General features: G+C 40.2%; 4 protein-coding genes across 4 annotated transcripts; all 4 read right to left on the reverse strand.

Annotated features, from left to right (window-relative positions):
• Positions 1 to 24,093: 24,093 nt before the first annotated feature.
• LOC114465293 (uncharacterized) lies at positions 24,094 to 29,760 on the reverse strand. Its single transcript, XM_028450215.1, has 3 exons — positions 28,099 to 29,760; positions 26,518 to 26,653; positions 24,094 to 25,790 (listed from the first exon to the last, which is right to left on the reverse strand). Exons 1-3 carry the CDS (start codon positions 29,722 to 29,724, stop codon positions 24,094 to 24,096), a joined length of 3,459 nt encoding a protein of 1,152 aa, XP_028306016.1. The 5' UTR covers positions 29,725 to 29,760.
• A 4,713-nt stretch (positions 29,761 to 34,473) lies between these two features.
• Positions 34,474 to 36,107, reverse strand: LOC114465301 (E3 ubiquitin/ISG15 ligase TRIM25-like). Its single transcript, XM_028450226.1, has 2 exons — positions 35,842 to 36,107; positions 34,474 to 35,697 (listed from the first exon to the last, which is right to left on the reverse strand). The coding sequence occupies exons 1-2, from the start codon at positions 36,103 to 36,105 to the stop codon at positions 34,474 to 34,476; spliced, it is 1,488 nt and encodes a 495-aa protein (XP_028306027.1). The 5' UTR covers positions 36,106 to 36,107.
• Positions 36,108 to 42,760: 6,653 nt separating this feature from the next.
• LOC114464774 (E3 ubiquitin-protein ligase TRIM16-like) lies at positions 42,761 to 44,833 on the reverse strand. The gene has a single exon (XM_028449315.1). The coding sequence runs from the start codon at positions 44,795 to 44,797 to the stop codon at positions 43,169 to 43,171; it is 1,629 nt and encodes a 542-aa protein (XP_028305116.1). The 5' UTR covers positions 44,798 to 44,833; the 3' UTR covers positions 42,761 to 43,168.
• A 3,880-nt stretch (positions 44,834 to 48,713) lies between these two features.
• On the reverse strand, positions 48,714 to 52,229 carry LOC114464773 (E3 ubiquitin/ISG15 ligase TRIM25-like). The gene is made up of 2 exons (XM_028449314.1): positions 50,749 to 52,229; positions 48,714 to 48,895 (listed from the first exon to the last, which is right to left on the reverse strand). Exons 1-2 carry the CDS (start codon positions 52,196 to 52,198, stop codon positions 48,714 to 48,716), a joined length of 1,632 nt encoding a protein of 543 aa, XP_028305115.1. The 5' UTR covers positions 52,199 to 52,229.
• Between the last annotated feature and the right edge of the window lie 10,506 nt (positions 52,230 to 62,735).

Genomic DNA, 62,735 nt, shown 5'->3' on the forward strand with positions numbered 1-62,735 from the left:
TGGTAACAAAATTAAGAATTTTTGAAGTGAATTGAACTGATATTAAAAATGAAGTTACAATGATATTAAAATTGTTCTTTTTTTCCACCAAATAATCTGCAGTCCAGTTTAAACTGGTCTGTGTTTGGCCCCTGAACTAAGAGCAGATTGACATCCCTGATCTAAAGTGAAGACGAGTGTCAAACAGTCACTGAGTTAGAAAACAGACAAAAACATTTCAAATCTGAGACTTTGTTTAATAAAAACTAATGAAATATACAGAATCTGCACTTTTCCAATGATTCTTCTCTTAAGTCTCACAGCTTTTTCAGGCTTTTCAGATACAGTTTAACAGTTGATCTGTTCTTGCTTTCATTTGGAGATATTACATTATCTCTATAATGTGAGCGAGGAACTATCAAAGGTTTTATTCCGCGGTTGATCTGCACAGCTCCTTATGTCTTTGATTAAAAAAAAGCTTCACGTCCTTTTCGTTCTGCCCTAAAATCTCATGTCGAACTACAGAAATGTAGCTTTCATGCTTGGATACGCTTACAAGACACAACAAAGTCCTACGATGTCGAACAGCCTGTTCCAGCTTCAAGCCAATGAGGACGACCTAGATGAATATTTCAAAAATCTTCCAGAAAGTGAAGAAAGTTGGGCACAAAAATGGGACAAGTTGCTGGTTTCTTTCTTCAGAGCAGGAAATTAGATGATTTTGATGTTCAGAACAAAAGGAGGACTCTGAAAGGTTGTATGTTCATATAAAGAAGGTTCTTCAGTTTATTTATTTGGTAACACTTTACTTCAAGTTTATACATTAAGGCTGACATTGCGCTGTCATTATTATGACATGACACATGTCATTAGCATGAATAAGGTGTAATGAAGGTGTTGTTTGTTACCCTAACCAGGGTTGGGGTCAATTATAATTGTAATCACGTGAATAATAATCAATTGCAATTATGGCGTAATTATAATTTTAAAAATCTGTTGCTGTCGTAATTGTAATTAAATTGTAATTTAGTTCAGATAATTGACTATTTAATTGTAATTGCTATTATAATTTAATCAATTATAATTTAACACAAAACTGGGAAACCATTTTACCATTTAAAAAAAATTTAAATCGAGGTTTATATTGACAGAAAAAAGGCTCATACGTCCACACCGAAAATATTAAAAAGCTATATTTTCATTGAATAGGAAGCCTAACAAGTAAATAAAACAGATGATTTGTTTGTAGTGTATTTTACAGCTGATTTATGACCTGTTATCATTAGAGATGCTAACAGAAAGCTAACACAAGAGGAACATTCACTTTTATTACGTTGTTTATTTCAGACCAGGAATTGTGATTAATTGTAAGTGAACTTCAGTCACTGAGGACGTAATTGTGATGGATTTTCTGAGGATAGAAAATAATTGTAATTTAATTATAATTGAAAAAAATGCTGGTCACTGTAATCGTAATTGTCATTGAACAGGGGTAATTGGAAACACGTATTTGTAACTGAAAAATGTAATTGACCCCACACCCTGACCATAACCCTACCTAACCCCACTAGATACCTCCACCTAACCCAAAAAATGCCAACATAGCTCCAAAGGTGTCATAATTTAAAGAATGGCACTTAATGACACCTTATTCATGCTAATGACAGATAATGACAGCATAATGTCTAGAGATGAAAGTAATGGATTACAAATACTCACATTACTGTAACTGAGTGGCTTTCATGGGTACTTGTACATTCATGACCATGCAGTATGTGTAAATCAGTAGTTTTACTAGTACTTAAGTACGTTTTAAAAGAAGTACGTTTCTACTGTTACTGAGTAAATTATTACTTTTTGTTTTAATCAACGGACATTATGAAACTACAAAAAATGAAATGTATTAGAGTTCATAAATGTAGTTATATGTAGAGCCTGTTATTTAAAAAAAAAAAAAAAATAGAATTGTACATTTTTACAAACATTTTATTTTATACAGATGGATTTGTGGAAAATAAATGAAGTTCCAATTGTGCAAGATTTGGTCTCTTCCTTTTTAAGTTTATACATGAGATGTTTACTATATGTAAAGGAACCGCACCAAGATTTACAGTATTACCAATAATAAACATGCGAGGTGAAAGTAATGAGTAACTTTTACTTTGAGTACTATTTAAATGAGCTACTTTTTGCTTGTACTTGAGTATTTTATGTATGACTTACTTGTACTTGTACAATTTCAATAAAGTAACAGTACTTCTACTTGAGTATATATATATATATGTACATGTACATGTATGTATATGTACTTCTACTTGAGTATATATATATATATATATATATATATATATAAGTATTTTTTACACCTCTGGTAATGTCAACTTTTAATTATACAACTTCAAATAAAGTGTTCCCATTTATTCTTTTCATCGTGTTTGGTAAAGTTTCACGTGTGTTTTTCTGCTCCTTGGTTTGTAGGACGTACTAGAATATAAACCCCATCTCCACGGTAACCTCAGTGTGTACATTCAATCAAGGCTTTCTTTCCTCCTCCTCCTCCTTCTCCTCCCCCCACGCCTGCATCCACCTCCTCCCCTCCTCACTCTGTCAAACGTTGATGCCAGTGGAGGACGGACGCTGCTTCACGCTCTCCAGACCCCCCCTGGTGTCCGGACGCTGGCACAGCATTGGCGACGTATTCCGCTCGCCGAGCCACGACCACGGCGCCGCCGCCACCACGTGCGCTTCCACCTCTTCCGCCAACGCCTCCCCACTTCGGCACGTTCTGACTCGGCGGATGAACGGCGGCCCCCACCTTCAGCTGCCGCTACACACCACTGTGATGGTGGAGCAGCCTGTTTGTAGCGCCTTCCCCCTGTGGCACATTATCAGTAAGTGGGACAGGATCAGAGCGAGGGACGGCTCCACTAAGGCTTCACTAGAATAGAGAACTTTGTTCTTTACCATCGTCACCGAGAACAAAATGACGTCTCATTTATTGGTTTTGGACGTCGCTCTTTGTGTTTGTGTTGGATTTGTACTGTGGGCCTGATTTACTAAGATCCCAAAGAAATAAAAAGAAAAATGTTGATTGAGCAGAAAAAAACCGTTATCCTCTTCCTCCAACAATAGCTGCAGCCATATGTGGGTAAAGCTGTGACAGTAAAACATGATAAAAAATATCTACACAAACAGCCTAAAAAGCGTCAAATTAAAGTGTCTCTTTGTCTTTTTCATGTATCCTCTCAACTGAGAAAGGCTGAACATGATTGCACTGAGCTGAGTTTATGAGTCATGATGTTTTGTTTCTTGTGATCGCATCATTGATTTTACAACCGGTAAGATTTAAAAATCTGTTTTATTGCGATTGACCGAACAAGCTGATCAGATGAATTTAAACACTCATTCAGCCAACGCTTCACCAGATATAACGATCACCAGTAGAACTGATACACCCGACACGTACAGTAAACTGCTTTTTGAATGCGTTTCTTTTCCTTCTCGTCACATTAAGGGACAACAGTTATTTCTTCATCAGCTGAAAAACGCCCTCCGTTGAAATTGAAGGTTCAGGTTGTGTCAGCTGATCTAAGCTCCTCCCACCTGAGTGTGCACTTTCAAAACCATAAAGAAATATCTTCTTTTTTTAACCTTGGAAAGAAGAACAAAGCTTTGCTGTTCTCGTGAAGTACGTACGAAGCCTTACTGTAATTATTTTAACTGGGGACCAAGCTTTAAGGCGCAGTGCAGCCAATAAGCACCCATGTGATCAGGCAGGGGGCGGAGCTACATCTCAGTCTATATTTTAATAGCAGAAATCAAACCTCTGACGTTGCTTCTGCCCTGGAAACTTCCTCTGTGTCCTTCTTCCTTTCTAACCCTTCCACCATTATCGTCTCCTGGAGCTGAGCCCTGATTGGCCGCATGACTCTCATTGATATCCGATACTTCTTCTGCAGACGTGGGACTGAGGACCCGCTCCGATGTGCTTTCCACCCCTTCTTTGCCCACCCTTTTTCAGCATGGAAGGCCAGGAATGGCGTTAATGGTATTTGTTGATGCTGGCAGAAGGAATTGGCATTTCTTACCCTTTTCAACCTTACCTTGCATCTTTGAGCACCACCGTTCCCAACTGTGTCCACGTAATCGCGATCCTCGTATCCCCTTTGTTCCGCTCAAGCACCGCCCACCACCAGCTTTACGACCCACTCATTGTTTCCTTTGAAGCGTTGCATCAAGTGTGTTTTGCTGATTTGTTTTGTGTTTTTTTTTTTTTTTTTAGAAAAGTCGCTGTTCACGCGGGATCCCACTCAGCTGAAAGGAAGCTTCCTCTCCACGGCGCTCCAGAAAAGCAACATGGGCTTCGGCTTCACCATCATCGGAGGCGATGAACCCGACGAGTTCCTCCAGGTCAAGAGCGTTATTCCAGATGGACCGGCAGCAGCTGATGGAAAAATGGCCACAGGTGAGCTTTATATCTAATTCTAAACCAGGGGTTCTCAACCTTTTCAGCCCGCGACCCCCAAAATAAACCTACTATACCTGAAGGTGGTTGAACACAGACGTGAACTGTGAAGAACAGCCACGTGGAGACAGGGTCATCTATAGGGGGAATAAAGGGGAGAGATTTTTGGGGTCCATCCATAAAGTCAGTAAAATGATGGTCCATTGTTCTTTGAATCTGTGATAACCACATTTATTTATTCATCTGAATAATATCCACTGTTATCCAGGAAGTTTAGTATTATTTGCATCATAGTACAGATGTAAATCCTTATTTTAATCAGAAATAAGAGGAGTTAAATGTGACCAAAGATGGCAGAAAAAGGTGGTGAAATTTTGAAAAAAAAAACAGAAATTGGTTAAAAGTTGCAAATTAGAGTGGCCAAAAACAGATGGAAAAGTGTGGTAAAAAGGGTTCAAAAGGTCAATATTGGCTTAAAAGTGGATGTAATTTAAAAAGTAGGAACAATTAGTTTAAACTGGCAAATAATGCGCATGACAAATCGTAAATGTGGTTAAATTGGCAAAAACAACCATTAAATATGGTGAAAAGAGGTTAAAATTTGCAATGCACAGTGGCACTTTAAATAAATTATTATGATAATGTAAATTTATTGTTGCACTCCTGTGATTGACCAACCCTGACTATGTGGAAGTGAACTGCTTTTCTTTCCCCTGTACATTTCTTGGCCCCACAGCATCCTGTCTTTTCTCTTGAGTGTAGTTGTTCTGCTCCCAGTGTTCCATTTACATGAGATGTTACTGTATTCTGTGATCCCTATGTTTTTTGTCCTGTATGTAATCTTTTTATATATTGTTTTGTGTCTCGCCATGTCTTATTGTTAAGTGTAACATTTTATTACATCAGCCTGTCTGAGGACAACAGCTGGAAATTAGCCGTTGGCTACAATCTGGCATATTTACATTTTTTTTTATGAATGTTCATTAATATGTATTGTCCCTACTTAAATAAAGAAATAAATAAATTAAAGATAAAAGTGACAATAATGGGTCAATGTATGTGACATTAGGTAGAAAAGTGGTGGAAAGGGTTTATAAGTGCTAAAAATGTCTTTAAAGTAGAAAAAATGTGCAGAAAAGACATTGAAATTTGATGGAGGAGTGTCAGAAATGGGAGTAATGTAGCAAAAATGCATTAAAAGGAGCAAAAATATGGCAAGAATAAAGTAATGAAAATAGGGTGAACTATGGCAAGTTTGGTGTAGTTGCAGAAAAATGGTAAAATGTTCAGAAAATATTCTTAGTTTTTTGAAGGCATATGACGACCCCCTCCCATTGTCTTGCAAACTCAATTGGGGTCCTGACCCCAAGGTTAAGAAGCCCTCCTCTAAATGACGCTAACATTTGCACGAAATGATTGGACACTCGAAACAACCCCTCAGGGCAACAACACGGTCCTCCTGTGTCTCTTTATTTAATCAACATCCATCAGCAGAAACGGTACCGGAGGCGAGTTTCTTTTCCATTGCTGTATTTCTTAATTGGGTCTGTGAAATGTGCTTTGTCATTGCTGATATGAGAATAATTAAGCTCTCCAATAAGCTCCAGTGTCTGCAACACTTAACTAGATAAGCAGGTTCAAAGAAACATGGTAGCAAAGACGGAACGTTACGTCAAGGGTTGGGATCAAGTTAGGTTTAGAAGTTAAGGGTCAATATGAGAGCTTTTAGATTAAACTCCCTAAAACAGTTCTTGAACTGCTTTGTTTGGTGTGGAGAACCAAAGACAATGCTTTGTTTTATAAGTTTTTATTCCTTGTAAACACCTCGAGGCCTTTTTGGAGGACCTTATAACCTAAAGTTGGCATTATTTTAAATGCTCTCATTGAGAAAGTTTAACGTAAGAGGGTTTAACAATGTTATACACAGCAGATTGCTGCTCAAGATGGCAACAAAACAATGAAATATAACAAGAGACAGAGTCAAAGTACAATAACAGGGTTTAATATTATGTCAGTAGCTGCATTACCATTACCCTTGGAAATGTGTTCAAATCTAAATAGGAGGTTTTTCACACATTTCGATATTAAAATGCATAGCAAAAGCACAATGGACACACTTTTTCTGCAATTACACTTCAGAGGACGAGACGTACCTGGTCACATGACTACTTTGCAATTGTGCTTTGGCGACACTTGAAATATCACATTTATTTTGCGAAAAACTGTCATTCAAACACAGCTATTGACTATTTTTAAATCCGGGGGAAACTGTGAGGTTGTGCCAAGCCGGGAACCTAACAGCAGAACACAGACCTGTTTATAGCTGGTCAAAAAAGTTAAGAACTCAGGACCTTCCCGGCTTTTAAAAAGTCCAGGAACTTTTGAGGAGCTGGATACATGTGATTGGCCAGCTGAGCGGCAATTATATTTAGACAATTATAGTTTATAAATCTACATAATGGAAGGTTTAACCAAACAAATCTGGACTAAAACCTTTGAAATGTACTTATTAGAAGATATATGTCTAATAAAACGCATTATTATGCACCATATTCACTTCATTGCCTTTTAAAAACGGGACTACTCTACAGTCTTAGAGCCTGTGTTCCACCATGTTGGAATCACACAGCCCCACTGCCTTTAAACATCCCATTGTTTTCTATTAGAGTGAAGCATTTAGCCTGATTTTTAGATCATATAATCAGCTTTTTTAGTCAAAATGACAACTTGTGTTGCCTTTGGTTGCTGTAAGTAATCAGGAAAAGTTAAAGATGCTGATGTAAACATCTTTTGTTACTGAAAGAGGATAAAAACATGGATGAATAAAAATCTGTAACTGCAGGGGGCTACAGTTCCAACTCAACCCAACAAGCAGAGAAGAAGAGCTCTCCTAAGCTTCCTTTAGAGATGTCGTTGTGCATCTCGCACCTCCTGTGCGGCGCGTTTTGAAGGTTTTCGCGCGGCGGACGCTTTTGACGTGCGTCCGGCGCCTCCAACGCAGCCGATGCTGGAGTTGGGATTGTTGAACTTTTGGGGTATATCGTGGCCCGTCGACCAATCAGGAGCGTTCCCCAACCATGACGTATTTAGAATAATGAGAAGAAAAAAGCCACTAACCGTGTTCAGGAAGGAACTCCAAACTTTATTCTCCATTCAGCCACACTTCTCTATAGCCCTCTAACATCACCGTGCACACACTGAGTCACACCAAAATACATCCGACCTGAAACACAGCCTTCTCAACACAATGTTCCTCATCACTTCACAGTCACTGAGTGAATTATGAACGTACCTGATCGCCACAATATCATCCATTGTATGAACACCACCTGCAACAGAGAAGCCCCTCTCCTCGACATGTCCAACTACGTGCCGTATCCGCTTTTAATCATAAAAAGACTCCATTAGTTCTGACCGTGGTCACATGGGGGCCAGACCACAGCACACATGCTGACTCTGAGACAAAGCATCTGCACTAAAGGTCAAGGAAAACGAGTCCTTCTGCTGCTGCTGCGTGTGCGCTGCAGTGACGCCACTCTGTGTATCCACCAGTGGAATCCCAGAGCATACCGAGCTCATTCATCACACCTAGAGCTGAGTCTCAATCCCTCTCTTTAACAGGTTTCCATTTTTAATGTTAGGTCATAAATGACCCAATTCCTTACAAATGCACAGCGGCCTAAAATAGATCCCTTGGTGACTAATAAAAGCTGACAAATGTGCACATAAAGCATTCTTTGTGTCTGTGCTCTCATCCCGTTGTTAAAGTTTGTTCCTCCTTTTTATATTTTTATTCCCTCTCACAGAAATGACTAAGACTTGCTTTCCGTTTCTCCGTTATCCCACCGATATCTCATCCTCACACTCTGTCCTACTTCTGAGTTTGCGGCACTCGCTCCATCTCTGAGAATGTATTCAGTTATGCAGAATTGACCAAGTCACCCTCTTTCGTCACTTTTGCATCATGATGATTTTTCTAATAAAATCAGGGTTTTTTTTGACCAACTTTTGAGTTCAAACTCACAAGTTTTACACCTACTACCAGTTGCAGTGATGGTGAGATCGGGAGAGGAGAGGAGACGACAAAATATAATGGACACCACAAACAAACTCAAGATTTAAACTGTTTCTATTGATTAAAAACATTAAATAGCAGAAACCAAATCAAAGAAAGAAAAAGGGAATACTGGGAAGAGTTGCAAGGAAGCTGACCATCCAACCTCTGAAATAACAAAATAAAACACATTAACAGGACAACCAGTAATCAAATGGTGATAAACTTATGGTTGTCGAGGCGTAGCCTACGTCTTGTGTTGTAATATTTAGCCTCAGTGTGCTTCAGGTTTTTGTCGTCGTAGGTTTCAAATGCATCTTGGGAAACTTGGAAATGTACTTCAGTGGGAACGGTCACCATCCTAATCATACTTATAGTAGATAGTAGACAGTATATACTCATGAGTTTGTAGTCTGTAGTATGGAGTGTGCCATTTTAAACACAGCCTAAGACTAAAACTAAGATGGCTACCAAAAACAACACTGAACGAAGGTAGGGAGGTTGTTTAGCTAACATGCAGTAAAGCTAAACTACAATGACAAAACAGTAAACCATGATCATAAAAACAAAAACACATAAACACAACCACCAGTAACCGAGTGGTCAAAAACTTATGGCTGCCTAGTTATGTTATTACTCTGTTATCTTGTATATAGATCAAGGTACACAAGCATGTTCGCTAAGATAGGACATAAGAATCATTAGCTGGTTCATAAATTAGCCTAGCTAAGTGTAGCTTGAACAACCCTCTTTGTTTCTTCTGCCTTTTTTTTGTCATAACCTCGTGGCTGCCTAGGCGTGTTTTTAAATCACTCTGTTATCTTGTATATTGATCAAGATACACAAGCACGCTAGCTAAGATAGCACATAGTAATCATTACCTGTTTCAGCTTGAACGCTCCTCTCTATTTCTTCATCCAGTTTTGTGTCATAATCTTATGGCTGTCTAGGCGTGCTATCGTTCTGTTATCTTGTATATAGATAGAGATACACGAGCTAAGGTAGCACATAGGAATCATTAGCTGTTCATAACTTAGCTTAGCCAAGTGTAGCTTAAACAACCCTCTCTGTTTTCTGTCATAATCTTATTTCTGTCTCGTCTCTGTATTTGTTTTCTTGAGATCCTTGATCACAGCGACGGTGTTTTACGGTCACCGCACCTTCATCTGTTTTCTGCCCAACTATTGATTCTGACGTCTGTGCTCGAGGCAAACGTCGGCTGCGTTTAAGCAGATTAATTAAAAACATCCTCATGCGGCGCAGCCTGGAGCATTCGGCTCACGCTGACAACACCGGCGGAGTCATTAAAACAGAAAGCTCTCCGTTTTCACTGACTAATATCTTTACTTCCATCTGCTTTGGGTCACTGCCACTCTCAGAGGTCGGGTGTTCGTGCAGTCGTTTGGGAAAAATCGATATAAATTACCTTGTTTTTTCCAGACAAAGTGTCATTGACCCGCCCGTTAACGCAATAATAGGCCTCCACGCACGTTTTAGAGAAAATTTGACAGGATGGAAATTGTGGTTAGTGAGGTGAGAGCCAACCGCATCCACACATGCTTTGCTTATTAATCAGCAGAGGTCACGTCGTCTCACAGCCTCAGCAAACACAGAGCATGACAATTACATTAGCAATTAGAAAGTAAGAGCCTTCCTTTGCAACCCAGGTGATGCTGATTGTCTCGTGGACCTGCTTGTGAACGGTTTTTAAAGTTTTTAAGATCTCCCCCAGCTGAAGCACCAAACACTGTTTAACAATCAGTTTGAGAAGGAGATAAGCAGCAGCTTTTTTGTTGGAATGATTAATTGTCAGCAGGGTTTTATCTTCAGTGCTTGACAGTGCAGCAAGAAAGAGCCACTCTGTCCCTTAAAGGCAACATTTTAGCCGCTTATCATTAGCATTATTTCATGCTTGAAAGTCAGATAAGGCTCTCGTTTGTGAAACCATTTTTTTACGATAGTGCAGAGTTATACATTATTTATTGTGATTTGAATAAATGAATGAAAGTTTATTTAGAAAATTTTGTTACAGCATCTATTACAGGCCAACAAATCAAAAGGTTGAAAACTAAAAATACTTGAAAAGGAGTTGAAAGCTCACCTATAAATAAATAACTATGGTTGCATGTACATGGAAAAAACAAACAAACCTTAAAGGATGTTATGCCCTACTTTGATTTTATACTATACTGGTATCCTACACTATTTTCACTTCTTGTTTGGACGTATAAGATGGAAATTAGCAACTTTTATCACAGTGGAAGCCACAAATATGTGATTGTATCTGATTTGAGGACCATGTTATCAACATTCATGTCTGTATTTTGACAATCTGGGCATTAATACAGGAGAAAAACAAAGGTTTTTAGAGTCATTTTAGGGGGAAGGCTGCACATAAATTACACTGATGGCCTCATTTGTCCCCCACGCCACAGGTTTCCAATGTCTGATGCAGGCTGTGACAGTCGGGGAGATGTCTATACAGCGGTTATGATTTCAGAAATGGAAAATCTGTAAAACTACTCCCTCACCAGGTTGTTTGGGTGAACTACAGAGCTAATTATTCATTTAATAAGCAAAAATACATGTTAACAAAAACTATATCAAAATGTATTTATATTTTCATTGACTAATAAAAACTAAACTATAATTTTGTCACATGGGACAAAATCTAATCAGAACTCATGTGGATTTACAAACAATATCGTCCAATATCAGGTTGATCAATGGTAATTAAAACTTTAAGAAAAAGCATGAAATCTTGTGCTTTATATTTCAACTATATCTCTAACAGATTTAGTTGACTAAAACTAGACACTTCCTAAAAACTACATTTTGACTTAAATTAAGTGGCATTTTAGTCAAAAACTTGTTCAAACTTTGCTGTCTAAATGAACACTGAAGTAGACAGATTGATTGAATTAAGGTTGAGCGTCGTCTTCCTGTCCATTGTTGTATGTTTATTAACTCCAGTTCAGTTGAACTCCACAAACAGTCTTATCTTTGAGAACAACAACAACCTTTTTCTCAATTTCTTTGCAGGTGATGTCATTGTCTACATTAACGACGTGTGTGTCCTCGGAACGACCCACGCTGACGTGGTCAAACTGTTCCAGTCCGTTCCGATCGGACAAAGTGTCACACTTGTGTTGTGTCGAGGCTACCCATTGCCCTATGATCCAGAGGACTCCAACAACACCAACAATACGACTACGACCATCATCTCTCCGCTCGGTATCATGGAGCAGCGGCCAATCGTGGTCAACGGCCGGACCGGCTACGACAACTACCTTGATTATCTGACCCGTACGGCACGCTTTGTTGCGGACCCGAGTCAAGACCATGTCACCGCCCAGCAGCAGCTGCTCACCGCCCACCCAGGCGACACCCACCTAGACGGGTCACTCGCCCCCGCCACCGGCACCACGCCCCCAGATAGCGTGTCCATGGCGTCGTCGGGCCCCACCCAAGGGGAGCTGCTCACTCTGACCATGGTGAAGGGCACGGACGGCTTTGGGTTCACAATCGCAGACAGTGCCTCCGGACAGCGTGTGAAACAGATCCTGGAGGCGCAGGGCTGCCCCGGCCTGTGCGAGGGAGATTTAATCATGGAGATAAACAAACAGCCTGTGCAGGGATTCACGCACACGCAGGTTGTGGAACTACTCAAAGAGTGTCCGGTGGGAGCCGAGACGAGCCTCGGGATCCAGCGCGGCGGAACAGGTGAGAGCAAGAATCTTGGTTATTCTTTCTTTTGGCGTTTGTTTGCTCGGGAAAACAAGTGTGTCTAATCACTTCTGAAGAAGGTACAAGGAACTCCACATCTCACAATGCAATGCACCACATTTTTCTGTCAATAAAGTGTTTAGGCAAGCACTTAAAACAAATTAAGAAGTGGAAATAGCAATTACTTTTCTTTTTTTGGTTTTATTTGGTCAAAAATCCATAATAACCTTTGGTTATATTGTAATCCAAAGTGTTCTAAGGGGATACTGATCTGCACCTTCTCTTGGCTCTGTTTTCAAGGAGCGTGACGCTCTTTGTCAGCAAATCAGAAATCTAGTTTCAAACTAAGTGTTCCATAAGCTGTTCTGGGCGTAACTATTGGCAGTTCGAAAAAGGTGGTTTGTGCGTTCACGTCCTATCTGTAGTAAAGGTGTAATGGCAGGCATTTCGGCAGGAAAAGTTCCCATCGCAGCGTTTAAAAGCACAACAGTTACAAGGCAAAGAAAGACAAAAAAACGAAAGAAGCATGTGGAGAATAGAGAGTCTGAAGGCCCAAACATACTTGGGCTGAATGGACTTCACAGAGGTCCGTGTGGACTCAAAGCAGGCATCTGTGACTGTGCGAGGTCCACGCCACACACTGGTCTCAGAGGGAGAGTGATAACAGATGGGATAAAACACCTGTAAACCTTCAACAAGCATATCCAAGGTGGAAAGAGTCTGGATGCAGAATGGTGTGTTTGACCATGACTGCCTGTGAGCGCTTTGGGGTGGGGGAGGGGCTCCCGGCAGCAGCCGATGCACATTGAGGACAGTAACTACAGAGTGATAGATGCTTTCACTCTCTAAAACATCAGAACTTCTCAATAACTCAAGAAACAGTCACTAGATTTGTTGATGGTTGCTACTGAGAAGAAAATCAGTAAGAGGAGTTAGAAAGTTATGAGATTTAGCAAAAAAGTTGTGTGCATTGACAAGAATGTCTGTGGATTCGAAACGAGGGGAGGACCGAGCATGGTTGATTTCGTTCCAGTCTTACAATTCTACATGCTGCAGCTTTAAGGCTAGAAGCAGTTACAAAGGGCCGATTGCTTCTTAAAGGTGAAACTATTTCAAAGAATCACTACTGCCAACGAGTGGGTCGGAGTTCTAGAGATAATATAGAAAATATAAATTATACGACTGCAGAAACACACGAATGTCATGTTGTTTGTATTTGCCATTTCCTTGAGACTTGGATATGTGTAATCTGAGAACTTACATGTGATGTTTGGTGATGCGTTAAGGAGCCGTCAATCCTACTTTCGAGGTGTTTGTGAGATGTTTGTGTTCTCACAGCCTCCGTTTGACCTTTTCACTCTACGATATTTCCGAGTCCTTTAAACAAGAACACTTGATAGGAGAACATGTCACTCTAAGCCGTGCTAACACTGTCCTCTTTGCTGCTGCTGAGGTACTTTGTTGCCTTGTCATTTTGGTATGTTTTTAGTTTCACCTAAAAGCCCTTAAAAATAAAAGCATGTCAGGAGCAGCCGAGTTTTCCATGAAACGCAGGTAAGTGGCACTGAAGTGCTTTCAAGGCCGTCTTACAATCATAATTACGTGCTGCACTCTGTCTGAAGTCTCATTCAGGGATGAATCAATAGGTGGCTGCATGTTGAGTATGTCTGAAGCATGTTGTGTGAGTCCTTCTGATGAATGATTTCTCATCGTAATTACTTAAAAAACGGGGAATGTAGTCTATGAGGTATTATATACAGTGCAACTGAAATGACAGAAGCTAAATTACGGGGGAGCTTGTATGTTTTCTCCTGGACAAGCCAAGATTGCCTTCCTATTGACGTGTGGAGACGGAGTCTTCATCAGAGAGGACTCAGCCAAAACTTCCACAGTGAGGAATTGTTGTTGGAGTTTCTAATTAAATCCAGCAAAGTCTGCACTTACTTTTCATCAACCAAGCAGAAAATATTGCGGAAACTTTGTCACCTTTGCCATCATTCTTTGTGTTTACCTCTTCTAAGTGGCCAAATAAACACTTTAGCACTCACGCCTTTGTAATGGGCGATGGTATCCAAGCTAGGAGGCTTGGAAATATCTGGCTTTGGTTTTGGTTTTCTACACTCAAAGCTTGGCAGATATGTCAAAAAGAAAATTGTAATTTCCCTCTTTCCTTGTGTAAAGCGTTGTGGTGGCCATCTTATATCTTGCTCTGGATGCAATTTACATTATTTGAAGCTATTGCATGACAATCCTTGTCCCCAAATGATTCTACGTTCAACAGAACCAAAGTTATGGTATGACTGAAATTTGCAATACGGATGGCAGCCATCTTGGATCTTGCTCTAAGCACAATTTACAGTATTTTAATATATATTATTGAATTCCTTGACCCTGACAACCTATAATTTGCCACTGAGATCATGATTCAAGGTTAAATAGAACCAAAGTTAAGACAAAATATCCAAATTGGCATTACAGATGGTGGCCATCTTGGATTTCTTGATTTTGATTTGGAAACGCTGGTTTGCCAGCGTGGATCCCATTAAAATGGATTCAGCATACTCAACAAATTTTCATGCTTTCTTCCAGAATTGAACATCTTAGCCTAATTTTGCTACATATCTGCAGGGCTACAAGGTTTATCAGTGATTCTCAAAAGAGCATTCGGATATGATCTCCAATATCTCAAAACTGGCAAAATACTCAGATTGTAGAGACTTCATTTTTTAATTTCTGCTTAATTTCCATGTGAGTTTGTCAATTGTGTTCTGTTTTATTTCTAACCAAAGGTGGCTGGTGCATTTTTCTCCAGGGGGGTGGGGCTACAACTCCAAAATAGAAAACAGGGTTTGTGTAGCCTTGAACAACTAAGTAAGGAAAATTTCAGTCACAGAACTGCTTTCAAACTAACCACATTTATTGCCACAGAACCCATAAACAAACAAGTACAAATGGAGTATATACAATAAAGTGAGTGAGTATGTGTCAGGGTTATTATACTCTTGAAATGTAATTTGTTTTGTTTTTTATTTTGTTTTTTTTAGATTTTATTAATTTTTTGTTTTAGTTAGTTTAACAAGTAATTAAATAAAAATGGGGGTGAAAAAGGAAGTGGTTAATGAATATACATAATTTAAGACCTGACAATATATAATTTAGGACCTAGATTACAAAATATGGACTTATTCAAGATTGGAAATCATCAAATTTAGTTTGTTCCTAGTTTGTTCATGTTTCTTTGCCTGTTCTGAAAAGTGCTTTAAATGGGTCCTACCTGTCTTTATGAATGCTGAGTCAGCAGGTAGGCAGGGAAAGCAAAAGTATTCAAATTCTCTTTCTTCATTTTGCTTCTTTCCTTCTATCGTCCCACGGCTTCACCTGTCAATCAGCCACTTTATGACGGACGACTGTGACGTCAGCCCCTCCCATGGTGGGAGGTGGTGTGTGTAAATGATTCAACTGCATTCAACTTTGCACAGCCACAGAGTGTCTCTGAGATGTGCTGCGTCCCAATAGTCCCTCCTATCTCCTTTCCTATCCACTGTTCCTTTACCCCCGGAAGTGTTTAAGTGGCGACCGTGATAAAGAGCGTTCAAGTTCTGTTTAAGCTCAGGAAAAGAGGCTCAATGCTTCCTTTTTTACCTCCTTTAGCCTAAGAAACCCTGATGCATCCTTTACCAAAGGAGATGAGATAATGCTGACCCACAATTCCTTGTGGTGACAATATTTAAAGGGACACGCACACCCGAGCACTGACAAGTAACGGAGATCATGTAAATTACCAATGCAATAATAATATACCTTGAACAACTTAAAATAAATAATCTAAAACCCATATCTTATACGTAAGACATATTATCAGATTATAACTGACATAAAACAGACACTCTGTGGTTTAATAATAAGAAATCAGAGACATTTTTAGCCACATTATGTTTTATTTAACATAATTCATATTTCTGAGTGTGATCAACCATTCTCAATGTGACGTCCTTTTAGTTTCACTGTTGTTTCTCGTAGGTGGCCTCTTTTCCTTTGATTTACATTCAGATCTTGTGATTTTTGAGATTATATCAGTGGAAAGTGTAATAAATGAGCTTTTGGTCCAAATGTGTATTTTTTTCACAATGGCAGACGTCAATAACCTTTGCGGCCGTCAGATTATTACGTTTCCTAGTTGAAGTGCGTCTATTGTCAGTGCAAACGTAATGGCCGTTACTTAACTCCTCTCCTAAAAGCTTTCCTTAACCCCGTGATGTCATCCACTTGGTTATGGAAAAGTGGATAGGAAAGGAGATAGGAGGGACTATTTGGACACATCCTTAGTCCTTTCACAATCCTGCTGGGACGTGATATTTGAATGTAAGCCAACCATACAACATTTGCTAAATATTTTAATAGTACACATTTAAATATGTGACTGTTTTGTGGTGTGTTTAGTCGTTAATTTACAATTTTTTTTTAAATCAATCAAAAAACAAACAGAAAATAAGATAAAAACTAAATCAAATTGAAATTCACTCATAACAAAAATTTACAATTCTTTATAAATTGCAGGATTTCAATATTTTAAATAGTACACGAAAAGTCGTGAAAATGGCCGACCGGATGGAGACGCATTTCGTGCATGCGTTAAAAGAATCTGAAACTGTCAGGTCCGTGAAAAGATTGGGCACTGACAACTCCATTGACTCGTATTGAAGAGGAGTTACTGCGCATGTACAACTTTTAACGGGAGTAAACGGTAAAGATTAGTGCGCCCCGAGGGCGGAAACTGGTCACCAATCAGACACAGATTGAATGAAACAACTTTATACATAATCATGATCTATATAATATTTATTCTGATTATCTAAATACAGTTATACATTTGTTTCATAGTATTTTTAATTCATTATCAATCTTCATAGTTTTTTTCACATCCTACTCAAACGAGTGGTGGGGCGGCGCCCTAGCGCCCTCTATTGGCCAGCCTCCACTGATGAAATCCAGATCAACAAAACATAAAATCCCCACAGAAAATAAACTCAACTGTAACAATCCCAACCCAAAAAATTCCACCCAATTCCCAAAAAACGAAATACCATTGAACAAAAATACCGACCGAAAAACATCACAGTTGATGAACACCAAAAAAAATACAAATTAACAAAATACAGCAACAGCTACAATGGAAGGATATCACAAATATTAAACAGGTGGTTAAATGTGTATCACTGCATGTACTTCTTTCTTTCTTCTTCTTTTTATTCTCTTCTTTTCCATGTGCGAACAATCACCAAATTTTAAATAACGTGCGTGCATGCGTGTGTGACACAGCAAAAATCTAATTTCCTTAATCTGCATAAATCTCATTCACATTAAACACAAGATAAACATTTTAAAAGGCTTGTGAACATTTCTTACAACAATATAATGTGTGTGTGGTTACTGGGAGGAGGAGTTCGTGTATCAGTCGCATATAAAAGTATCAGCAGAGCAGGGAGAGGAATGAATGTGGATTTGGATTCAATGACATATCATGGATGTTAAAATGTTCATCAAACATTTACACAATTTAATAACAACATCCTGTCTCCAGTCTCAGGTCCTCAGTCCTCCAGAATAGGAGTGTACGTGGATCACACAGCAGGTATTCTGTCCTTCTACAGCGTCTCTGAAACAATGACTCTCCTCCACAGAGTCAACACCACCTTCACTGAACCTCTCCACACATCACCACATTTTGCATAAATCCCCAGTCTCCTCCCAGAATGCATCACCTGCAAAAACAGGCCAATCGTCCTAAAGGTGGCGCTACAGCACACCTCTAAGTGTGTGTGTGTGAGTGTGTGTGTGTGTGTCAGAGCACGACAAAAACAAGACAAAGTGATTTTATTCATGTTATTAATTACTATATAGTTTATTTATTGAGATAAAAACAGAGCTGATTATTGATGTATAAACCAATCAAAATAAGATTTGATATCAAACAGAATTAAACCACAAACAGACTCACATGTTTCCCTCAAACCCTGCAGTTACAAAATAAAAATCTACTTTTTGTGTCAAAAATAAAACATTTAAATGTAAACATATGCACACACACACAAAATAACTGAAACTAAAGTCAATTAACAATTATTACTATTATTAATTGCATAGTTCACATACTATATTTCATTACTTTAATCACAATAAATCCTTATATAGAACATAAACAACAGTATATTAATATTAACCTCTTCACATTATTTCACTGCTGTCAACACAACAATTTATTACATACAGCATAATGGATTATTATCTCTTTCAGATATTTATAATGTTAATATATTTATCTAGATACATTTTCATATGGACCCTAAATGTTTGAGTGTGTGTGCCACAGCAAAAATCTAATTTCCTTAATCCGCATAAATCTAACCATTCACATTAATTATGTATTTTTGACATACAGTATATGTACAGCTACATAAATGAAATTATTTCTCTACATTTAAACCCTCACTGAGGAGTGGTGGGCAGCCACAGTTTGGTGCCCAGGGAGCAGTTGGGGTTAAAGGACTGGATTAACATCTCACAGTGATGACCCTGGTGAGAATCTAACCAGTGACCCTCTGATTACAAACCTGATGTCTTTATCCACTAGACCACCACTGCCCACATTAAACACAAGATTAACATTTCTTACAACAATATATTGTGTGTGTGTGTGTATGAATACATTTTACACAGGAATAACATTTCTATTTAAGTTTACAGAATTCAGCACTATTTCCTATATCATTAACATAAACTCCAGTGTGTAGAGGTTCAGTGAAGGTGGTGTTGACTCTGTGGAGGAGAGTCATTGTTTCAGAGACGCTGTAGAAGGACAGAATACCTGCTGTGTGATCCACGTACACTCCTATTCTGGAGGACTGAGGACCTGAGACTGGAGACAGGATGTTTTTGTGATAAAATGTGTAACTGTTTGGCTGGGTGCGGGGAGCCGGGACTGGCGGCTGGGCAGGCGGCGGCCGGGTGCGGGGAGCCGGGACTGGCGGCTGGGCAGGCGGCGGCCGGGTGCGGGGAGCCTCTGGAGAGCTAGCCTGGGAGCTAAGAGACTCTGGAGAGCTAGCCTGGGAGCTAAGAGACTCTGGAGAGCTAGCCTGGGAGCTAAGAGACTCTGGAGAGCTAGCCTGGGAGCTAAGAGACACAGGGACGCTAGCCTGGGAGCTAAGAGACACAGGGACGCCAGCCTGGGAGCTAGGAGACACAGGGACGCCAGCCTGGGAGCTAGGAGACACAGGGACGCCAGCCTGGGAGCTAGGAGACACAGGGACGCCAGCCTGGGAGCTAGGAGACACAGGGACGCCAGCCTGGGAGCTAGGAGACACAGGGACGCCAGCCTGGGAGCTAGGAGACACAGGGACGCCAGCCTGGGAGCTAGGAGACACAGGGACGCCAGCCTGGGAGCTAGGAGACACAGGGACGCCAGCCTGGGAGCTAGGAGACACAGGGACGCCAGCCTGGGAGCTAGGAGACACAGGGACGCCAGCCTGGGAGCTAGGAGACACAGGGACGCCAGCCTGGGAGCTAGGAGACACAGGGACGCCAGCCTGGGAGCTAGGAGACACAGGGACGCCAGCCTGGGAGCTAGGAGACACAGGGACGCTAGCCTGGGAGCTAGGAGACACAGGGACGCTAGCCTGGGAGCTAGGAGACACAGGGACGCTAGCCTGGGAGCTAGGAGACACAGGGACGCTAGCCTGGACGCTAGGAGACACAGGGACGCTAGCCTGGACGCTAGGAGACACAGGGACGCTAGCCTGGACGCTAGGAGATACAGGGACGCTAGCCTGGACGCAAGGAGATACAGGGACGCTAGCCTGGACGCAAGGAGATACAGGGATGCTAGCCTGGAAGCTACGGGACTGGCCCTTTCTTTTGGACCGACCTCTACCTTGTCGTAGGCTTCGGGGTCCTCCAAAAGCCAGTCGAGTTCCCGAGTACACCTCTCTGACAGGATCCTCCTCCCATCCGTACAAAAGCGCGTCCCTGGCCTCCAGAAGGTAGCTCTGCCAGTAGGCAGTTCTTTCTGCCAGGTCCATCTCAGCACAATCCTTTTCCGCTGGGTCCACTAGTGGCTGGGACATTCTGTCACGGGCATGTGTGGGTGCAGACCCAAATGCAGGGACGGAGGCAAAGCTCAGGTGCATTTTACCAGAATTTATTGTACTCACAGGCATGGTCAGTCCAGGGAGGCAAACGAGAAAAACAACAAAAAGTAAAACCAAGAACCATAGTCACAGCAAGAAGCAACAGCAAGTAGGAATGTCCCAGCACTGAAGTGAACCCAAGCCTCCACATTTATACCCAGCTAATCAATTGCAGCTGGAGGCCAATCAGCAGGAGAAAGCTGCTGGAAGGGAGTCCACGATCTCCTGCCTGCCCTCCAAAATAAAACCCCATCGTGACATCTATCTCAGTTTACAGAATTCAGCACTATTTCCATAATCATAAACATGAACTCCAGTGTGTAGAGGTTCAGTGAAGGTGGTGTTGACTCTCATTGTTACAGAGACGCTGTAGAAGGACAGAATACCTGCTGTGTGATCCACGTACACTCCTATTCTGGAGGACTGAGGACCTGAGACTGGAGACCTGATGTTGTTGTGATAAAATGTGTAACTGTTTGGAGAACATTCTAACATCCATGATTTGTCATTAAATCCAAATCTACATTCCCTCCCTCTCCCTGCTCTGCTGATACTCTTGTATGCGACCGCTACTTCAACTCCGTCCCCTCTCACCTCCACCTCCCGGTAACAACGACCAGTCCGACTCTCTCTGCTCAGGACCTGAGACCATCCAGTGAACCTGTCTGGAAGTCATAAGTAAAAACATTTAAAATCATCAACAAACAACAACATGACCAAAAATCTCCCTCTCAATCATACACAGTAGAGAAAAAGAAAAGCCTTTAACTTTGATTTAAAAATGTTCACATGTGATGCTGACTTCAGCTCTGCTGGAAGTTTGTTCCACTATTTGCAGCATAACAACTAAAAGCAGCATCACCATGTTTACTGTGAACTCTGACTTTCTTTTACTTTTGAATCCAAGTACCCCCTTATGTCTGACTACAACATTTACCCAGAATTCTGAGAAAAAACAACTACAGATCATAATGATGGAATTAATAAGTGATAACACACACTTTAAAAACTCTGGTTTTGTAAAGAAGTGAATGAAACAGTATTTAGTGCCTCCTGAATAGATTTATTTCTATAGTTTTTATCATTTCCTGTCACTCCCTCTTGATGTGGGACCAAGACTGACCTTTATATTTTTAGTTTATGTTCTAATCAAGATCTTTTTTTATCATCATTTTGTGTGTTTTGTTGTAGTTTGTCTGTTTTTTTTATTATTCAGTATATATTTCTCTTATTTTGTTGTTTTTGTGTGTTGTATTAAATTATTCTCTCAGTGTTTGTGTTTTTGATGTCGTTTGGTTGTTTTTTATGTCGTTTTTCTGTTTTCTGTTATTTTTGTGTGTATTTAGTTGTGATCTTGTGTATTTTTCTGTCATTCAGTGTCTTTGTTGTTGTTTTGTGAGTTGTTGGTAATATTTAATATTATTATTATGTTTAACTCAAAATAAACATAAAAACCCATATTTCTCTCACGCTCTCAAGTAACCCCTTTAGTACCATTGTGTACCCCCATTTGAGAAACACTGCAATTAAGTATTAAAAAATAAGATATAATAAAAAAAATATATATAAAGTCCTTTAATATATTTTTTTATTTTTTTTTATTTTTTATTTTTTTAGATGCACATATTTAGTTTATTGGTAATACATTTAACACATTTATAGTTATGTACATTGTCACTACAGGTACCCTTTAAACTACAGTAATATAATTGAGGATCCAGAGATGTAATAATGAGAAAGCTGTGAATATACAGAGAGGGAGGGGCTTTTCAGGGACAGTCACATGACCTGACGCCAAAATCTATGAATGGTATCACTTCCCTGGGAGGTGAGCAGTGCACGGGAGGCGTGTGCACGGAGGGAGTGGCTGTCGTGTTAAATGTGACATCCAACAGCATCCAACAGCACAGCTGCTCCCTCCAGTCATTTGAATTGAATGTTTAGTGCTGAGTTCAACAAACTATTAATTAAACACAAGTGTCATAAATGACATATTAATTAATTGTGGGTTAGTGCATCGTCTTTTTTTAAATCCTGACAGATTTCAAAGGAAAAACAACACCAAATAAAAGCTCAGTAAAGTCAACAGTCAACTCACATGGATCAGTGTGTGATCATACATGCTTCAACTGTTCCCTTTGATAATATATCAACTAAATAACACTAACTTTAACCCTTTTCACTACTTTTAAAATGTTGAAACTTGTGAAACGTGTCCGTCCTTTTTTTCCTCTTCTCGTTCGTTGCTCAATAACAGATGACGTCAACTTCCTGTTTGTCTCAGCATTAGTTTCTATTGGCTGTTTAGTAAAATGTATGAACATGTTTTCTAGGAAAACCCCCTCCCTGGGTGAAATGGTTTTTATTTTGGTTTAAAAAAAAAAAAAGATTTTTAAAGATATTCTCTACGCTCCCACACGGCCCCTCAAATCTGACCATTGTTCATGAAATATGATAATATATGCATGTGGACAACATTCATTTATTTCAGTTGAAATAACATTTCAATCATGCAAAATGTAAGAAATATGTAGAATTCAAACATGTGGGACATGTTTTTACAACTTTTAATCAGTTTTATCTCTATCACTTTGTTCTGTAATAGTTGTAGTTTTTACATGAAAATGATGAAATATGACATAGTGTTAACTAGAGGTGGACGATGTGGAAAAAAATATCACATTTTTTTTTTTTGTAAAATCACAATTTTATCACAATTCTTTTTCATTCAGATCATTTAAACTATTATTTACCAGTAAAACAAACCAATTCAACTACTTAAAATCACCGTCCTAAATGGAAAAAAGGGATAAAAGATTATTTAAGTCAGAGTAATTTTTAAACATTTAAAAAAATATATATGTAAGCAATTTATCAAACTGGTTACAATTAACATCAAACAAAAAGGCTGACATGCAAAAGTTCAAATTATTTTAATCACACAGTATTTTTATTTTGTTTAACTAAAGTGGTGTAACAACACATGCTACATAACAAGGCAGCATATCAGTTAGTGATTTCTATTAGTTTTTTAGGTTACACACTCTGTTCTAAGTCTTATTTTAAGCAGTGTTTTTAACCCTCATAAAAGATAAAATGTTACTGCTTTAGTTACATTAGACCTTCTTATATAAAAGTTATATTTCTATGTGTTAACAATCACCAAACGACAAAACCACGACAAAAACAAGACAAAGTGATTTTATTCATGTTATTAATTACTATATAGTTTATTTATTGGGACAAAAACAGAGCTGATTATTGATGTATAAACCAATCAAAAGAAGATTTGATATCAAACAGAATTAAACCACAAACAGACTCACATGTTTCCCTCAAACCCTGCAGTTACAAAATAAAAATCTCCTTTTTGTGTCAAAAAATAAAACCTTTTAAATGTAAACATATGTACACAGACACAAAATAAAATTAACAATTATTACTATAATTAATTGCATAGTTCACATACTATATTTCATTACTTTAATCACAATAAATCCTTATATAGAACATAAACACAACAGTATATTAATATTAACCTCTTCACATTATTTCACTGCTGTCAACACAATAATTTATTATATATTATCTCTTTCAGCTATTTATAATATTTATCTATATACATTTTCATATAAGCCATGTGTGTGTGTGTGTGTGAATACATTTTACACACAGGAATAACTTTTCTATCTAAGTTTACAGAACTCAGCACTATCTCCTATATCATTAACATAAACTCCAGCGTGTAGAGGTTCAGTGAAGGTGGTGATGACTCTGTGGAGGAGAGTCATTGTTTCAGAGACGCTGTAGAAGGACAGAATACCTGCTGTGTGATCCACGTACACTCCTATTCTGGAGGACTGAGGACCTGAGACTAGAGACTCTATGTTGTTGTGATAAAATGTGTAACTGTTTGGAAAACAGATTAACATCCATGATTTGTGATTTAATCCAAATACACATTCCTTCCCTCTCCCTGTTCTGCTGATACTCTTGTATGCGACTGATACATCAACTCCTCCCCCTCTCCACTCCACCTCCCAGTAACAACGACCAGTCAGACTCTCTCTGCTTAGGACCTGAGACCATCCAGTGAACCTGTCTGGATGATCAGGATGAAGCTGATCTTCTTCCATTAATGTTACTTTTCTGTTTCCTTCTGATAATCTGAGTTTTCTCTGAGTTGTGTTTGGATCCAGAGTGATTTCCTGTGAATACTTTAAGAATCCAGCTCTGGTCCTCAGCTCTGATGGTAGATCATCCACTCTCTCCACAGTCTGACAGACTTTGTTCCAGTCCTCCATCAGGACTTTGTGGAGATGTTCTCTGAGCTCTGACACAGCTGCTGTCACCTCCTCAAAGCAGCTTCCAGGACCTCTGTGGATGATGGAGGAGTGTGTGGACACACTGAGCGCTGACAGGGAGCTGTAGCTGAGGACAAACTGGATGTGATCCTCAGTGTGGGAGAGCTGCTGCAGCTCAGCGTCTCTCTTCTTCAGCTCACTGATCTCCTGCTCCAGCTTCTCCTGAAGCGCTCGGACTGCACTCACTTCAGTCTGCTGCTTGGATCGGACCTCCTTCTCCAGCTCAGAGCTTCTTTGGTGGAGGAGACGGATCAGCTCAGTGAACATCTGCTCACTGTGCTCCACTGACTGATCAGCAGAGAGGTTGATGGTCTTCTCCTGCTCTTTAAGCAGCTCCACATCTTTCTCTCTGTCCTGGATGTTCTTGTAGATGTCAGCTCGACTCTCCTGCAGCTCTCTCTGTTTCTCAGTCCTTTCTGCTGCAGCTGAAACCATATCATGGTCTTTATGTTCCTCTATGGAGCAGATAATACAGATACACTGCTGATCAGTGCGACAGAACATCTTCATCACCTCATCATGACGAGAGCAGATCTTCTCCTGGATCTTCTTGGACGGATCCACCAGTTTGTGTCTCTTTAATGCAGCAGATTCATGATGAGGCTGAAGGTGTTTTTCACAATAAGAGGCCACACAGACCAAACAGGACTTGGAGGCTTTCAGTTTCCTCTCAGTGCAAACATCACAGGCCACGTCTTCAGCTGCAGCAAATCTTTGATCATCAGGATCATCTTGATGTCTGTTCTTCTTCTTTTCCTCCACTAACTCTGCTAACATGATGTTTTTCATCAGATCAGGCCTCTCTGTGAACTTCTTCCTACACTGAGGACAACTGTAGTTGTTCTTCTTCTCCTTCTCTCCATCCCAGAAGCTGCTGATACACGTCCTGCAGTAACTGTGTCCACAGGGAACGGTCACCGGCTCCTTCAGGAGGTCCAGACAAATGGAACAGGACAAAGTCTCCATCTGTAGCTCAGCTTGCTGCGCCATTTCACCAGCATCAGAGTTACTTTGACTTCCTGAAAACCAGTCAGAACTAGTCAACACCATCTGGTTACACCCAGAAGGAAACTTGAGACTGCAGTGAAAGAAAAGTGCATTCTGGGAAATGTAGTAATACAGAGACAGACAGTGAAGAGGAGGATGAAACAATGTGTTGTAAAGTCTGAAGAACAGGTCGATGGTTGACATTAAAAACTTCCTTTTATTATTACATTTAATGCTCACTGTAACTATGACTAAACACATGCTGTGAACCTCAACTACACACACACACACACACACACACACACACACACACACTCGCTCTCTCCCAGAATCCCGAGCAGTTCTCAGTCACTCCTCGAAGGCGCGCCCCAACCTGGTTGCTGTGACAACATCTCCAGCCAACACAAACAGTGTAAATCCCAGTGAGAGAACAGGTTTAAAGAGCAGAGATTATGTGATTAACAGCACTTTGCTGACACATAGAGGAAACTCAGGAAAGTAGAATCACAGAGTGTAAAAAGCTCCTGGTGGAACAGTCAGAGAGGGTCATGTGATCACCTTCTGTGATGCCTCATTGGAGGTTTTAGGGCTCATGTCTAGAGAGGTTGAGATAATAATGTTCATCTTAGTCCAAGCTCATCATCAGGTGTGGCTGTCACAGTCAAACTTAACAGAGGCAGCCAGGAGAATGCTGTGCAGCCTCCTGGTGGAACCTTTGGTGATATTTGGTCCTGCAGCCCAGGAAGAGCTGGAACAAACCATCCAGACGGGGCAGACCAGGCAGCTGCTTGTAGGTCTTAGCCTGACGTCTCCTCCTGATAGACCACCAGCTGGCAGGCCTAGGGGTCCCTAGGCTGCTTTTGGAACGCTCTTTATCATGGCCGCCACCTAAACACTTCCAGAGATTAAAGAAAAGTGGATAGGAAAGGAGATAGGAGGGACTATTGGAACACACTCTTCATGAACACCTGGAATGCCCTGAAACTTAGTTACATTTTAGTCCAAAGACTAAAACTAGAGTAAAATTTTATTTCCAAATTAACACTGATTTGGATCAAACCAGTAAGATTGAACAATTGTCCAAGTAACACCTGATGATCCCATGACTCATTAGTGTGCAGTGGCACAGCTTTGGAAACCAAGTTAGAATATGTGTTTACCAGACGATGGAGTGATGTCAGATACCATTGCAGTGAGAAAGTCATAGGTTTGATCCCCAGGCCTCACTATTAGATCAGGCCCACACCTCTGATGTTTCTAACACCTCAGTGGGGGAGCAATATAAGTCCTAACTAGGAAACTCAGAATCTGTCGTTCATTTGTTCAGCATCACAACCAAAGTCCAACTTGTTTTCCATCAACATTTTTAATAGTATTTTCTCATTTTTTCTCACTGGAACCCTTTGCTTTAGTTTCTAAAGATCTTGCCCAGTGAAAATACTCAACCTTGTCTCACTCCAAAGCGTCTAATGTCTACGCTTGTACATAAACAAAGCGTACATAGACTATACATCATCTGCCCAGTGTTTTCTATCAAGCATAGATTCTTCCTGCTTTATCCTGTTGCTATGGTGTTGCTAAGGATGCTTAGAATCAGGAAGTTGAATCACAGAAGGTGTTTATTATTAAAAACAATTCTTTTTAGGTGATTTATTTATTTATTTATTGTCATTATTCTTATTTATATTCATTTACGTTACAGTATATGTCGACACCTCGAGACTAAAGTATAGTGTAAGTGTTTAAAAACTTGTAATGATGAAACGATGCAAATAAAGAAACAGCCTTTACTTTAAAAATATTCATTACAGGCACCAAATAAGAATTAATTTTTTTTTTCATTAATTTTTATTTATAAAACAAATGTAATCTTTTTGTGTTAAATAAATGAAATTTAATGTCTTGTGAAGTGACATCATATCACACCATAAACAAACCAGGACAAAAATGACGTCAAATGAACAAAGTAGACAACAGTATTTTTATTTTGTTTAACTAAAGTGGTGTAACAACACATGCTACATAACAAGGCAGCATATCAGTTAGTGATTTCTATTAGTTTTTTAGGTTACACACTCTGTTCTAAGTCTTAATTTAAGCAGTGTTTTTAACCCTCATAAAAGATAAAACGTTACTGGTTTGGTTACATTAGACCTTCTTATATAAAAGTTATATTTCTATGTGTTAACAATCACCAAACTTTACATAAATCCCCAGTCTCCTCCCAGAATGCATCAGCTGCCAAAACAGGCCAATCGTCCTAAAGGTGGTGCTACAGCACACCTCTATGTGTGTGTGTGTAAATACATTTTACACACAGGAATAACTTTTCTATCTAAGTTTACAGAACTCAGCACTATTTCCTATAAGATAAATATTAATTCCAGCGTGTAGAGGTTCAGTGAAGGTGGTGTTGACTCTGTGGAGGAGAGTCATTGTTTCAGAGACGCTGTAGAAGGACAGAATACCTGCTGTGTGATCCACGTACACTCCTATTCTGGAGGACTGAGGACCTGAGACTGGAGACTCTATGTTGTTGTGATAAAATGTGTAACTGTTTGGAAAACATTCTAACATCCATGATTTGTCTTTGAATTCAAATCTACATTCATTCCCTCTCCCTGTTCTGCCGACATTCTTGTATGCAACCACAATTTCAACTCCTATCCCTCCCACCTCCACCTCCCAGTAACAACGACCAGTCAGACTCTCTCTACTCAGGACCTGACACCAATAGGTGAACCTGTCTGGATGATCAGGATGAAGCTGATCTTCTTTCATTAATGTTACTTTTCTGTTTCCTTCTGATAATTTGAATTTTATGTAAGCTGTGTTTGGATCCAGAGTGATTTCCTGTGAATACTTTAAGAATCCAGCTCTGGTCCTCAGCTCTGATGGTAAAACATTCACTCTCTCCACAGTCTGACAGACTTTGGTCCAGTCCTCCATCAGGACTTTGTGGAGATGTTCTCTGAGCTCTGACACAGCTGCTGTCACCTCCTCAAAGCAGCTTCCAGGACCTCTGTGGATGATGGAGGAGTGTGTGGACACACTGAGCGCTGACAGGGAGCTGTAGCTGAGGACAAACTGGATGTGATCCTCAGTGTGGGAGAGCTGCTGCAGCTCAGCGTCTCTCTTCTTCAACTCACTGATCTCCTGCTCCAGCTTCTCCTGAAGAGCTCGGACTGCACTCACTTCAGTCTGCTGCTTGGATCGGACCTCCTTCTCCAGCTCAGAGCTTCTTTGGTGGAGGAGACGGATCAGCTCAGTGAACATCTGCTCACTGTGCTCCACTGTCTGATCAGCAGAGAGGTTGATGGTCTTCTCCTGCTCTTTAAGTAGCTCCACATCTTTCTCTCTGTCCTGGATGTTCTTGTAGATGTCAGCTCGACTCTCCTGCAGCTCTCTCTGTTTCTCAGTCCTTTCTGCTGCAGCTGAAACCATGTCGTGGTCTTTATGTTCCTCCATGGAGCAGATAATACAGATACACTGCTGATCAGTGCGACAGAACATCTTCATCACCTCATCATGACGAGAGCAGATCTTCTCCTGGATCTTCTTGGACGGATCCACCAGTTTGTGTCTCTTTAATGCAGCAGATTCACCATGAGGCTGAAGGTGTTTTTCACAATAAGAAGCCACACAGTTCAAACAGGACTTGGAGGCTTTCAGTTTCCTCTCAGTGCAAACATCACAGGCCACGTCTTCAGCTGCAGCAAATCTTTGATCATCAGGATCATCTTGACGTCTGTTCTTCTTCTTTTCCTCCACTAACTCTGCTAACATGATGTTATTCACCAGATCAGGCCTCTCTGTGAACTTCTTCATACACTGAGGACAACTGTAGTTGTTCTTCTTCTCTTTCTCTCCATCCCAGAAGCTGCTGATACACGTCCTGCAGTAATTGTGTCCACAGGGAACGGTCACCGGCTCCTTCAGGAGGTCCAGACAAAAGGAACAGGACATGGTTTCTGTCTAAGCTCCTTTCTACGCCACGTCAGATATAGTTTTACCTCCTGAAAACAATTTGATCAACTTATAACTCAGTATTTCCTGGTTACACCCACATTCTTGTTAGATCTGAGTGGGAGGAACAAAGACATGTGCAGACAGAGATCAAAGGGAAGAATGTTGCTCTTTAAATGAACTGGTTTGACAGATACTCAGAGTTCAAAATATGGAATGAGGGACAGTTTAAAGTGTTAAAGCTCAGACTGACTTTATAGATACAGAATCCACTGAAAGTAATGAAAACTGACCAAAATACTGAAAAATGGGATATTTCATCAAACCCAGCTCAGGTTTATTTCTACTTTATAAAATCACTGCAACTCGACTTAGACTTCAAGGCAAATGTATTTGTATAGAGTATTTCGTACACAATGTAACTCAATGTGTTTTACATGATCAAAAAGTGCTACAGAAAATATTTGAAAGTTAAAAAATCATTAAGAACATTAAAATCAGCAGAAAAAACATTTAAAATCATCAACAAACAACAACATGACCAAAAATCTCCCTCTCAATCATACACAGTAGAGAAAAAGAAAAGCCTTTAACTTTGATTTAAAAATGTTCACATGTGATGCTGACTTCAGCTCTGCTGGAAGTTTGTTCTACTATTTGCAGCATAACAACTAAAAGCAGCATCACCATGTTTACTGTGAACTCTGGCTTTTTCTTACTTTTGAATCCAAGTACCCCCTTATGTCTGACTACAACATTTACCCAGAATTCTGAGAAAAAACAACTACAGATCATAATGATGGAATTAATAAGTGATAACACACACTTTAAAAACTATGGTTTTGTAAATAAGTGAATGAAACAGTATTTAGTGCCTCCTGAATAAATGTATTTCTGGAGTTTTTATCATTTCCTGTCACTCCCTCCTGATGTGGGACCAAGACTGACCTTTATATTTTTAGTTTATGTTCTAATCAAGATCTTTTTCTATCATCATTTTGTGTGTTTTGTTGTAGTTTGTCTGTTATTTTTTTATTATTCAGTATATATTTCTCTTATTTTGTTGTTTTTGTGTGTTGTATTAAATTATTCTCTCAGTGTTTGTGTTTTTGGTGTCGTTTGGTTGTTTTTTATGTCTTTTTTATGTTTTCTGTTATTTTTGTGTGTATTTAGTTGTGATCTTGTGTATTTTTCTGTCATTCAGTGTTTTTGTTGTTGTTTTGTGAGTTGTTGGTAATATTTAATATTATTATCATGTTTAACTAAAAATAAACATAAAAACCCATATTTCTCTCACGCTCTCAAGTAACCCCTTTAGTACCATTGTGTACCCCCATTTGAGAAACACTGCAATTAACTATTATTTATTTATTTTATTTATTCAGTTTATTTCCGATATGGTTACATTTACTTTTTTTTTTTTTTTTTTTTTTTTTTTTTTGTACATGCCGAAAAAGGAGACGAGAGAAGCAGTTTGCTTATCCGGGTCCCGTCCCCTGTTTTACCATCGCAAATTTACATGGGTTTACATGTCTCTCTGGTCAAACATTCTTGATTTCTTCTGAACATCCATCTGTAGTCAGTGTTGTCCTCTCTATCTTTGTTTGTGTTGGCCTTGTTCCCTGCCAGACGTTGTTAGCATTCCTCCAGTTCAAGAATAGTTCCTCTTTCGAAGGTGTTTGGAAGGTTTTCCCTTTTCATCCACAATGTCACCTTGTTTTGTCTCTACATCAAGGGTAATCCAGCTGTTGTTAGTTCTATTGGCAGTGTTGTATCCTCCACTGTCTGATGATGGGATCAGATCCAACTTGTATAAACACATCACTACATCCCAGTTCACAAGCAAGGCAGTATTTTAATGTAATATATCTTAGTTCATAAGCGTGTTTCTAACTGCTGTTGTTAGTTTTATTGGCAGTGTTGTATTTTCCACTGTTAGATTTAACTTGTATAAACACATTATTATATCCCAGCTCATAAGCAAGGCAGTAATTTCATTGTATAAAAAAAAAACGTGTTTCTAACTGCACATATGACAATAAACACTTTGAATTTAAATTTAATGTAATCCTTAATCACCCCACCACCTTGCAATTGAAATGAATAAATGACAGACAGTCTGAGTTTTGTTTCCAGTGTTTAGATCTGGGTCCATATCCATGATTACCATCAGTAATGTTGTTGTTTAGGTGGATCCTTCGTATTTTCCCAAGTTGTCCATCGTTTTGATGAGAACTGGTTTTCCGTCCTCTTCTTCCAGGATGTAAATCCTGCAGTTTTTTGACCAAGTATTCACAATCTTTCCTTCTTTTTTTATTTGGCGTGCCTTCCATGCAATGCTTGCATTTTGTTTCGTCAGGTTTTCATTGATGTACACCTTCGTTCCCTTGAGTTTATTTCTTTGCTTGAGTATTTCTCCTTTGAATTTCATATTCGTGAAGGTTATTTTTACAGCTCTGGTATCATTTCTCTTTGGCAGGAGTTGATGTTGTCAGGGTTCAGGACAATGTCCTTCGACTTCAGGAAGTCAATGACCTGTTGTTCAATCGATTTTGTTTCTTCGTCACTCCTGGGTTTTATCTTTAGGCCTGTGATGATGACATCTTTCTCTCTTTCCTTTTGTTCCAGCTGTTCAACCCTCGCGTTCAACAATTTTATCTCTTCAGCATTTCTTTCATTCTTTTCTTTCAGTACCTTTGTTTCGCTTTGTAGTCTTTCCAGTGAGTTTTCCAGCGTCTTTTCCAACGACTTTATCTCGGCAGATAGGTTTTGTAGACCCTCGCATATCATCTCCTTGACCTCTTCCAAACCCGAATTGGGTTCTGAAGGGCCTCCCTGCGGTTTTTTCACCATTTTCCTTCAGTCTTGGGCCCAGTTTTTCAGGCTGTTCAGGCTGTTCAGCTGTAGCCAGCTGTAGCCAAGGTCGTGTTATCGGAGCAAACGAAAACACGTCTGCTCTCTCCAAAGACCAGAGAAGATGATTAAAAAAATAAGATATAATAAAAAAAATATATAAAGTCCTTTAATATATATATATATTTTTTTTTATTTAGTTTTTTTTAGATGCACATATTTAGTTTATTGGTAATACATTGAACACATTTATAGTTATGTACATTGTCACTACAGGTACCCTTTAAACTACAGTAATATAATTGAGGATCCAGAGATGTAATAATGAGAAAGCTGTGAATATACAGAGTGGGAGGGGCTTTTCAGGGACAGTCACATGACCCGACGCCAAAATCTATGAATGGTATCACTTCCCTGGGAGGTGAGCAGTGCACGGGAGGCGTGTGCACGGAGGGAGTGGCTGTCGTGTTAAATGTGACATCCAACAGCATCCAACAGCACAGCTGCTCCCTCCAGTCATTTGAATTGAATGTTTAGTGCTGAGTTCAAGAAACTATTAATTAAACACAAGTGTCATAAATGACATATTAATTAATTGTGGGTTAGTGCATCGTCTTTTTTTAAATCCTGACAGATTTCAAAGGAAAAACAACACCAAATAAAAGCTCAGTAAAGTCAACAGTCAACTCACATGGATCAGTGTGTGATCATACATGCTTCAACTGTTCCCTTTGATAATATATCAACTAAATAACACTAACTTTAACCCTTTTCACTACTTTTAAAATGTTGAAACTTGTGAAACGTGTCCGTCCTTTTTTTCCTCTTCTCGTTCGTTGCTCAGTAACAGATGACGTCAACTTCCTGTTTGTCTCAGCATTAGTTTCTATTGGCTGTTTAGTAAAATGTATGAACACGTTTTCTAGGAAAACCCCCTCCCTGGGTGAAATAGTTTTTATTTTGGTTTAAAAAAAAAAGATTTTTAAAGATATTCTCTACGCTCCCACACGGCCCCTCAAATCTGACCATTGTTCATGAAATATGATAATATATGCATGTGGACAACATTCATTTATTTCAGTTGAAATAACATTTCAATCATGCAAAATGTAAGAAATATGTAGAATTCAAACATGTGGGACATGTTTTTACAACTTTTAATCAGTTTTATCTCTATCACTCTGTTCTGTAATAGTTGTAGTTTTTACATGAAAATGATGAAATATGACATAGTGTTAACTAGGGTTGGACGATATGGAAAAAAATATCACATTTTTTTTTTTGTAAAATCACGATTTTATCACAATTTTTTTTCATTCAGATCATTTAAACTATTATTTACCAGTAAAACAAACCAATTCAACTACTTAAAATCACCGTCCTAAATGGAAAAAAGGGATAAAAGATTATTTAAGTCAGAGTAATTTTTAAACATTTAAAAAAATATATATATGTAAGCAATTTATCAAACTGGTTACAATTAACATCAAACAAAAAGGCTGACATGCAAAAGTTCAAATTATTTTAATCACACAGTATTTTTATTTTGTTTAACTAAAGTGGTGTAACAACACATGCTACATAACAAGGCAGCACATCAGTTAGTGATTTCTATTAGTTTTTTAGGTTACACACTCTGTTCTAAGTCTTATTTTAAGCAGTGTTTTTAACCCTCATAAAAGATAAAATGTTACTGCTTTAGTTACATTAGACCTTCTTATATAAAAGTTATATTTCTATGTGTTAACAATCACCAAACTTTACATAAATCCCCAGTCTCCTCCCAGAATGCATCAGCTGCAAAAACAGGCCAATCGTCCTAAAGGTGGCGCTACAGCACACCTCTAAGTGTGTGTGTGTGTTTGAGAACACATTTTACACACAGGAATAACCCTTCTAACTAAGTTTCCAGAACTCAGCACTATCGCCAACATAATAATTAATCCAAACTCCAGTGTGTAGAGGTTCAGTGAAGGTGGTGATGACTCTGTGGAGGAGAGTCATTGTTTCAGAGACGCTGTAGAAGGACAGAATACCTGCTGTGTGATCCACGTACACTCCTATTCTGGAGGACTGAGGACCTGAGACTAGAGACTCTATGTTGTTGTGATAAAATGTGTAACTGTTTGGAGAACATTCTAACATCCATGATTTGCCATTAAATCCAAATGCATCCCTTCCCCCTGCTCTGCTGATACTCTTGTATGCGACTGATACACAAACTCCTCTCCCTCTCCACTCCACCTCCCAGTAACAACGACCAGTCAGACTCTCTCTGCTCAGGACCTGAAACATGTCAGTGAACCTGTCTGGATGATCAGGATGAAGCTGATCTTCTCTCATTCTTGTTACTTTTCTGTTTCCTTCTGATAATCTGAGTTTTCTCTGAGCTGTGTTTGGATCCAGAGTGATTTCCTGTGAATACTTTAAGAATCCAGCTCTGGTCCTCGGCTCTGATGGTAGATCATCCACTCTCTCCACAGTCTGACAGACTTTGGTCCAGTCCTCCATCAGGGCTTTGTGGAGATGTTCTCTGAGCTCTAACACAGCTGCTGTCACCTCCTCAAAGCAGCTTCCAGGACCTCTGTGGATGATGGAGGAGTGTGTGGACACACTGAACGCTGACAGGGAGCTGTAGCTGAGGACAAACTGGATGTGATCCTCAGTGTGGGAGAGCTGCTGCAGCTCAGCGTCTCTCTTCTTCAGCTCACTGATCTCCTGCTCCAGCTTCTCCTGAAGCACTCGGACTGCACTCACTTCAGTCTGCTGCTTGGATCGGACCTCCTTCTCCAGCTCAGAGCTTCTTTGGTGGAGGAGACGGATCAGCTCAGTGAACATCTGCTCGCTGTGCTCCACTGTCTGATCAGCAGAGAGGTTGATGGTCTTCTCCTGCTCTTTAAGCAGCTCCACATCTTTCTCTCTGTCCTGGATGTTCTTGTAGATGTCAGCTCGACTCTCCTGCAGCTCTCTCTGTTTCTCAGTCTTTTCTGCTGCAGCTGAAATTGTGTCATGGTCTTTATGTTCCTCTATGGAGCAGATAATACAGATACACTGCTGATCAGTGCGACAGAACATCTTCATCACCTCATCATGACGAGAGCAGATCTTCTCCTGGATCTTCTTGGACGGATCCACCAGTTTGTGTCTCTTTAATGCAGCAGATTCATGATGAGGCTGAAGGTGATTTTCACAATAAGAGGCCACACAGTTCAAACAGGACTTGGAGGCTTTCAGTTTCCTCTCAGTGCAAACATCACAGGCTACGTCTTCAGCTGCAGCAAATCTTTGATCATCAGGATCATCTTGACGTCTGTTCTTCTTCTTTTCCTCCACTAACTCTGCTAACATGATGTTTTTCACCAGATCAGGCCTCTCTGTGAACTTCTTCATACACTGAGGACAACTGTAGTTGTTCTTCTTCTCCTTCTCTCCATCCCAGAAGCTGCTGATACACGTCCTGCAGTAATTGTGTCCACAGGGAACGGTCACCGGCTCCTTCAGGAGGTCCAGACAAATAGAACAGGACATGGTCTCTGTCTAAGCTCCTTTCTACGCCACGTCAGATATAGTTTTACCCCCTGAAAACAATTTGATCAACTTATAACTTGTAATTACTCAGTATTTCCTGGTTACACCCACATTCTCGTTAGATCTGAGGGGGAGGAACAAAGACATGTGCAGACAGAGAACAAAGGGAAAAATGTTGCTCTGTAAGTGAACTGGTTTGACAGATACTCAGAGTTCAAAATCTGGAATGAGGGACAGTTTAAAGTGTTAAAGCTCAGACTGACTTTATGGATACAGAACATTAAATAAATGTTCACATGTGATGCTGACTTCAGCTCTGCTGGAAGTTTGTTCCACTTCTTTGCAGAATCACAACTAAAAGCAGCAACACCATGTTTACTGAGAGCTCTGGCTTTTTCTTTCTTTTGAATCCAAGTACCCCCTTATGTCTGACTACAACATTTTATCCAAAATTCTGTGAAAAAAACAACTACAGATCATAATGATGGAATTAATAAGTGATAACACACACTTTAAAAACTCTGGTTTTGTAAATAAGTGAATGAAACAGTATTTAGTGCCTCCTGAATAAATGTATTTCTATAGTTTTTATCATTTCCTGTCACTCCCTCCTGATGTGGGACCAAGACTGACCTTTATATTTTTAGTTTATGTTCTAATCATGATAATTTCTATCATCATTTTGTGTGTTTTGTTGTAGTTTGTCTGTTTTTTTTTATTATTCAGTATATATTTCTCTTATTTTGTTGTTTTTGTGTGTTGTATTAAATTATTCCCTCAGTGTTTGTGTTTTTGGTGTCGATTGGTTGTTTTTTATGTCTTTTTTATGTTTTCTGTTATTTTTGTGTGTATTTAGTTGTGATCTTGTGTATTTTTCTGTCATTCAGTGACTTGTTGTTTTGTGAGTTGTTGGTAATATTTAATATTATTATTATGTTTAACTCAAAATAAACATAAAAACCCATATTTCTCTCACGCTCTCAAGTAACCCCTTTAGTACCATTGTGTACCCCCATTTGAGAAACACTGCAATTAAGTATTAAAAAAATAAGATATAATAAAAAAAATATATATAAAGTCCTTTAATATATTTTTTTATTTAGTTTTTTAAAAAATTTTTTTTAGATGCACATATTTAGTTTATTGGTAATACATTTAACACATTTATAGTTATGTACATTTTCACTACAGGTACCCTTTAAACTACAGTAATATAATTGAGGATCCGGAGATGTAATAATGAGAAAGCTGTGAATATACAGAGAGGGAGGGGCTTTTCAGAAACAGTCACATGACCTGACGCCAAAATCTATGAATGGTATCACTTCCCTGGGAGATGAGCAGTGCACAGGAGGCGTGTGCACGGAGGGAGTGGCTGTCGTGTTAAAGGTGACATCCAACAGCATCCAACAGCACAGCTGCTCCCTCCAGTCATTTGAATTGAATGTTTAGTGCTGAGTTCAAGAAACTATTAATTAAACACAAGTGTCATAAATGACATATTAATTAATTGTGGGTTAGTGCATCGTCTTTTTTTAAATCCTGACAGATTGACATAACTAAACCAAGATGGCGCGGCGGATGGTCGCCTCGGTACTGCGCTCTCTCGTAGTTGTTGTGTTTTTCTTTATTTTTGTAGTTTCTTGCTCCCCTTCTCTGGTCTCTTTCACCAGAGAAGAACTATTACAAGTTGGACAGTCCTCTGCTGATCTTTTTTCACCGGTTCTCATTGAACCAGAAAGTTATGCGGAGATTCTCACCGGAGGAGCAGCAGCTCTCTATGGAATTTGCAGAAGACGCCGCAGACGCAGACGGGGTAAATGAGCAGGCGCGCTTGTTAAACTGAGGCAGCGGGGATTACGCACTGCGCTTCCATCCATTCACCTGGCGAATGTCCGCTCACTGGCAAATAAAATGGATGAACTGCTGCTCCTAAACACCAGAAACTCGGACTTTTGCAGATCCGCCGCCCTGTGTTTTACTGAAACTTGGCTCAGTGAACTCATCCCGGACAGCTCTTTACATCTACCGGACTTTCAGCTCCTCAGAGCGGACCGCGTAAAAGAGCTCTGTGGGAAGACGAGGGGAGGCGGAATATGCTTTTACATTAACCAAGGTTGGTGTACAGATGTCACAGTGTTGAAGCAGACGTGTAGCCCTAATCTGGAGAGTTTTTTCATAAACTGCAAACCGTTTTATTCTCCTCGGGAGTTCTCCTCGTTTGTTATGGTCGGTGTTTACATCCCACCCCAGGCTTGCGTAACAGAGGCGTTACAGCACCTGGCCGACCAGATAGCAGACGTGGAGAAAAAACATCCAGACTCTTTGCTTATCATTCTCGGGGATTTTAACAGAGCAAATCTAACCCACGAACTCCCAAAATACAGACAGCATATAAAGTGCCCCACCAGGGGTGCTAACACACTGGATCACTGCTACACTGTAATAAAGGATTCATATCACTCTGTTCCCCGTGCAGCTTTGGGGCTCTCTGATCACTGTCTGATTCATCTCATCCCCACCTACAGGCAGAAGTTTAAATCTGCTAAACCTGTAGTAAGGACTGTTAAGAGGTGGACAGAGGAGTCAAAGCAGGAGTTACAGGACTGCTTTGACTGCACTGATTGGAGTGTTTTTGAAGCTGCATCAGACAACCTAGATGAACTGACTGACACTGTGACATCTTACATCAGCTTCTGTGAGGACATGTGTGTGCAGACCAAGACTTTCTGCACATACAACAACAACAAACCCTGGTTCACACCTCAACTAAGGATGCTACGTCAGGCTAAGGAGGAAGCCTACAGGAGTGGGGACAGGAACCTGTTCAGGCAGGCCAAGTACACACTATCCAGGGAGATCAAAGTAGCCAAGAGGTGCTACATTGAGAAGCTAAAACAAAGCTTCTCAAACAAAGATCCTTCTGCAGTGTGGAAAAGCCTGCAAGAAGTTACCAACTACAGGAAACCCTCCCCCCACCCTGCAGGTAACAAAAGACTAGCTAGAGACCTGAATAGCTTTTACTGCAGGTTTTCACACCCACCCCCCAGCTCATTAGCATCAGCCCATCACCTGGACTCTGCCCTTCCTGCTCCCCCTACTCCCCCCCTACCTCACCCTCTGTCCCCCCACCTGCCCTGAAGATCAATGAAAGAGATGTGTGCCAGCTTTTCAAAAAACAAAACATCAAAAAGGCTCCAGGACCAGACGGAGTGTCTCCTTCCTGCCTGAAAGCCTGTGCTGAGCAGCTGGCACCCATCTTCACACGGATCTTCAATACATCACTGGAGCTGTGTGTAGTACCTTCATGCTTCAAAAGTTCCAGCATCATCCCAGTCCCCAAGAAACCTGCCATCACAGGACTCAATGACTATCGACCCATTGCTCTGACGTCTGTAGTCATGAAGTCCTTTGAGAGGCTGGTTCTGAGCCACCTGAAGAAGATCACTGGACCCCTGCTGGACCCTCTGCAGTTTGCCTATCGGGCAAACAGGTGTGTCGAGGATGCAGTCAACATTGGACTGAACTACATCCTGCACCACCTCGACTCCCCAGGGAACTACGCTAGGATCCTGTTTGTGGATTTCAGCTCTGCATTCAACACCATCATCCCGGACATCCTTCACCAGAAACTCACCCAGCTCACAGTGCCGGCCTCCACCTGTCAGTGGATCACCAACTTCCTGACTGACAGGAAGCAGCAAGTAAGGCTGGGAAGCATCACATCTGGCACCCGGTCGCTCAGCACTGGCGCCCCCCAGGGGTGTGTTCTCTAACCACTGCCATTCTCCCTCTACACCAATGACTGCACCTCAGGGGACCCCTCTGTGAAACTCCTGAAGTTTGCAGATGACACCACCGTCATCGGTCTCATCCGGGACGGGGACGAGTCTGCCTTCAGACGGGAGGTGGAACAGCTGGCTCTTTGGTGCAGTCAGAACCATCTGGAACTGAACCCGTTCAAGACCGTGGAGATGACAGTAGACTTCAGAAGAAATCCCCCCCCACTCCCCCCCTTACCATTTTAAATAGGGAATTGGCTACCGTGGACTCCTTCAGGTTCTTGGGATCCACAACCAGGAAAAAGGCACAGCAGAGGATGTACTTCCTGCGTCAGCTGAGGAAGTTCAACCTGCCCCAGGAGCTGCTGACCATGTTCTACACCTCCATCATTCAGTCTGTTCTGTGCACCTCCATCACTGTCTGGTTTGGATCTACAACCAAACTCGACAGACACAGACTACAAAGGATAGTCAGGACTGCAGAAAAGATCATTGGTGTCGATCTGCCCTCCATCCAAGACTTATCAGAATCAGAATCAGAATCAGAATCATCTTTATTCGCCAAGTGTATGTTGTACACACGAGGAATTTGACTCGGTCAACTGTCCAGGGTCAGAAAACGGGCAGGTAACATCACTGCAGACCCCTCTCACCCTGCACACAATCTGTTTAAACTCCTCCCCTCAGGCAGACGCTACAGATCACTGTACGCCAAAACTACCCGCCATGAAAACAGTTTCTTCCCCCAGGCTGTCACTGTGATCAACACTAAACAGTCAAAGAGTGTCAGAGCTGGTTCTGTGAAAAAACCCTGGAACCAAACATAACAACCCTGGATCAATCTGACACTGAGAATGTTCATGTACATACCTTTAATTTAAATGTTCTCCTGCACTACTTATCAATGCTCTACTGCACTATTTTCCTTTTATTATTATTATATTTTATTATTATCTTTCTTTTCTATTATTTTCCTTCTTTTTATCTTATTTTTTATTTTTTATTTTTATACTATTATTATTATTATTATCTTGTTATTTATCGAGTTTGCACATTCTAGTCTAACTACTGTTTATATTTATACTTATGTTTATACTTATATCATCTTTTCTAGTTGATTGTTTATTATTGAATGTTTTCACTATTGGAGAGAGCACAGTTGACCGAGTCAAATTCCTCGTGTGTACAACATACACTTGGCGAATAAAGATGATTCTGATTCTGATTCTGATTCTGATTTCAAAGGAAAAACAACACCAAATAAAAGCTCAGTAAAGTCAACAGTCAACTCACATGGATCAGTGTGTGATCATACATGCTTCAACTGTTCCCTTTGATAATATATCAACTAAATAACACTAACTTTAACCCTTTTCACTACTTTTAAAATGTTGAAACTTGTGAAACGTGTCCGTCCTTTTTTTCCTCTTCTCGTTCGTTGCTCAGTAACAGATGACGTCAACTTCCTGTTTGTCTCAGCATTAGTTTCTATTGGCTGTTTAGTAAAATGTATGAACACGTTTTCAAGGAAAACCCCCTCCCTGGGTGAAATAGTTTTTATTTTGGTTTAAAAAAAAAAGATTTTTAAAGATATTCTCTACGCTCCCACACGGCCCCTCAAATCTGACCATTGTTCATGAAATATGATAATATATGCATGTGGACAACATTCATTTATTTCAGTTGAAATAACATTTCAATCATGCAAAATGTAAGAAATATGTAGAATTCAAACATGTGGGACATGTTTTTACAACTTTTAATCAGTTTTATCTCTATCACTTTGTTCTGTAATAGTTGTAGTTTTTACATGAAAATGATGAAATATGACATAGTGTTAACTAGGGGTGGACGATGTGGAAAAAAATATCACATTTTTTTTTTGTAAAATCACGATTTTATCACAATTTTTTTTCATTCAGATCATTTAAACTATTATTTACCAGTAAAACAAACCAATTCAACTACTTAAAATCACTGCCCTAAATGGAAAAAAGGGATAAAAGATTATTTAAGTCTGAGTAATTTTTAAACATTTAAAAAAATATATATGTAAGCAATTTATCAAACTGGTTCCAATTAACATCAAACAAAAAGGCTGACATGCAAAAGTTCAAATTATTTTAATCACACAGTATTTTTATTTTGTTTAACTAAAGTGGTGTAACAACACATGCTACATAACAAGGCAGCATATCAGTTAGTGATTTCTATTAGTTTTTTAGGTTACACACTCTGTTCTAAGTCTTATTTTAAGCAGTGTTTTTAACCCTCATAAAAGATAAAATGTTACTGCTTTAGTTACATTAGACCTTCTTATATAAAAGTTATATTTCTATGTGTTAACAATCACCAAACGAGCACGACAAGAACAAGACAAAGTGATTTTATTCATGTTATTAATTACTATATAGTTTATTTATTGGGACAAAAACAGAGCTGATTATTGATTTATAAACCAATCGAAATAAGATTTGATATCAAACAGAATTAAACCACAAACAGACTCACATGTTTCCCTCAAACCCTGCAGTTACAAAATAAAAATCTACTTTTTGTGTCGAAAATAAAACCTTTTAAATGTAAACATATGCACACAGACACAAAATAAAATTAACAATTATTACTATAATTAATTGCATAGTTCACATACTTCATTTCATTACTTTAATCACAATAAATCCTTATATAGAACATAAACACAACAGTATATTAATATTAACCTCTTCACATTATTTCACTGCTGTCAACACAATAATTTATTACATATTATCTCTTTCAGCTATTTATGATGTAAATATATTTATCTATATACATTTTCATATCAGCCGTGTGTGTGTGTGTGTGTGTGCGTGTGTGTGTGCGTGTGTGTGTGCGTGTGTGTGTGTGTGCGTGTGTGTGTGTGTGTGTGTGTGAGAGAGACACAGCAAAACTCTAATTTCCTTAATCCACATAAATCTAACCATTCACATTAATTATGTATTTTTGACATACAGTATATGTACAGCTACATACATGAAATTATTTCTCTACATTTAAACCCTCACTGAGGAGTGGTGGGCAGCCACAGTTTGGTGCCCAGGGAGCAGTTGGGGTTAAAGGACTGGATTAACATCTCACAGTGATGACCCAGGTGAGAATCTAACCAGTGACCCTCTGATTACAAACCTGATGTCTTTAACCACTAGACCACCACTGCCCACATTAAACACAAGATTAACATTTCTTACAACAATATATTGTGTGTGTGTGTGAATACATTTTACACAGGAATAACATTTCTATCTAAGTTTACAGAATTCAGCACTATCTCCATAAAAATAAATACAAACTCCAGCGTGTAGAGGTTCAGTGAAGGTGGTGTTGACTCTGTGGAGGAGAGTCATTGTTTCAGAGACGCTGTAGAAGGACAGAATACCTGCTGTGTGCTCCACGTACACTCCTATTATGGAGGACTGAGGACCTGAGACTGGAGACTTGATGTTGTTATGTTTAAAATAATTTGAAAAATAGGTTAACATCCATGATTTTTCATTAAATCCAAATCTACATTCATTACCTCCCCCTGTTCTGCTGATACTCTTGTATGCAACCACAACTTCAACTCCTATCCCTCCCACCTCCACCTCCCAGTAACAACGACCAGTCAGACTCTCTCTGCTCAGGACCTGACACCAATAGGTGAACCTGTCTGGATGATCAGGATGAAGCTGATCTTCTCTCATTAATGTTACTTTTCTGTTTCCTTCTGATAATCTGAGTTTTCTCTGAGCTGTGTTTGGATCCAGAGTGATTTCCTGTGAATACTTTAAGAATCCAGCTCTGGTCCTCGGCTCTGATAGTAGATCATTCACTCTCTCCACAGTCTGACAGACTTTGTTCCAGTCCTCCATCAGGACTTTGTGGAGATGTTCTCTGAGCTCTGACACAGCTGCTGTCACCTCCTCAAAGCAGCTTCCAGGACCTCTGTGGATGATGGAGGAGTGTGTGGACACACTGAACGCTGACAGGGAGCTGTAGCTGAGGACAAACTGGATGTGATCCTCAGTGTGGGAGAGCTGCTGCAGCTCAGCGTCTCTCTTCTTCAGCTCACTGATCTCCTGCTCCAGCTTCTCCTGAAGCACTCGGACTGCACTCACTTCAGTCTGCTGCTTGGATCGGACCTCCTTCTCCAGCTCATAGCTTCTTTGGTGGAGGAGACGGATCAGCTCAGTGAACATCTGCTCACTGTGCTCCACTGTCCGATCAGCAGAGAGGTTGATGGTCTTCTCCTGCTCTTTAAGTAGCTCCACATCTTTCTCTCTGTCCTGGATGTTCTTGTAGATGTCAGCTCGACTCTCCTGCAGCTCTCTCTGTTTCTCAGTCTTTTCTGCTGCAGCTGAAACCATGTCATGGTCTTTATGTTCCTCCATGAAGCAGATAATACAGATACACTGCTGATCAGTGCGACAGAACATCTTCATCACCTCATCATGGCGAGAGCAGATCTTCTCCTGGATCTTCTTGGACGGATCCACCAGTTTGTGTCTCTTTAATGCAGCAGATTCATGATGAGGCTGAAGGTGATTTTCACAATAAGAGGCCACACAGTTCAAACAGGACTTGGAGGCTTTCAGTTTCCTCTCAGTGCAAACATCACAGGCCACGTCTTCATCTGCAGCAAATCTTTGATCATCAGGATCATCTTGACGTCTGGTCTTCTTTTTTTCCTCCACTAACTCTGCTAACATGATGTTATTCACCAGATCAGGCCTCTCTTTGAACTTCTTCATACACTGAGGACAACTGTAGTTGTTCTTCTTCTCTTTCTCTCCATCCCAGAAGCTGCTGATACACGTCCTACAGTAATTGTGTCCACAGGGAACGGTCACCGGCTCCTTCAGGAGGTCCAGACAAATGGAACAGGACATGGTTTCTGTCTAAGCTCCTTTCTACGCCACGTCAGATATAGTTTTACCTCCTGAAAACAATTTGATCAACTTATAACTAGTAATTACTCAGTATTTCCTGGTTACACCCACATTCTCGTTAGATCTGAGGGGGAGGAACAAAGACATGTGCAGACAGAGAACAAAGGGAAGAATGTTGCTCTTTAAATGAACTGGTTTGACAGATACTCAGAGTTCAAAATCTGGAATGAGGGACAGTTTAAAGTGTTAAAGCTCAGACTGACTTTATAGTTACAGAATCCACTGAATGTAATGAAAACTAACCAAAATACTGAAAACTGGGGTATTTCATCAAACCCAGCTCAGGTTTATTTCTACTTTATAAAATCACTGCAACTCGACTTAGACTTCAAGGCAAATGTATTTGTATAGAGTATTTCGTACACAATGTAACTCAATGTGTTTTACATGATCAAAAAGTGCTACAGAAAATATTTGAAAGTTAAAAAATCATTAAGAACATTAAAATCAGCAGAAAAAACATTTAAAATCATCAACAAACAACAACATGACCAAAAATCTCCCTCTCAATCATACACAGTAGAGAAAAAGAAAAGCCTTTAACTTTGATTTAAAAATGTTCACATGTGATGCTGACTTCAGCTCTGCTGGAAGTTTGTTCCACTATTTGCAGCATAACAACTAAAAGCAGCATCACCATGTTTACTGTGAACTCTGGCTTTTTCTTACTTTTGAATCCAAGTACCCCCTTATGTCTGACTACAACATTTACCCAGAATTCTGAGAAAAAACAACTACAGATCATAATGACTGAATTAATAAGTGATAACACACACTTTAAAAACTCTGGTTTTGTAAATAAGTGAATGAAACAGTATTTAGTGCCTCCTGAATAAATGTATTTCTGTAGTTTTTATCATTTCCTGTCACTCCCTCCTGATGTGGGACCAAGACTGACCTTTATATTTTTAGTTTATGTTCTAATCAAGATCATTTCTATCATCATTTTGTGTGTTTTGTTGTAGTTTGTCTGTTATTTTTTTATTATTCAGTATATATTTCTCTTATTTTGTTGTTTTTGTGTGTTGTATTAAATTATTCTCTCAGTGTTTGTGTTTTTGGTGTCGTTTGGTTGTTTTTTATGTCGTTTTTCTGTTTTCTGTTATTTTTGTGTGTATTTAGTTGTGATCTTGTGTATTTTTCTGTCATTCAGTGTCTTGTTGTTGTTTTGTGAGTTGTTGGTAATATTTAATATTATTATTATGTTTAACTCAAAATAAACATAAAAACCCATATTTCTCTCACGCTCTCAAGTAACCCCTTTAGTACCATTGTGTACCCCCATTTGAGAAACACTGCAATTAAGTATTAAAAAAATAAGATATAATAAAAAAATATATATAAAGTCCTTTAATATATTTTTTTTTTTTTTTTTTTTTTTTTTTTTTAGATGCACATATTTAGTTTATTGATAATACATTTAACACATTTATAGTTATGTACATTGTCACTACAGGTACCCTTTAAACTACAGTAATATAATTGAGGATCCAGAGATGTAATAATGAGAAAGCTGTGAATATACAGAGAGGGAGGGGCTTTTCAGGGACAGTCACATGACCCGACGCCAAAATCTATGAATGGTATCACTTCCCTGGGAGGTGAGCAGTGCACGGGAGGCGTGTGCACGGAGGGAGTGGCTGTCGTGTTAAATGTGACATCCAACAGCATCCAACAGCACAGCTGCTCCCTCCAGTCATTTGAATTGAATGTTTAGTGCTGAGTTCAAGAAACTATTAATTAAACACAAGTGTCATAAATGACATATTAATTAATTGTGGGTTAGTGCATCGTCTTTTTTTAAATCCTGACAGATTTCAAAGGAAAAACAACACCAAATAAAAGCTCAGTAAAGTCAACAGTCAACTCACATGGATCAGTGTGTGATCATACATGCTTCAACTGTTCCCTTTGATAATATATCAACTAAATAACACTAACTTTAACCCTTTTCACTACTTTTAAAATGTTGAAACTTGTGAAACGTGTCCGTCCTTTTTTTCCTCTTCTCGTTCGTTGCTCAGTAACAGATGACGTCAACTTCCTGTTTGTCTCAGCATTAGTTTCTATTGGCTGTTTAGTAAAATGTATGAACACGTTTTCAAGGAAAACCCCCTCCCTGGGTGAAATAGTTTTTATTTTGGTTTAAAAAAAAAAGATTTTTAAAGATATTCTCTACGCTCCCACACGGCCCCTCAAATCTGACCATTGTTCATGAAATATGATAATATATGCATGTGGACAACATTCATTTATTTCAGTTGAAATAACATTTCAATCATGGAAAATGTAAGAAATATGTAGAATTCAAACATGTGGGACATGTTTTTACAACTTTTAATCAGTTTTATCTCTATCACTTTGTTCTGTAATAGTTGTAGTTTTTACATGAAAATTATGAAATATGACATAGTGTTAACTAGAGGTGGATGATGTGGAAAAAAATATCACATTTTTTTTTGTAAAATCACAATTTTATCACAATTTTTTTTCATTCAGATCATTTAAACTATTATTTACCAGTAAAACAAACCAATTCAACTACTTAAAATCACCGCCCTAAATGGAAAAAAGGGATAAAAGATTATTTAAGTCAGAGTAATTTTTAAACATTTAAAAAAATATATATGTAAGCAATTTATCAAACTGGTTACAATTAACATCAAACAAAAAGGCTGACATGCAAAAGTTCACATAATTTTAATCACACAGTATTTTTATTTTGTTTAACTAAAGTGGTGTAACAACACATGCTACATAACAAGGCAGTATATCAGTTAGTGATTTCTATTAGTTTTTAGGTTACACACTCTGTTCTAAGTCTTATTTTAAGCAGTGTTTTTAACCCTCATGAAAGATAAAATGTTACTGCTTTAGTTACATTAGACCTTCTTATATAAAAGTTATATTTCTATGTGTTAACAATTACCAAATGAGCACGACAAGAACAAGACAAAGTGATTTTATTCATGTTATTAATTACTATATAGTTTATTTATTGGGACAAAAACAGAGCTGATTATTGATGTATAAACCAATCAAAAGAAGATTTGATATCAAACAGAATTAAACCACAAACAGACTCACATGTTTCCCTCAAACCCTGCAGTTACAAAATAAAAATCTACTTTTTGTGTCAAAAAATAAAACCTTTTAAATGTAAACATATGTACACAGACACAAAATAAAATTAACAGTTATTACTATAATTAATTGCATAGTTCACATACTTCATTTCATTACTTTAATCACAATAAATCCTTATATAGAACATAAACACAACAGTATATTAATATTAACCTCTTCACATTATTTCACTGCTGTCAACACAACAATTTATTACATATTATCTCTTTTAGCTATTTATAATGTAAATATATTTATCTATATACATTTTCATATAAGCCGTGTGTGTGTGTGTGTGTGTGTGTGTGTGTGTGTGTGTGTGTGTGTGTGTGTGTGTGTGTGTGTGTGTGTGTGTGTGTGTGTGTGACACAGCAAAACTCTAATTTCCTTAATCCACATAAATCTAACCATTCACATTAATTATGTATTTTTGACATACAGTATATGTACAGCTACATACATGAAATTATTTCTCTACATTTAAACCCTCACTGAGGAGTGGTGGGCAGCCACAGTTTGGTGCCCAGGGAGCAGTTGGGGTTAAAGGACTGGATTAACATCTCACAGTGATGACCCAGGTGAGAATCTAACCAGTGACCCTCTGATTACAAACCTGATGTCTTTAACCACTAGACCACCACTGCCCACATTAAACACAAGATTAACATTTCTTACAACAATATATTGTGTGTGTGTGTGTATGAATACATTTTACACAGGAATAACATTTCTATCTAAGTTTACAGAATTCAGCACTATTTCCTATATCATTAACATAAACTCCAGTGTGTAGAGGTTCAGTGAAGGTGGTGTTGACTCTGTGGAGGAGAGTCATTGTTTCAGAGACGCTGTAGAAGGACAGAATACCTGCTGTGTGATCCACGTACACTCCTATTCTGGAGGACTGAGGACCTGAGACTGGAGACAGGATGTTGTGATAAAACGTGTAACTGTTTGGCTGGGTGCGGGGAGCCGGACTGTCGGCTGGGCAGGCGGCAGCCGGGTGCGGGGAGCCGGGACTGGCGGCTTGGCAGGCGGCGGCCGGGTGCGGGGAGCCGGGACTGGCGGCTGGGCAGGCGGCGGCCGGGTGCGGGGAGACTCTGGAGAGCTAGCCTGGGAGCTAGGAGACTCTGGAGAGCTAGCCTGGGAGCTAAGAGACTCTGGAGAGCTAGCCTGGGAGCTAAGAGACTCTGGAGAGCTAGCCTGGGAGCTAGAAGACACAGGAACGCTAGCCTGGTAGCTAGAAGACACAGGGAAGCTAGCCTGGGAGCTAGAAGACACAGGGACGCTAGCCTGGGAGCTAGAAGACACAGGGATGCTAGCCTGGGAGCTAGGAGACACAGGGACGCTCGCCTGGGAGCTAGGAGACACAGGGACGCTCGCCTGGGAGCTAGGAGACACAGGGACGCTCGCCTGGGAGCTAGGAGACACAGGGACGCTCGCCTGGGAGCTAGGAGACACAGGGACGCTCGCCTGGGAGCTAGGAGACACAGGGACGCTAGCCTGGGAGCTAGGAGACACAGGGACGCTAGCCTGGGAGCTAGGAGACACAGGGACGCTAGCCTGGGAGCTAGGAGACACAGGGACGCTAGCCTGGGAGCTAGGAGACACAGGGACGCTACACAGGGACGCTAGCCTGGGAGCTAGGAGACACAGGGACGCTAGCCTGGGAGCTAGGAGACACACGGACGCTAGCCTGGGAGCTAGGAGACACACGGACGCTAGCCTGGGAGCTAGGAGACACACGGACGCTAGCCTGGGAGCTAGGAGACACACGGACGCTAGCCTGGACGCTAGGAGACACAGGGACGCTAGCCTGGACGCTAGGAGACACAGGGACGCTAGCCTGGACGCTAGGAGACACAGGGACGCTAGCCTGGACGCTAGGAGACACTGGGACGCTAGCCTGGACGCTAGGAGACACAGGGACGCTAGCCTGGACGCTAGGAGACACAGGGACGCTAGCCTGGACGCTAGGAGACACAGGGACGCTAGCCTGGACGCTAGGAGATACAGGGACGCTAGCCTGGAAGCTAGGGGACTGGCGGGGTTGGCCCTTTTTTTTGGACCGACCTCTAACTTGTTGTAGGCTTCGGGGTCCTCCAAAAGCCAGTCGAGTTCCCGAGTACACCTCTCTGACAGGATCCTCCTCCCATCCGTACAAAAGCACCTCCCTGGCCTCCAGAAGGTAGCTCTGCCAGTAGGCAGTTCTTTCTGCCAGGTCCATCTCAGCAAAATCCTTCTCCGCTGGGTCCACTAGTGGCTGGGACATTCTGTCACGGGCATGTGTGGGTGCAGACCCAAATGCAGGGACGGAGGCGAAGCTCAGGTGCATTTTACCAGAATTTATTGTACTCACAGGCATGGTCAGTCCAGGGAGGCAAACGAGAAAAACAACAAAAAGTAAAACCAAGAACCATAGTCACAGCAAGTAGCAATGTCCCAGCACTGAAGTGAACCCAAGCCTCCACATTTATACCCAGCTAATCAATTGCAGCTGGAGGCCAATCAGCAGGAGAAAGCTGCTGGAAGGGAGTCCACGATCTCCTGCCTGCCCTCCAAAATAAAACCCCATCGTGACATCTATCTCAGTTTACAGAATTCAGTACTATTTCCATAATCATAAACATGAACTCCAGTGTGTAGAGGTTCAGTGAAGGTGGTGTTGACTCTGTGGAGGAGAGTCATTGTTACAGAGACGCTGTAGAAGGACAGAATACCTGCTGTGTGATCCACGTACACTCCTATTCTGGAGGACTGAGGACCTGAGACTGGAGACCTGAAGTTGTTGTGATAAAATGTGTAACTGTTTGGAAAACATTCTAACATCCATGATTTGTCATTAAATCCAAATCTACATTCCCTCCCTCTCCCTGCTCTGCTGATACTCTTGTATGCGACCGCTACTTCAACTCCGTCCCCTCTCACCTCCACCTCCCAGTAACAACGACCAGTCCGACTCTCTCTGCTCAGGACCTGAGACCATCCAGTGAACCTGTCTGGATGATCAGGATGAAGCTGATCTTCTCTCATTAATGTTACTTTTCTGTTTCCTTCTGATAATCTGAGTTTTCTGTAAGCTGTGTTTGGATCCAGAGTGATTTCCTGTGAATACTTTAAGAATCCAGCTCTGGTCCTCGGCTCTGATGGCAGATCATCCAGTCTCTCCACAGTCTGGCAGACTTTGGTCCAGTCCTCCATCAGAACTTTGTGGAGATGTTCTCTGAGCTCTGACACAGCTGCTGTCACCTCCTCAAAGCAGCTTCCAGGACCTCTGTGGATGATGGAGGAGTGTGTGGACACACTGAGCGCTGACAGGGAGCTGTAGCTGAGGACAAACTGGATGTGATCCTCAGTGTGGGAGAGCTGCTGCAGCTCAGCGTCTCTCTTCTTCAGCTCACTGATCTCCTGCTTCAGCTTCTCCTGAAGCGCTCGGACTGCACTCACTTCAGTCTGCTGCTTGGATCGGACCTCCTTCTCCAGCTCAGAGCTTCTTTGGTGGAGGAGACGGATCAGCTCAGTGAACATCTGCTCGCTGTGCTCCACTGTCTGATCAGCAGAGAGTTTGATGGTCTTCTCCTGCTCTTTAAGTAGCTCCACATCTTTCTCTCTGTCCTGGATGTTCTTGTAGATGTCAGCTCGACTCTCCTGCAGCTCTCTCTGTTTCTCAGTCTTTTCTGCTGCAGCTGAAACCATGTCATGGTCTTTATGTTCCTCTATGGAGCAGATAATACAGATACACTGCTGATCAGTGCGGCAGAACATCTTCATCACCTCATCATGACGAGAGCAGATCTTCTCCTGGATCTTCTTGGATGGATCCACCAGTTTGTGTCTCTTTAATGCAGCAGATTCATGATGAGGCTGAAGGTGTTTTTCACAATAAGAGGCCACACAGACCAAACAGGACTTGGAGGCTTTCAGTTTTCTCTCAGTGCAAACATCACAGGCCACGTCTTCAGCTGCAGCAAATATTTGATCATCAGGATCATCTTGATGTCTGTTCTTCTTCTTTTCCTCCACTAACTCTGCTAACATGATGTTTTTCACCAGATCAGGCCTCTCTGTGAACTTCTTCCTACATTGAGGACAACTGTAGTTGTTCTTCTCCTTCTCTCCATCCCAGAAGCTGCTGATACACGTCCTGCAGTAACTGTGTCCACAGGGAACGGTCACCGGCTCCTTCAGGAGGTCCAGACAAATGGAACAGGACATGGTTTCTGTCTAAGCTCCTTTCTACGCCACATCAGATATAGTTTTACCTCCTGAAAACAATTTGATCAACTTATAAATCAGTATTTCCTGGTTACACCCACATTCTCGTTAGATCTGAGTGGGAGGAACAAAGACATGTGCAGACAGAGAACAAGTGGAAGAATGTTGCTCTTTAAATGAACTGGTTTGACAGATACTCAGAGTTCAAAATCTGGAATGAGGGACAGTTTAAAGTGTTAAAGCTCAGACTGACTTTATAGACTTTCACCAGCCTCAGAGTAACTTTCACTTTCTGAAAACCAGTCAGAACGAGTCAACACCATCTGGTTACACCCATAAAGAAACTATAGACTGCAGTGAAAGAAAAGTGCATTCTGGGAAATGTAGTAATACAGAGACAGACAGTGAGGAGGAGGATGAAACAATGTGTTGTAAAGTCTGAAGAACAAGTCGATGGTTGACATTAAAAACTTCCTTTTATTATTACATTTAATGCTCACTGTAACTATGACTAAACACATGCTGTGAACCTCAACTACACGCACACACACACACACACACTCGCTCTCTCCCAGAATCCCCAGCAGTCCTCAGTCACTCCTCGAAGGCGCGCCCCAACCTGGTTGCTATGACAACATCTCCAGCCAACACAAACAGTGTAAATCCCAGTGAGAGAACAGGTTTAAAGAGCAGAGATCATGTGATTAACAGCACTTTGCTGACACATAGAGGAAACTCAGGAAAGTAGAATGACAGAGTGTAAAAAGCTCCTGGTGGAACAGTCAGAGAGGGTCATGTGATCATCTTCTGTGATGCCTCATTGGAGGCTTTAGGGCTCATGTCTAGAGAGGTTGAGATAATAATGTTCATCTTAGTCCAAGCTCATCATCAGGTGTGGCTGTTACAGTCAAACTTAACAGAGGCAGCCAGGAGAATGCTGTGCAGCCTCCTGGTGGAACCTTGGGAGATATTTGGTCCTGCAGCCCAGGAACAGCTGGAACAAACCATCCAGACGGGGCAGACCAGGCAGCTGCTTGTAGGGCTTAGCCTGACGTCTCCTCCTGATAGACCACCAGCTGGCAGGCCTAGGGGTCCCTAGGCTGCTTTTGGAATGCTCTTTATCATGGCCGCCACCTAAACACTTCCAGAAATTAAAGAAAAGTGGATAGGAAAGGAGATAGGAGGGACTATTGGAACACACTCTTCATGAACAGCTGGAATGCCCTGAAACTTACATTATACTATTATACTATAACTATACATTTTAGTCCAAAGACTAAAACTAAATGAAAATTTTATTTCTAAATTAACACTAATTTGGATCAAACTAGTAAGATTGAACAATTGTCCAAGTAACACCCGATGATCCCATGACTCATTAGTGTGCAGTGGCACAGCTTTAGAAACCAAGTTAGAATATGTGTTTACCAGACGATGGAGTGATGTCAGATACCATTGCAGTGAGAAAGTCATAGGTTTGATCCCCAGGCCTCACTATTAGATCAGACCCACACCTCTGATATTTCTAACACCTCAGTGGGGGAGCAATATAAGTCCTAACTGGGAAACTCATAATCTATCGTTCATTTGTTCAGCATCACAACCAAAGTCCAACTTGTTTTCCATCAACATTTTTAATAGTATTTTCTCATTTTTTCTCACTGGAACCCTTTGCTTTAGTTTCTAAAGATCTTGCCCAGTGAAAATACTCAACCTTGTCTCACTCCAAAGCGTCTAATGTCTACGCTTGTACATAAACAAAGCGTACATAGACTATACATCATCTGCCCAGTGTTTTCTATCAAGCATAGATTCTTCCTGCTTTATCCTGTTGCTATGGTGTTGCTAAGGACGCTTAGAACTTAGCAGAATGAAGTTGAATCACGGAAGGTGTTTAGTATTAAAAACAATTTTTTTTAGGTGATTTATTTATTTATTTATTATAATTATTCTTATTTCTATTTATTTATGTTACAATATATATTGACACCTCGAGACTAAAGTATAGTGTAAGTGTTTAAAAACTTGTAATGATGAAATGATGCAAATAAAGTTATCTATTAAAAAAAAACAGCCTTTACCTTAAAAAACTAATTACAGGCACTAAATAAGAATTTATTTTTTTTTAATCATTTTTTCTATAAAACATATTTAATCTATTTATGTTAAAAAAATTAAATTTAATATCTTGTGAAGTGACGTCATATCACACCATAAATAAACCAGGACAAAAATGACATTAAATGAATCACAGTCTGTTGACGTAGAGACCAAGCGGTTGTCCTGCTACACCTCTCGGCACGGCAAGTGTTAACCCGCTGTCATAGCCTGGGTCGCGTCCTCTCGCCCTACCCTTCGCTGGGCGAGAAGGTGAGGACCGTCAATCCCTCTTGTGTTCAGCGAGGGAGAGATCAGTACAGGGTTTGCGGCCCTCTCACAAGACGAAGTCCGGTCTGACGATTCTTATACCGACCCGTAGGTCCTCTAGTACTCTATCGCCTCCCTTCGGATGCTGGTCGCCTTAACCCCTTTCTTGAGTACGTTTCTCGGTAATGTACCTCGGCCAACTGTTACCTTTTAATCCCTAATACCTTATGAACTAACATATATTATTGCACTGAGCATCTAGCCCTCAGACAGGAATTTCCTGAAGGGTTTTCTCCTAATGATTACCAGCAGATTGAGTGATCAGTACTATGACTGACACTTACCAGAGGTCTAGGCGTAGGCTGTCTCAAAATACAGTGTCACCAGACAAAGTATAGAAGTCTTCTTTAATTTTACAATTAAAGAATTGATTTATTCAAAAAACAAAAGATTCAAAAATAAAAGATTCAAAAGTATGTGTAAGCTCGCAGGCTTAAGTCTTCAATCAATCAGCAACGGGGTCGGTGTCTCATAATTCTACCCGGAGGGAGTGCTCCTGCAGCCGCCAAAGCAGCACAAGCCCCAGACAGCAAAGCTCCACTTTCCGGATCAATAGTCATTTGTTGTTGGATTGCCAAGAGCGCTTGGACAACTTCAGTCATCTTCTCGAATAGGCTGGTTTCAGGAAGTGGAGGTGAGGAGGGTATATAGCTGCTTGACGGCACTTCTGGGGGCGGCTCTTCCCTTTTGACTTGCCGTCTCTCCCCAGTACGTGGCATTCCCATTGGCATACCGTGAGATACCTTGTAGGTTCCCCATGGGAGTATTTCCACGGCACAGTCAGGAGTATCTCTTTTTACTGGTGATAGCGCTTCCAGACGCATTCGCATAAACTCCAGGACTGATGGAACTTCCCCATCATTCCATGGGAAAGGGACTTCTCCCTCGTCCCATGGAGGTGGCGACATCGGAGATTCTCGGATGGGGGCTTTGTCGCCAACTCTGTGAGCTGGAGTTCCCGCCCCTTCATCACTGTCGCTGTTCCTTCGTGCCATTGCCAGGGATCTGACATCCGTCACTTTGATGCGTTTCTCGCTGATGCCTCCCCAATCCCCCACCTCCATCTCCTCATCTTCAACTCTTCTCTTCGGGGATGGAGTTGTACCTTCCTTTACCTGCGTTCTTTCATACATATTCACATAATGTCTGGGGCAGTCATTCTTGGGGCAATCATTCTCATCTTCTCTGACAATTTTGACCCCTTCAGCTTGAGTTAGTGCCTCAAGTAAGTCACTGTTCCAGTTGTCTTCACCTTCTCCTGCCCACAACACTTTTTTGGCTGAGTCTTCCTCATCCTTTGGGTATCTTTCCCAGACACTTCCCATCAGTTCATAGTCCTCAAATTGTGGTACTGTCTTTTTGCACATCTCATTCACATTTCCTACCCATATTCTCTCTACTCTAATTCTGAATTGATTTCTTCCAGTAGAATGGATGTGCCATGCTCCCATTCCAGTTGTTACCTATATGTTTTGGCTCATGAAAGAGGCGTTTCCATGATCGAGTTTTTCATAAAAGTGTCTCATTTTTCCCCCTGGGTGGATTCCAAATGGAAGTGGGAGCAGGCAATCGTTTCCCTTTCCTGGCACCAGTCCCCCTTCCCACTCTGAGAGTTGCATTCTTCTGTGGTATTTATCCCCTCTACTTCTTCTTACAACCCTTTCTAATCTTATTACCACATTAGAAGATCTGGTGGGGGCACACCAACGAGCACTTCCTCTTAAAGCCCAATTTAGCCTTTCATGGGGATTTTCTCTTCCCCTCACCATGTTTCTCCCATCTGTTGGTTTTGTTTTTGGCTCTGGAGAGAAGACATACATCCTCTGTACAGAAAGCCAAAACGGTGGTTCGTTATCAAATGGTTCCACCAACATTTCCCACAATTCCACTCCCATTCTCGTATCTATTTTATCCAGGGTTGGAAGTGTATCCATCCCCCAACTGAGTACCCCATTATGATTCCCATTGGCGGGGATATCCACCCCTTTTGGTAGTACTCCAGGGCACCAATGGTGGCTTCTTTCTGAGTGGATGAAGGATGACTGTACACTTATAACTTCCTTCATTTCCCCTTGTGACTATTCCTTTAGTTTGCAGGAGAGTGCCTTTTACAGGTTTCCCTTTCTTTTGTTGCATGTTAATTCTCAGCCATACCTCAGGAGGAAGGAGTATTGCCACGGCTTTCCTCTTGTGGTATGGTCTATCTGTCATGTATTTGTCGCATTTTTCAAGGAGTCCGGTATTCCATAGTATTCTTTTTTTCTCTGATTTCCACGGGATGATTTGGGTCTTCTTCTACATCTAACCACCATAAGGTCTTCTTCAGGGACTTTTCCAACGATTGCGGAGACATATTTAGTTGGATCTTTTGAATGCTTTTCCACGGCTTCAGTAATTGCTTTCCCAAACCAATGACCTTTTGGCACCACTGGTGGGTCCTCCCGCATCGCTAGGTTGCCATCCTGAAAAAGATATTTAATGTTTATTTCTTATTTTTACAATAGGAGAGGGAACTAAGACCCCTGGCTTCCACATCTTCTTTCGTATTGTAATTCCTACCATGAAACCTACAAATATTTGCATTACCACTAAGGTGGATTGCTGTAGACAGATCAATACTGTCCCAGACAACATAAATAATCCCCAAATTGTTGCAAGTTGCCAAACTGCTTGCCTGTGCCTTTATGGCCACACGCAGTACAGTATCAGCAACAAGCAGCAAGCTCCAGTAACATACAAACTGGCCCCAATTAATCTGTAATAATTCCCAGGCAAATATGTAATGCGAATGATTGTCATTATCCCATCAATTGCATATATCACAGTGGTTAATATCCAGAAAACGTCTTCATGTTTGGGTAATGGCAAGCCTGCATGTGAAATAAATGAAACTGCCATAGATGTATGTAGGCAGGTTACGCCCATGACACATCGTCTGCAGATTCCAAATATCATCATTAACGTTGATGTGATCAACAATTTAATTTTATCTTCAGTAGTTTCCTTATTACTCATCAAGAAAAGTAATCCTATTATTTCTATTAACACGAAAAAATCAGCATTGACTTTACTGATCGGATGAATGAGAGTTACAAATTCCTCCAAGGTTTCGTTGGTCTGGTTTGACATTCCTGCCATTTTTCCGGTGCTTCTCGGGGTAGAGGGTATCTGTAATCAAAGAGGTATCTTGTAAGACAGCTCCTTGTTTACATTATCTGTTTTTGATCCTCAAGTTAAATACCCTGCTACCTCGTCACCCTCATGCGTCATTCACACCATGCTGCTTCCTGTCAGAACGACCGCATCCTGTTTACTCTTTTGCCCTATTTTATATCACTTCTTTTCCTTATAGATTGGTTTGCTGTGTCTTGTATCGCTTTTCTGTGCTTTCCTTTTCTTCTTCTCTTCTTCATGTTTGCTTAACAGCAAATGCAGTTTTCACAGGTGAAACCCAAAGCCAAAAACAAGAACTGTTTAATGTTTAAGCAATCAATCTAAAAGGCAACACCTGAGCAACTAGAAACACCATCAGTCACGTGTTCCAATACTTTTGCTCACTTCAAAAGTGGGTGGGTTCAAACAAAAGGTGCTCTGTCCTGAGTTTTTTTTTAACACATCTAGATGTAAATACAATGAAATAAAAGCTGGAATTCTAAACTTTTGTCTCATTCATGTTTCGATCTGAAAATCAAATGTCTTCAGTATTCAACAAAAACAAAGGAATTGACCTTACCGTTACACTACTTTTGGAGGGGACTGTATACCGTGCTCATTAAAATGGCCATATCTTGAAATCTATTTACCTAACACATTTTAACAATTTCTGAGACAAAAGTGTGTGGGGCCTTTGCTGAAATGGCATGACATGACCTTTTTTCAAGAGAGTTCTAGAAGCAGTTTAAGGTTTAAGGGACTTTAAGGTCCCACAGTGGATTTAAACCAACGACTCTCTGGTTTCAAGCCTGCTTCCCTAAGTATTACATTGTCTTTCCCTGTTTAGATTTGATACTTTACTGGCTGTTAAACTTCCAAACATGCTAATAATGGTTAATGGAGTCAACTACTGTTATTAATGTTATATTTATATGCTTCAGATGATTTATGGAAGCTAGGTGAGTTACGCAAGAAGTTTGATATGTCTGTTTTCTACACTCAGCCGCTTGTTTAATGGGGAAAAATACCTTGGAAATGTGTGATATGGTTCTAAAACATGTACGTTTGGTTCAGTCTCAGTGAAATAACAACTGACAAATCACCCTCAAGTTTTCTATGAATTCCCACTCACCTGTGAAACTTATGCATTTTTTAAAATTTGTTCATATAGTTTTCAGCTCATTTTCCCTGCATCTAAAAAATCTCATCCCAGTTTTTTATTTAATGTTTGAAAGAAAAGTAAATATAGAAGACATCATTTTTCCATTTGTTATTTTTCTATTTTCTTTTGTGTCTTTATACAGAAAAACATTAGTTGATGTTAGAATACAAATATGTGTTTCATCTTCCCTACAGTGGCAGATACGCTGTGTGACAAGTTTTTGCCAAAAAAACAAGGAGAAAAAAAAGAAATCCCACGCAACCGTGTAATTACTTAGTGCGAGATTTTAAACAAAATTATAAGCAAGGTTTTATGCACTTTTTGTTAGACATTCAGTCAGCCGTTTTCAAGGGAAATATAGCGTGTAGATGCGTGATACTGTCCAAAAACATCCATGTGAGTCACCTCTGTGTCATATTTGGGTGAATTCAAAAAAGTAATTCATTTTGATTCATTTCAGAAAGTGATCATGAAAAATTGGAGGTCCCATTATAGCCACGATCTGAGTTGGTTGTATTTATTGTTCTTTTGTATTATACATTTTGTGTGTTTAAGGGCACAAAGTAAAAAAAAAAAACGGTTCCACATCTTAGAAAATCTGCAATCTGCGACTCTCTTTACAACCAAGCACAACAACAAACAACAACAGTCTCTTCTCTGAGAAAGAACGTGATCTCGCCATCTGTCCGAGATCTTTCGCTTGTTGCAGAGCTTTGAAGGTGCCAACAAATGTTTTCCTCTGACTAAGCAGCCGGTTGGCCCGCAACCTCATTCATATGCTACGTTTCATCTTGTTATCCCAGAGCTGGATGTGGCTCAGCTTCACGGTTTGTCAGTGAGTCGTGGTTTGGGAAAACGTCACGCTAGCTAACCCTCTGTTAACGGAGTGAAGGGGAGGAAACGTGATGCTACAGCCCAGAGGGGCTTTAGGTTTGAAGCAGCAAACGTGTCAGAGGATCAACACCTTCAGAGTCTCCGGGGTGAAAATGATCCGTCTGTCAGAGCTAAGCTAAGTCGGCTTTTGATGTGGCAAAAAAAAAAAACCAAAAAAAAACAACAACGATCCCCCATTTCCATAAATCCTTCCCATGATGAGCACTGGTTGTCCCGACACTTCACAGTTAGAACTCACCTGGAGTGAGACCTTATGGTGGTGTTTGTATGCAAACAGGCAATCTTAGTCCCATCAGTGTTTCTCAGCCGTAGCAAACCTTTAGGAGGCCTCGCTAACGGCTTCAGGATGAGGCTAATGGCTCGGATGATTGCTCAGTGAGAGAGGAACGCTACCTCTAATGGATGCTTCTGCTCCCTCACATGTCCACTTCCTTTTAAACACCATGTGGTGGATGAGTTTTTTTCTTCTTTTTTACTAACCTAAATAAAACCTGCAACCTGCCATCACACGTGCCTGCAGGAAGTGATGAGTTCTACTGGGAGGATTGGATTAATTAGCATTACACTGGAAAACGGTGCAAACTGACCATAAATGTGTGTTAGAACAGAGATTTCTGTGTTGCCTACAAGGAATTTCACACGTTTAGGTGTTTTCTATTGCAACTCTATTATTTCACTTTTAATTATTGCATTATTGGGCTTTAGGAGGCGGAGCTAGGCTGTGGAACAGTTGCAGGGACAAGAAGCAGAATTGTCTTAAATAAGCACCATCGCCCCAAAGAACGAGCTAAACAGTTTTTATTATAAAATCACTGTTAATCAAGGGTTTGTGTTTTTCAAATATTTTTTAATCATTGAACTCAAAATAGGACTTAAATAATAGGTTTCTGTGGTCAATCATCATATCAAAATAAAAGCACACCATCTTTTTAAAATAGGTCTGTGACCCACTACTGCAGTGGTTCCCAAAACCTTTTCTGTTGCGCCCACTTTGAGGAATAAAACATTTTCAAAGGCATTGCAACAAAATGGGTAAACATGTTTACCGTAATTAAAAAAGGTCGAAATAGTTTTTTCTTTTTCTTCAAAACTCATAAAAATAACATTCATAATAAAATTATCTGAGTGCAAATAATATTTTTTAACCAATTTTTGTGCTCAATAATAATTAATAATATCTTAATAAATTAATAATATAATAATAGCAAGAGTATCAAGCATTAAAACTACCCTCTGTTGCCCCCAAGTGGCTTGTTTCAGGTAAATAAATGTATTTTTACACTAAAGACTGACATAACTTCCAAAGATTATAACTATCTTAAGCAATATTTTAAAATTGTAGAAACATGACTTTATTTTGATTATATTGCAGCTTCAGGCTCTCACATAACTCAGATGATCCCTGGTGTATCAGATATAGTTTGGTGTGAATTGTTGCTGGATTGGAGGTTTTTCTACTTCTGTATCTCATCATTGATTTAGAATAAAGATTAAAAAAAAGAATAAATATGTCATCATTATGATTTGATGTTTGAGGTATTTATTGTTAAATTGGATCTATATTTGTCCGAAGTGTAAATGTCATTCTAACTAAAACCAGCTTTAAAGCGTTAAACAGGCTTAGCTTGATTTTCATCTGCACTTCTTCTCCGAGCCGTTAAGTCCCATCAAGATGATTCAGCTCTTTTCTTTTTTCTAAACTGTTGTTCTTTTCCAACGCTCCCAAACACTAACCATTAAAACCATCAGAGCGTACATTTAAAAGCCTGTTTGTGATCAAACTTTCTACTCAATTAGGCCTCGGGATAATATTTGGAGAACAGTTTAAAGACGTAGCCATGCCTTAAATTTACATTTCACTGTCACTCCTCCTGAGTCGTTGATACCAAACAAATGACCACTTTGTCCCCAATCAGCGGCCATTATTGTGTGTGTGTGTGTGTGTGTGTGTGTGTGTGTGTGTGTGTGTGTGTGTGTGTGTGTGTGTGTGTGTGTGTGTGTGTGTGTGTGTGTGTGTGTGTGTGCGTGCGTGGCAGATGACCTCATTAGCCGCTATCCAGACCGTTAACGGTGTATCGGTGCTGCAGCATCAGCAGAAATGCTGTAATTAGCTGATCTCAAGTCTTTTTTACGTGAAAGTTGAACTCAAGTTGGGGGTTGGATTCCTCTGGGGTGCAAACACCCCAACAGCACAGACAGAGGTGTAAAGAGTACTTATATATCTTACTCAACATGAAATACAGTGACTGGATTGAAATTGTACTTAAAGGGGACATATTATGCTAAATACACTTTTTTAGCCCTTAAATGCATTTTTGTTGTATATTTAGAGTGCTTAGAAGTACAGAAAAAATCTAATTAGTCTCTTCAGGTGCTCCGTTGATATCTTTATTTTCTGTTTTGGTCATATTTTTCAATCTGTTTTGATTTTTCTAATCTATATTATGTTTTTTGAACAATAACGTCACAGTATTTGCAGCAGAACTGCCAAATTAGGGCATCGACTCCAGGTCCAACACTTAGAGCAATCCGCCATTTTTATTTCTCACTTTTATTTTGTAGTCCAAGCTCAAAGATGCCGAAGTTACGAGAGGATAAGTCAAAATGTTGGGTTGTTGGATGTAGTAACCCACACGCTTCATTACACCGTCTCCCAGCATCAGAACCTTTTCGAAGTGCCTGGTTGAGTTTTATTTTTTATGGAAATGTACCCACATCTGTGGGTAAGGTCATTTTTGTGTGCGTGAAGCACTTCAAGGATGACTGCTTCATCAACCTCCACCAGTATAAAGAAGACTTTGCCTGATTGAGGGTTCAATTCCTTCTATCTTTGGAGACAATGAACAGAGCACTTCGGTAAGCTGTAAATAACGCTAAAAAGTGTGATGATAAGACGTCCCT

Source organism: Gouania willdenowi, chromosome 6, assembly GCF_900634775.1.
Source record: "Gouania willdenowi chromosome 6, fGouWil2.1, whole genome shotgun sequence".
Taxonomy (NCBI): domain Eukaryota; kingdom Metazoa; phylum Chordata; class Actinopteri; order Blenniiformes; family Gobiesocidae; genus Gouania; species Gouania willdenowi.

Excerpts from the sequence above, each read along its gene's own strand:
- LOC114465301 (XM_028450226.1), bottom strand. The coding sequence starts at position 36,105 with ATGTCCTGTTCTATTTGTCTGGACCTCCTGAAGGAGCCGGTGACCGTT. Across the intron at positions 35,698-35,841 it reads GATTTGCTGCAGCTGAAGAC|AAGATCCAGGAGAAGATCTG; the intron begins GTAGCCTGTGAT and ends GATCCGTCCAAG.
- LOC114464773 (XM_028449314.1), bottom strand. The coding sequence starts at position 52,198 with ATGTCCTGTTCCATTTGTCTGGACCTCCTGAAGGAGCCGGTGACCGTT. Across the intron at positions 48,896-50,748 it reads CTTCAGGTCTCCAGTCTCAG|GTCCTCAGTCCTCCAGAATA; the intron begins GTCCTCAGTCCT and ends CTCCAGTCTCAG.
- LOC114465293 (XM_028450215.1), bottom strand. The coding sequence starts at position 29,724 with ATGTCCTGTTCCTTTTGTCTGGACCTCCTGAAGGAGCCGGTGACCGTT. Across the intron at positions 26,654-28,098 it reads ATAGTGCTGAGTTCTGTAAA|TGTTTAGGTGGCGGCCATGA; the intron begins CTTAGATAGAAA and ends AATCTCTGGAAG. Across the intron at positions 25,791-26,517 it reads TGGTCTGCCCCGTCTGGATG|GAAGTCAAAGTAACTCTGAT; the intron begins GTTTGTTCCAGC and ends ACTGGTTTTCAG.
- LOC114464774 (XM_028449315.1), bottom strand. The coding sequence starts at position 44,797 with ATGTCCTGTTCCATTTGTCTGGACCTCCTGAAGGAGCCGGTGACCGTT.